We start from the raw sequence: 72,089 nt of genomic DNA, 5'->3' as shown, positions 1-72,089 counted from the left end.
AGAATTCAGAGAAGAATCAAATATTGTTCATAGATAATCTTGATCATAAACCCACAATTCATCAGATCTCGATAAACACACCACAAAAAGAATTACATCGAATAAATCTCCAAGAAGATCGAGGAGAACTTTGTACTGAGATCCAAAGAGAGAGAAGAAGTCATCTAGCTAATAACTATGGACCCGAAGGTCTGTGGTAAACTACTCACACATCATCGGAGAGGCTATGGTGTTGATGTAGAAGCCCTCCGTGATCGATTCCCCCTCCGGCGGAGCGCCGGAAAAGGCCCCAAGATGGGATCTCATGGGTACAGAAGGTTGCGGTGGTGGAAATAGGATTTCGTGGTGCTCCTGGATGTTTTCGGGGTATATGAGTATATAAAGGCGAAAGAAGTAGGTCGGTGGAGCCACGAGGGGCCCACGATGGTGGGGGCGCGCCTACCCCCTGAGCGCGCCCTCCTACCTCGTGGTTGCCTCGTTTCTTCCTTGACGTCCACTCCAAGTCTCCTGAATTGCGTTTGTTCCAAAAACGATCCTAGCGAAGGTTTCATTCCGTCTGGATTCCGTTTGATATTCCTTTTCTGCAAAACTCTGAAATAGGCAAAAAAACAGCAATTTGCACTGGGCCTTTGGTTAATAGGTTAGTCCCAAAAATAATATAAAAGTGCACAATAAAGCCCATTAAACATTCAAAACAGATAATATAATAGCATGGAACAATAAAAAATTATAGATATGTTGGAGACGTATCAGTGCTATACCAGTATTTGAAATATTTGCTAGTATTGAGAATACTATGCAAGTTGTGGTCACAAAATGAACTATGATGAATTCAAATTAAAGTGGAGGCTAAAATGAAACCAAAGACAAAATTGCTTCTTAATAGGGAATATATCTTTTTCAAACTATCACAACGACGACAACTCTCAAGTTTGTCAAATGTGTGATTATACAAATATTATACCTATGATTACCAAACCCTTAAATACATAGTCAAACCACACCACAAATTTGGGATAAATTTGAAAATTTGCAAACTTACGACCAGAATATTCTGGTAAATAATTGTTCTCAAATCTTCATCGAAAGGAGAGAGAGGAAATAATGAATGAACATTGTTTCTCATTGATTGAAGACCGGGTATTTATACCCTCATTACAAGGCAGTTAGAGTTACAATGTCGGTAACTACAACCGACTTAAGCATTGATTAGTATGATTAAATTAATCCTTAACACTCCCCCTAATCTATGCTAGTCGAATTACTTATCCTCTTGAATTATAGAAAAGTGAGGAAATAATTTGCAAATATTATGAAAATCCAACAGATTATTCACAATGTCATGATCATGTCAATCGAATTGGTATGAGACATCCACCAGATTTGCAAAGTTGAGGGGGAGTAATCTCCCAAACTATAACCTTTTACCAATCATCAGATTGCGTATATTGTACTCTTTTTCCCTTCATGAGTTTTCCCTAATGGTTTCTCATAACAGGTTTTCAACGAGACAACATAAACACAAGTGTCTATATATGCCATATCATTTTTCTCCTTATATTTTTTCCATTGGGTTTTACAAGAGTTTTCAATGGCATGTCAGGTTGCACTCTTTTCTCCTATGAGTTTTCTCTCAAAGTTTCTCATAATAGTTTTTAATAAGGCAATATCTTTTTAAGACCATATGCGATACTTCCAAGTCTTTTCCATTAGGTTTTTAAAGGATAGTATGCAAAGCATATTTATTGTTCTCTAATCTCACAAACGATTTTTCTCCTTCTTCAAAGGTTCTTCTCATATGAGTTATCAAGAGACATTAATCATTATATGTTGCATCATTTTCTTCTTATTGTTTTTCCCATTGGGTTTAAAAAAGTTTGAGCAACATATCTGCACTATTCTCCTCATATTTTTTTCCACGGGTTTTTTTGGAAAAGTCTTTCTCAAAACGAAGACAATGAACATTCTCAAGGCAAACACATACTAGAAGGAGTCTTTATCAAGATGATGCGTATTAGACTAGCATAGATTAAGGGTGTGTTAAGGATTAATTTAATACTAATAATCAATGCTTAAGTCGATTGTAGTTACCGACATTATAACTCTAACTGCCTTGTAATGTGGTTATAAATACCCGGACTTCAATCAATGAGAAACACTGTTCATTCATCAGTCTCTCTCGCTCTCGTTTTACTTTCACAGGCTTAACTAGACGAATGTTTGGGCATGCATGATTGGCACACGAGGCGAGACGTCTCTTGTTTTTCTGCCTTTGTGAGAAGACGGCTTTATGTCCAAGGGCACGTACGTGGCCGAACGTACATGGATCATAAATTATGTGCGTCGACGTGTTGTACTAACCACACCACTGTACTCCCTAGCTAGCTTGGTGAAGGAAGCTAGCATGGCACGTCATTTAGGAGTATATCGCTGCAGATCGATATCGGTATATCGATATTTGATTCGTCGTGCCACTTACAACCGACTCGGAACTTGCATGTCAGACGAACCCATGTCGAGCCCGACGGGCCCGTAAAATCATTCACTAGTGCATGGCATCGATCCAAGTCCTGTATCTCATGTACTCCAGTGTAAAGGGTTACTGGGTATGTATGCGTACGGTACGAGCGTGGCGCGCGGCGTTGGTTGAAATTGACCGGGCCCGGCCAGATTGATTGCGCCCGCAGTTCGTACTTCGTACTTTAGATGTGATGATCGAGCTGTTAACCGTCCTCCTCCGTACGTGGGGCCATGCGCATTCACAAGGATGCATGCGTACGTGTCGCGTAAAGAACCGGCCAAGAGGCATGGTTCCAACTTCCAAGTGGATGCATGGAGAAGTTGGCTCGTGCCTGTGCCTGAGTCGTTCGTCGATGGGCTAGTTCTTTTCGAAGATTCTCCCAGAATCGCCCTCCTCCCCAGCTTCTTTCAAAATCGTCACTTCATATATTTTTTATAATTCTATCTAGTTAAAGTCTAATTAGGTAGGATTGTAAAAAACATATGGAGTGGTGATTCTGGGAGAAGCTGAGGAGGGGGGCGATTCTGGTAGAATCGCCCAAAAGAACTGGCCTGATGAACCGGCGCAGATCCGACCATGCGGGATCGCAGAGCAGAGTTCAGGGTCGTGTATATCCTTTCATCATCAACGAGCATGCATGCATGCACCAGCACCGGCAGCAATAGACTCTTAGTCCTTGTACAATGGAAGATGTTTAGAGGAGTGCTTAGAAAAATAAATCGAGATTTTCTAAAGCACCGGTGTCTATTTCTACAAGAGAGACGCTTAGTTAAGCGTCTACCCTGTACAAATAAGCACCGATGCTTAAAAAAACCTGATTTATTTCTCTAAGCACCTTCCTTAAGCACCTTTCATTATACAAGGCCTTAGGATCGGATCAGCTCAACCCCTAAAAAAAAGAGAGCACATGTACAGTAGCTGCGTGTCGGAGTGCTGTTCGCGCGCGTCTCGCCGCGTGCTAATGCCGTCGTCGCATGGCGGGCAACTGCAACTGCCCGACGTATGGGCACTTAGTTGCAAAGATAAAAACACACATGCTTATCCGGGAGTTTGTTTCCCAGAAGCTTACAAGAAAGCAAAATAAGGTAGCAGATCGTTTGACATTATATAGTCGTGATGAGCGAGCCATAGCTGTGTGGCTTGGTCAAGGACCTCCTTGTATAGAGCAATTACTGCCTCTGAATTGTAACCCTATCAATATGAAATGAAACTCCTTTTTACCTCGCAAAAAAAAAACTGCCCGGCGTGATTTGGGCTTGCTGCGTGGGCAGGGAAGGGATGGGGTGCCCACGTCCACGTGTTTCCTGCTTCGGAACGGGGAGAAAGGATCGATCCATCGGTACGGTGGTTCCTAGTTGGCCGGTACGTCCGTCCAGGATTTGCACACGCCCGCCACGCCCGCCTTGCATGATCGACGCTCTGCTTTTGCTTCTCCAACGTGTCGGGGGCAGATGAGACGCTGATGTGATGATGCGCAAACGCGTGCGAGCGACTAAATTTGTAGTACACTCAAAGAACGTCTTATATAATTTTTTTTAAAAAAACAGTCTTACATTATGGGATGAAGAAAGTATTATTTTTCCTTCTTATTAATCATAGGTCCCTAGTATAGTTTTGCTGCGGAAGTACTACTGTCTGTAGCACATCAACTACTGCGTCAAGTGAAACTCACACTTCCCAACTATATATACATGCCCTAAATGCGCTCACCGTGAATTTTCTCCGTCCCAAAATATTACTATAAATTAGATTTTATTTTTTTATTTTAAAGTTACACTTTGTAAATTTTGACTAAGTATGAAGTGGCGGCGGTCAAGTCCACACCGAGACATGGACAATGGCCGTGTTGGTAGTCTAAGGTGGGAAGTCGTCTCACCAATCTACCAGCATCTTTTTGGCCTGGCGTGGAGGATTAAGAGATACAACTTTCGAATAACCATCATCAAGATGATGTGTGAAACACCACTTCATGTTTAGGGTAAAAACTCTTGTCATGTCTCTTATTGGCTAGGCTCAATAGCTACGAACTTGCGTCGTTACCTTCTTAAAGGCGTTGTCTACTTGATGTTGTGATGGTCTTCACTGGCTGGTCTCAGCAAATAGGATGTAAATCCCTGTCTTAGCCATATTCAGTTGGACGTGGTGACGCCAGCATAAGGAAGTGTATCATTTTAAAGGTGTTGGCGTGGAAGAAGTCAATTTAGCCAATGCTATTTGTTTCGTATCTTGTAACGGTTTGAATGTGATTGTATTGTTATGTGCTCTACTAATAATTGGTAAGAATGCTTATATGACAATAATGCAGAGGCCGGAGCTTTGAATCTCATCTTTTAAAAGGAAAAAAAATGTTCATGTGATATACTCCCTCCGTAAAAGAAATTTTAGTGATCTAAACGTTTTTATATTTCTTTACAGAGAGAGTACATATGATATGATATGTACTTTTTCTTTATAACTTGATCAAGGTTAGTTAAGTTTGCCTTTTGCGAAAATTGATGAACACTTATGTATGGTATAGATGGTGCGCATTAGCTTGTCTGATATGCATATCATTATTACTGAAAAAAATGTGTGTTCATCTCCCGTTAATTCTATGATTGAAGCTTAGTGGTTAGGCTGGACGACCGCAGTCCTAATCACTGAGCTAAGTCTCTCTCTGTATCATTATCACTAATTAAGAGGTTGACATGGATCACAAATTAAGAGGCCGACACCAGCGCAACTATCGCCTATATAGGGCCTCCGTTTCTTTTGGCAGAGCATATGTGATTTAGCAAACAAGTCAATAATCAATAATTGTTATTTAATATATTGCTTATAAGATACAAAACTACAGTCAAAATTAATTTTGAATAGAAATTTAATAATATCATACTTATGTTGTACAAATTAAATATTAGTAACATAATTATTGTCAAAATCTTGTTTGAACATAATATGTTTTTAAGACCTCTGATCGTGGAGAGTATCATAAGATAGTATTATGCAGATGAAGCTAGTTTATGATACCAACTCATCTTTCTTTGTGTGGTTATGATATCAACTCGTTAATCATAATATCGTAGACTAGTATCATATATTGCCACTTTATTTATTCGTTTATAGAAGCTCAATACTATTTTGTAAGGGAAACCGGAAATTGCTGGCTTTTTCATTATGATAGGTAGAAAGCGATATTTACAGTTGGCCAGTTGAGTGGCAAGAAGAACGAAATATCAGAGAAAATAGGGAAAAAAACAAGGTCTATCAAGGGAAGATCTCTCAAGGGGGTCCCCGAAGGGGGCCAACAGATACGTGGCTCCTGCTAATCTCTAAAGCTCCATTGCCCGCCTGATGGCTTGAATGGTGGCGGCCGGGGCAACAAACATTTTGTTGAACACCCTGTTGTTTCTCTCTAGCCAAATTTCCATGAGACAAGGATCATCATGGACTTTACTCCCTTTTTGTGTTCATCTGGAGTTGCGGAGACTATAGCTAACAAATAATCCTTCGAGGTATCTGCTCGAGTCTATGTTGTAGGGTACAACGCCGCATAGCCAGTCCAAGCAGCAATCGTCTGCCAAATCTTCCAAGCCTTAGGGCATTCCCAGAGGAGGTGTAATGATGTCTCAAGGTTGCAGACGCATAACGGGCAAAAGTAATCGCTTGGCCATCCCCGGCGCTGCAGCCGATCGGCACACCACAGCCTATCTAACATGAGCAACCACATGAAGAATTTGCGCCCGGGGGAGGGGGCAGGCCCGCCAGAACATATTGGGGAAAGGAGAGTCAATCCTACCAGCAAATTGAAGCTTGTATGCAGCTCAATACTATTGTGCCTGAGAGATTATTTCTAATAAGTTTTCTCTTTTGATGCCATTGTTGGAAATATGCCCTAGAGGCAATAATAAAAGCATTATTATTATATTTCCTTGTTCATGATAATTGTCTTTATTCATGCTATAATTGTGTTATCCGGAAATCGTAATACATGTGTGAATAATAGACACCAACATGTCCCTAGTAAGCCTCTAGTTGACTAGCTCGTTGATCAACAGATAGTCATGGTTTCCTGACTATGGACATTGGATGTCATTGATAACGAGATCACATCATTAGGAGAATGATGTGATGGACAAGACCCAATCCTAAACATAGCACAAGATCGTATAGTTCGTTTGCTAGAGTTTTCCAATGTCAAGTATCTTTTCCTTAGACCATGAGATCGTGTAACTCCCGGATACCGTAGGAGTGCTTTGGGTGTACCAAACGTCACAACGTAACTGGGTGACTATAAAGGTATACTACGGGTATCTCCGAAAGTGTCTGTTGGGTTGACACGGATCAAGACTAGGATTTGTCACTCCGTATGACGGAGAGGTATCACTGGGCCCACTCGGTAATGCATCATCATAATGAGCTCAAAGTGACCAAGTGTCTGGTCACGGGATCATGCATTACGGTACGAGTAAAGTGACTTGCCGGTAACGAGATTGAACGAGGTATTGGGATACCGACGATCGAATCTCGGGCAAGTAACATACCGATTGACAAAGAGAATTGTATACGGGATTGATTGAATCCTCGACATCGTGGTTCATCCGATGAGATCATCGAGGAGCATGTGGGAGCCAACATGGGTATCCAGATCCCGCTGTTGGTTATTGACCGGAGAGCGATCTCGGTCATGTCTACATGTCTCCCGAACCCGTAGGGTCTACACACTTAAGGTTCGGTGACGCTAGGGTTGTAGGGATATGTATATGCAGTAACCCGAATGTTGTTCGGAGTCCCGGATGAGATCCCGGACGTCACGAGGAGTTCCGGAATGGTCCGGAGGTAAAGAATTATATATAGGAAGTGCTATTTCGGGCATCGGGACAAGTTTCGGGGTCACCGGTATTGTACCGGGACCACCGGAAGGGTCCCGGGGGTCCACCGGGTGGGGCCACCTGCCCCGGGGGGCCACATGGGCTGTAGGGGTGTGCGCCTTGGCCTACATGGGCCAAGGGCACCAGCCCCAAGAGGCCCATGCGCCTAGGGTTCAAGAAGGGAAGAGTCCCAAAGGGGGAAGGCACCTCCTAGGTGCCTTGGGGAGGAGGGATTCCTCTCTTGGCCGCCCCCCCCCCCTAGGAGATTGGATCTCCTAGGGCCGGCGCCCCCCCTTGGCCCTCCTATATATAGTGGGGAGATGGAGGACTTCTTACCCCACGCCTTTGGTGCCTCCCTTTCCCTCTCCAACACATCCTCCTCCTCCATAGTGCTTGGCGAAGCCCTGCCGGAGTACTGCAGCTCCACCACCACCACGCCGTCGTGCTGCTGCTGGAGCCATCTTCCTCAACCTCTCCTTCCTCCTTGCTGGATCAAGAAGAAGGAGACGTTACGCTGACCGTACGTGTGTTGAACGCGGAGGTGCCGTCCGTTCGGCGCTAGGATCTCCGGTGATTTGGATCACGTCGAGTACGCCTTCCTCATCCCCGTTCTTTGAACGCTTCCGCGCGTGATCTATAAAGGTATGTAGATGCAATCCGATCACTCGTTGCTAGATGAACTCATAGATGGATCTTGGTGAAACCGTAGGAAAATTTTTGTTTTCTGCAACGTTCCCCAACAGTGGCATCATGAGCTAGGTCTATGCGTAGTTCTCTTGCACGAGTAGAACACAATTTGTTGTGGGCGTAGATGTTGTCAACTTTCTTGCCGCTACTAGTCTTATCTTGCTTCAGCGGTATTGTGGGATGAAGCGGCCCGGACCAACCTTACACGTACGCTTACGTGAGACCGGTTCCACCGACTAACATGCACAAGTTGCGTAAGGTGGCTGGCGGGTGTCTGTCTCTCCCACTTTAGTTGGAGCGGATTCGATGAAAAGGGTCCTTATGAAGGGTAAATAGAAGTTGACAAATCACGTTGTGGCTTTCACGTAGGTAAGAAAACGTTCTTGCTAGAACCCTATTTCAGCCATGTAAAACTTGCAACAACAATTAGAAGACGTCTAACTTGTTTTTGCAGCAAGTGCTTTGTGATATGATATGGCCAAAGTTGTGATGAATGATGAATGATATATATGTGATGTATGAGATGTTCATGCTATTGTAATAGGAATCACGACTTGCATGTCGATGAGTATGACAACCGGCAGGAGCCATAGGAGTTGTCTTTATTTTTTGTATGACCTGCGTGTCATTGAGAAACTCCATGTAAATTACTTTACTTTATTGCTAAACGCGTTAGCCATAGTAGTAGAAGTAATAGTTGGCGAGCAACTTCATGGAGACACGATGATGGAGATCATGGTGTCATGCCGGTGACAAGATGATCATGGAGCACCAAGATGGAGATCAAAGGAGCTATGTGATATTGGCCATATCATGTCACTATTATTATTTGATTGCATGTGATGTTTATCATGTTTTGCATCTTGTTTACTTAGAACGACGGTAGTAAATAAGATGATCCCTCATAATAATTTCAAGAAAGTGTTTCCCCTAACTGTGCACCATTGCGATAGTACGTTGTTTCGAAGCACCACGTGATGATCGGGTGTTAGATTCTAACGTTCACATACAACGGGTGTAAGACAGATTTACACATGCAAACACTTAGGTTGACTTGACGAGCCTAGCATGTACAAACATGGCCTCGGAACACAGAAGACCGAAAGGTCGAGTATGAGTCGTATAGAAGATACAATCAACATGAAGATGTTCACCGATGTTGACTAGTCCGTCTCACGTGATGATCGGACACGGCCTAGTTAACTCGGATCATGTTATACTTAGATTACTAGAGGGATGTCTATCTAAGTGGGAGTTCATTGTATAATTTGATTAGATGAACTTAATTATCATGAACTTAGTATTAAATCTTTACAATATGTCTTGTAGATCAAATGGCCAACGTAGTCCTCAACTTCAACGCGTTCCTAGAGAAAACCAAGCTGAAAGACGATGGCAGCAACTATACGACTGGGTCCGGAACCTGAGGATCATCCTCATAGCTGCCAAGAAAGATTATGTCCTACAAGCACCGCTAGGTGACGCACCCGTCCCACAGAACCAAGACGTTATGAACGCTTGGCAGACACGTGTTGATGACTACTCCCTCGTTCAGTGCGGCATGCTTTACAGCTTAGAGCCGGGGCTCCAAAAGCGTTTTGAGAGACATGGAGCATATGAGATGTTTGAAGAGCTGAAAATGGTTTTTCAAGCTCATGCCCGGGTCGAGAGATATGAAGTCTCCGACAAATTCTTCAGCTATAAGATGGAGGAAAACAGTTCTGTCAGTGAGCACATACTCACTATGTCTGGGTTACATAACCGCTTGACTCAGCTGGGAGTTAATCTCCCGGATGACGCAGTCATTGACAGAATCCTCCAGTCGCTTCCACCGAGCTACAAGAGCTTTGTGATGAACTTCAATATGCAGGGGATGGAAAAGACCATTCCCGAATTATTTGCAATGCTGAAATCAGCAGAGGTAGAAGTCAAAAAGAAACATCAAGTGTTGATGGTGAATAAAACCACTAAGTTCAAGAAAGGCAAGGGTAAGAAGAACTTTAAGAAGGACGGCAAGGGAGTTGCCGCGCCCGGTAAGCAAGCTGCCGGGAAGAAGCCAAAGAATGGACCCAAGCCCGAGACTGAGTGCTTTTATTGCAAGGGAAGTGGTCACTGGAAGCGGAACTGCCCCAAGTACTTAGCGGACAAGAAGGCCGGCAAAACGAAAGGTATATGTGATATACATGTAATTGATGTGTACCTTACCAGTATTCGTAGTAGCTCCTGGGTATTTGATACCGGTGTGGTTGCTCACATTTGTAACTCAAAACAGGAGCTGCGGAATAAGCGGAGACTGGCGAAGGACGAGGTGACGATGCGAGTCGGGAATGGTTCCAAGGTCAATGTGATCGCCGTCGGCACGCTACCTCTACATTTACCTTCGGGATTAGTTTTAAACCTTAATAATTGTTATTTAGTGCCAGCTTTGAGCATGAACATTGTATCAGGATCTCGTTTAATTCGAGATGGCTACTCATTTAAATCCGAGAATAATGGTTGTTCTATTTATATGAGAGATATGTTTTATGGTCATGCTCCGATGGTGAATGGTTTATTCTTAATGAATCTCGAGCGTAATACTACACATGTTCATAGTGTGAGTACCAAAAGATGTAAGATTGATAATGATAGTCCCACATACCTGTGGCACTGCCGCCTTGGTCACATAGGTGTCAAACGCATGAAGAAGCTTCATGCTGATGAACTTTTAGAGTCTCTTGATTACGAATCATTTGACACGTGCGAACCATGCCTCATGGGTAAAATGACCAAGACTCCGTTCTCAGGAACAATGGAGCGAGCAACCAACTTATTGGAAATCATACATACTGATGTGTGCGGTCCAATGAGTGTTGAGGCTCGTGGTGGCTATCGTTATGTTCTCACCCTCACTGATGACTTGAGTAGATATGGGTATGTCTACTTAATGAAACACAAGTCTGAAACCTTTGAAAAGTTCAAGGAATTTCAGAGTGAGGTTGAGAATCAACGTGACAGGAAAATCAAGTTCCTGCGATCAGATCGCGGAGGAGAATACTTGAGTCACGAGTTCGGCACGCACTTAAGAAAATGTGGAATAGTTTCACAACTCACGCCTCCTGGAACACCTCAGCGTAATGGTGTGTCCGAACGTCGTAATCGCACTCTATTAGATATGGTGCGATCTATGATGTCTCTTGCCGATTTACCGCTTTCTTTTTGGGGCTATGCTTTAGAGACTGCCACATTCACTTTAAATAGGGCTCCGTCGAAATCCGTTGAGACGACACCGTATGAATTATGGTTTGGGAAGAAACCTAAGCTGTCGTTTCTAAAAGTTTGGGGATGCGATGCTTATGTCAAGAAACTTCAACCTGAAAAGCTCGAACCCAAGTCGGAAAAATGCGTCTTCATAGGATACCCTAAAGAAACTATTGGGTATACCTTCTACCTCAGATCCGAAGGCAAGATCTTTGTTGCCAAGAATGGATCCTTTCTAGAAAAAGAGTTTCTCTCGAAAGAAGTAAGTGGGAGGAAAGTAGACCTTGATGAAGTATTACCTCTTGAACCGGAAAATGGCGCAACTCAAGAAAATGTTCCTGAGGTACCTACACCGACTAGAGAGGAAGTTAATGATAATGATCAAGATACTTCTGATCAAGCTCCTACTGAAATTCGAAGGTCCACAAGGACACGTTCCGCACCAGAGTGGTACGGCAACCCTATCTTGGAAATCATGTTGTTGGACAACAGTGAACCTTCGAACTATGAAGAAGCGATGGCGGGCCCGGATTCCGACAAATGGCTGGAAGCCATGAAATCCGAGATAGGATCCATGTATGAAAAGGAAGTATGGACTTTGACTGACTTGCCTGTTGAGCGGCGAGCCATAGAAAATAAATGAATCTTTAAGAAGAAGACAGACGCGGATGGTAATGTGACCATCTATAAAGCTCGGCTTGTCGCTAAGGGTTATCGACAAGTTCAAGGGGTTGACTACGATGAGACTTTCTCACCGGTAGCGAAGCTAAAGTCCGTCCGAATCATGTTAGCTATTGCCGCATTCTACGATTATGAGATATGGCAAATGGACGTCAAAACGGCATTCCTTAATGGTTTCCTTAAGGAAGAATTGTATATGATGCAGCCGGAAGGTTTTGTCGATCCTAAGAATGCTGACAAGGTGTGCAAGCTCCAACGCTCGATTTATGGGCTGGTGCAAGCATCTCGGAGTTGGAACATTCGCTTTGATGAGATGATCAAAGCGTTTGGGTTTACGCAGACTTATGGAGAAGCCTGTGTTTACAAGAAAGTGAGTGGGAGCTCTGTAGCATTTCTCATATTATATGTAGATGACATACTTTTGATAGGAAATGATATAGAACTCTTGGACAGCATTAAGACCTACTTGAATAAGAGTTTTTCAATGAAGGACCTTGGAGAAGCTGCATATATATTAGGCATCAAGATCTATAGAGATAGATCAAGACGCCTCATAGGTCTTTCACAAAGCACCTACCTTGATAAGATATTGAAGAAGTTCAATATGGATCAGTCTAAGAAGGGGTTCTTGCCTGTGTTGCAAGGTGTGAAATTGAGCTCGGCTCAATGTCCGACCACGGTAGAAGATATAGAAGAGATGAGTGTCATCCCCTATGCCTCAGCCATAGGTTCTATTATGTATGCCATGCTGTGTACCGGACCTGATGTAAACCTTGCCATATGTTTGGTAGGAAGGTACCAAAGTAATCCCGGCAAGGAACACTGGACAACGGTCAAGAATATCCTGAAGTACCTGAAAAGGACTAAGGAAATGTTTCTCGTTTATGGAGGTGACGAAGAGCTCATCGTAAAAGGTTACGTCGACGCTAGCTTCGACACAGATCTGGATGACTCTAAGTCACAAACCGGATACGTGTATATATTGAATGGTGGGGCAGTAAGCTGGTGCAGTTGCAAGCAGAGCGTCGTGGCGGGATCTACATGTGAAGCGGAGTACATGGCAGCCTCGGAGGCAGCGCATGAAGCAATTTGGGTGAAGGAGTTCATCACCGACCTAGGAGTCATACCCAATGCGTCGGGGCCGATCAAGCTTTTCTGTGACAACACTGGAGCTATTGCTCTTGCCAAGCAGCCCAGGTTTCACAAGAAGACAAGGCACATCAAGCATCGCTTCAACTCCATTCGTGAAAATGTTCAACATGGAGACATAGAAATTTGTAAAGTCCATACAGATCTGAATGTAGCAGATCCGTTGACTAAACCTCTCCCTAGAGCAAAACATGATCAACACCAGAATTCCATGGGTGTTCGATTCATCACAATGTAACTAGATTATTGACTCTAGTGCAAGTGGGAGACTGTTGGAAATATGCCCTAGAGGCAATAATAAAAGCATTATTATTATATTTCCTTGTTCATGATAATTGTCTTTATTCATGCTATAATTGTGTTATCCGGAAATCGTAATACATGTGTGAATAATAGACACCAACATGTCCCTAGTAAGCCTCTAGTTGACTAGCTCGTTGATCAACAGATAGTCATGGTTTCCTGACTATGGATATTGGATGTCATTGATAACGAGATCACATCATTAGGAGATCGTATAGTTCGTTTGCTAGAGTTTTCCAATGTCAAGTATCTTTTCCTTAGACCATGAGATCGTGTAACTCCCGGATACCGTAGGAGTGCTTTGGGTGTACCAAACGTCACAACGTAACTGGGTGACTATAAAGGTATACTACGGGTATCTCCGAAAGTGTCTGTTGGGTTGACACGGATCAAGACTGGGATTTGTCACTCCGTATGACGGAGAGGTATCACTGGGCCCACTCGGTAATGCATCATCATAATGAGCTCAAAGTGACCGAGTGTCTGGTCACGGGATCATGCATTACAGTACGAGTAAAGTGACTTGCCGGTAACGAGATTGAACGAGGTATTGGGATACCGACGATCGAATCTCGGGCAAGTAACATACCGATTGACAAAGGGAATTGTATACGGGATTGATTGAATCCTCGACATCGTGGTTCATCCGATGAGATCATCGAGGAGCATGTGGGAGCCAACATGGGTATCCAGATCCCGTTGTTGGTTATTGACCGGAGAGCGATCTCGATCATGTCTACATGTCTCCCGAACCCGTAGGGTCTACACACTTAAGGTTCGGTGACGCTAGGGTTGTAGGGATATGTATATGCAGTAACCCGAATGTTGTTCGGAGTCCCGGATGAGATCCCGGACGTCACGAGGAGTTCCGGAATGGTCAGGAGGTAAAGAATTATATATAGGAAGTGCTATTTCGGGCATCGGGACAAGTTTCGGGGTCATCGGTATTGTATCGGGACCACCGGAAGGGTCCCGGGGGTCCACCGGGTGGGGCCACCTGCCCCGGGGGGCCACATGGGCTGTAGGGGTGTGCGCCTTGGCCTACATGGGCCAAGGGCACCAGCCCCAAGAGGCCCATGCGCCTAGGGCTCAAGAAGGGAAGAGTCCCAAAGGGGGAAGGCACCTCCTAGGTGCCTTGGGGAGGAGGGATTCCTCCCTTGGCCGCCGCCCCCCTAGGAGATTGGATCTCCTAGGGCCGGCGCCCCCCCTTGGCCCTCCTATATATAGTGGGGAGATGGAGGACTTCTTACCCCACGCCTTTGGTGCCTCCCTCTCCCTCTCCAACACATCCTCCTCCTCCATAGTGCTTGGCGAAGCCCTGCCGGAGTACTGCAGCTCCACCACCACCACGCCGTCGTGCTGCTGCTGGAGCCATCTTCCTCAACCTCTCCTTCCTCCTTGCTGGATCAAGAAGAAGGAGACGTCACGCTGACCGTACGTGTGTTGAACGCGGAGGTGCCATCCATTCGGCGCTAGGATCTCCAGTGATTTGGATCACGTGGAGTACGCCTTCCTCATCCCCGTTCTTTGAACGCTTCCGCGCGTGATCTACAAAGGTATGTAGATGCAATCCGATCACTCGTTGCTAGATGAACTCATAGATGAATCTTGGTGAAACCGTAGGAAAATTTTTGTTTTCTGTAACGTTCCCCAACAGCCATGATGTATCATAATATGATACTAAAACCCTCTCTCGTGTCACTAGTTACAATACCACACCATATTTCTACTTACTCCTAGCTGACTTACACTAAACAAACAACAACAATCTAACTGTCTTTAGTAGCATCTATTAATGGCCAACCGATCCATGATCGGGAGTGAGCTCACGGTAGGCTGGTTGTAATGGGGAGTATCATATATCATGATATTAGTATATAATACTACCTTCATAATGCATAGTATCATAAGTTAGTATCTTAGGTTGGCTTATTAATTGTTATGCATGACACAAAGTAGTACAACACTTAATATGATATGGTATCATGATATGATACCACACACTCTCTTTCCTCATTTAATTGTATTCCACTTCATCCAAAAAGTCTAGTTCGCATGCATGATACCGCTTACGATACTTCCATTACGACCAGACTTAGTGTTCACACATTTAGAGACGATGTGGACGGTCAACGAATGCCATGTACTAGTATTCTTTTATATTCGTAAACACTGTACTTAATTAAATCGGAACATCATTGGTGCTAACCCAATTAATATTGCTTTGCTTTTAAGATCTAAGTTTCTGATTTGTTCTACACACACCTAACTCGGATGTTTCCAACAATGATCTTGCCATGATTGACCACTATTTTTTTTACACTTTGCAAATAGAGAGAAAGATTTGTCTCATTTCATTGATTAAGAATAACTTTTAGTATGTGCAATAGAAGCGCTCTTAGTGGTAATCCATAGTTGATCATGAACACATATGCTCTCGCGTGAATAGTAAAACCAAAAGAAATACTCTCATGGCGATTTGACATCGAAGCTTGGTCCCAAAATAATTTTTTACATATCAAAGATGAATAAGTTCTCTAAGGGCGTGCAAAATCTTATGGCAATTTAACAGAGCAGCTCTGGATAGAAAAAAAAAGGAATCATTGTTGCAAAATAAAAAAAACTTTTTCTCCACTACTCCTTCAATGCCCGACCGCCACGGAATTTTTCACACCCTTAGAGAACTTGTTTATCTTTGATGCCAAAAAATGTTCAGATTCTTTTAATTTGTTATCTTGTCGTCTCTTTTGATTTTACTGTTATCATAGGGAGCAGATGCTCCCGCGTGAAGCTAGATAAAAAGAAATACTCTCGCGGTATGATTGTGCTCAAATGCTTTGCAATGCTTCAACCGGTAGCCTCTTCCTTTATCTTCGTTAAGATTGTTGTTATAGATTAAATATTTTGTCACTTTGTCTAGTGTACGATAGCCTTCGCTATAGGGCCATCGTACACACCCCCGCCTACTCTTCACTAACCACATTGCTATGGGTACCAGTGGCGGATCCAGGACCCAGGCCGGGGGGGCCTGGGCCTGGGGCGTGAAGAATAATCACAGGCTTGACTGTAGCATCTCAGGTACTGTAGCGACATTGTTGCGCATTGTAGCAGGCCTGGGGCCCGGGGCTTGGCCCAATTCTAGCTCCGCCCCTGATGAGTACCCCCTATCAAAAATTGATTCTTGAACAACAACGTTGGTGACGACCATGGGGAATCCTTGTTGTGCGAGAAGTCATTAACCCATGAGGCTAGATGGCCCCGCCTAAAGCAAGTTCCGATCAAAGCCGAAGGTAAGGCACGCCAACATCGAAAGGTGAAGGATCCTCGACTACACTCACAGACACAATGTAGCCAAAAACATTGGCTACGTGAAGTGCATGAGTGCAGTCAAACGGTTTGGCACGACTACAAGTCGACTTTCTAAAGTGGTTTGGAGTCGCTACAAACTGTTTGGATCTACTCACACACTTATAGTGCATAAGTATAGTCCAACGGTGTGCGAAAATTCAATTCAGTGCTCGGGCTCATCTACACCGAGTGAACGGTGAAAAAAAAGAAAATTCAAAAAAATCCTAATTCTTTAGGGTGCAAGATGCTCAAATGCGTGGTGTTTGTGCAACATTTCACCTTGTTTGGACATTCAAGGAGCTCGTGAAAAAAAAAGATAAAATCAAGTATGAATAATGTTGTTTTCAAAAGTTTCTGAGACATCCAAATTTGTCTTTTTTGTCGCAACCTTCTCAAACTTTGAAACAAGCTGAAATTTTACATGAACATCACGCATTTAAGCATCTTACATCAAAAGATTCAAATTTTTTCCAGCTATTTGTTTTGACTACACATGCGGGTGTAGATCGGCCCGGGTGCAGAATAGTCGGCTATATACTATGGGCCAGATTTAAAAATAGGTTTATCGGGTGTCAATGAAGAGATTAATTTTCAGAAAAGGTCATTTAGTAAAAAGCAGAGATGATATGGTTGGCTCCTGACACCTCACGGACCAGTACAAGGCATATGCATGGCTTTGGTGTAAGAGCATTGACGGTGTCCTGGACTAGGGGGTACTCACCATGTCATCTCCTGATCTGTTAGATCGGGCTGAGGACCCCCATGGCCATATACTCATGGGCCAGTTCGGACAGCTGTCGCATACAAGGAAGATTCCACAAGACTTGGCGATCAAGACAAGGACTTCTCCCCACCGGCGTATTCGGCTAGGACTCTTGTTATCCTAGGCCTCTGGTGCATTATATAAACCGAGGCCAGGCTAGTCGATAGATGATATACAACAACAATCATACCATAGGCTAGCTTCTAGGGTTTAGCCTCTACGATCTCGTGGTAGATCAACTCTTGTATTACCCATATCATCAATATTAATCAAGCAGAACGTAGGGTTTTACCTCCATCAAGAGGGCCCGAATCTGGGTAAAACATTGTGTCCCCTGCCTCCTGTTACCATCCGCCTAGACGCACAGTTCGGGACCCCCTACCCGAGATCCGCCGATTTTGACACCAACATTGGTGCTTTCATTGAGAGTTCTGATGTGTGTTCGACAAAAGGTTGATGGCTCGCCTGCAGATCAACTGCGACTTCGGCATCTTCGTCACCAGCTCGACTGGTCACCTTGGTTTGACCAAGGACTGCGCCCTACCTCCGATCGTCATGTTCAGATGAGGGCCTTTATAAACATCAACTCCGATCTCTATCAAGATCATGGAGGAATCATCCAGGGAGCTCGGGGGCTCAACGTCAACATTCCCCTCGGGCGACTGTGCTGTTTTTCTAGACAGCAAACTTGTGTCCGCCGCCACCGCCTCCTCAAGTGTCTTTTTAACGATCGCTTTGGTGGAATTGTGTGGAATTGAGTGTACAACAACCCTGGAAAATTTCATTGAGTTTCGATGGACGAATCTCTGGCAATCTACGATATACCGGAGGCCTGTCAAATCTGGACGGGAATCTGGATGAGTTTAGGGCGTGGTGTCCAGCTTCTAGCTCGGACGTCCTTTGGAAGATCCAACCGTTGATCGGCCGCGGAATTCCTATATCTACCACCTCTCAAAATTTCAGCTCGATCCGACCGTCCAAACTCCGGGAACCTTCCGATTAGTGCATCACTTTTCGGATCTGTTTTCTGCGCGAAAACGAATTCGACCCGAGTTCGTCTTTTTTATGAATGGGATTTCGGACATCCTTTTGAAGGAAATTTTGTATGGGGTGTTGTGTTTTGTTCCCGAACACATCCCGCTAACTTTAAGATCTTTTAAACATGATCTTCAACATCATGCTGGTGTCAAACCAGTCCGGCAATATTGCTCCACGGCTGCCGAACTGCGCTAGACACGTCGTCACTTTGTTGAGCCGAGCTCAACTTCTTCGGATCATCATCTCGGCAAGCCGAACAAGAGTCCGGCATCGCGAAGGATAAATCATCACCAACATCGTCGCCCCACGGATTACACGGAGCGGGCATACCAGCATCGTCGCACGGTCGCTTCATCAAGCCGGCATCGGCCACGTCACGACCTGCATCGGCAGGGCCACACTATTGCTTCTTCAATCTGGTGTCCATCACGCTGACCTATTTCGACTCATCGGCTGACATCGAGGCTTCGACATCTCGGCTGGACCGGGGGCTTCGTCATCTCTTCATCAACCTATTCCGGACACTTCGGCGTCACTAGCCGACCAGCTCCGTCACGTTAGCTGGACCGAGGGTTTTGCCTCGGTGAGCCAACCTTTACCAGCATTGCCATGCCGTCGTTTTATCGCCCATCAGGCAATGGGTGTGCGGATCGAGTCCCAATTTTAGGAATCACCTCTCTTCGGATTGCTACAACAAAATAACCAGGTGCTATTAATTCCAGTATTTTTTGCTTGTTTGGGTTCATTTTTCCCAAGGAATTATTACTCTGATTTGTCCATCATATGTATACAGGTCTATCAAATGGTGTCCGCATTAACGACAGTCGCATGGTGGTTCGGTCAGTTTCCGTACATAGTCCGACGAACGCCGCATCCGGAGCTCGGACCGACCTGTGAATTCAGGCTTTGCCACGCCTTTACCGCATCACGCCGACGCCCTGCATCGACATTGACTTCGGCGCCAGGCCATATTTATTTTATTACTCACTTTGCATAAATTATTTATTATGCAATGATTTTTTTAATTATCATTATTACTATTATCTCCGGTTTGCACTATTTTTTGTGCACGGGAAAATGATCCGGGGACTTCGGCGTCACTCTGCTGGTCTGCATTGACCGTGCTATGTCACCACTTCGGCGTGTCGAGCTCTCCGCTCCGCCACCTCGGGACCGGCTTGGGGGATGGAACCTTGCCCCGCATCAAGCTCGGACCGCATCATCAATACCGAACACATTAGCCAGCTAAGTCGCTTTCATGCTCAAAGCTTTAATTTCTAACTTGTGTTCGGTTTGACCAAGCATTATACTTTTTTGGAGAAAAGTTGTTTGTAAAATTTTTCTTGTCCAAACTTTGTTTGTGACGCATAAATTCGAATACCCAATTCATTTGGGGGCTTCCTTCATGAAGCTTTTCCTCTTGCATATGATTATACTTGTACGGCTTCATTCCTTGTTCGTGTATTACGCCACAATATGCACCATATTGACTTAAGCGATTTGCAAGCTGGGTTGCCTCGCTCCTGTGTTTACCCCTACGTTCCCGATTGTTCGGCTATGGAGTAAAGGGAGCACCTCTGCGATTGTCACAATCGGGTCATCCGAGCCGGACCTCAGACTGGGTGAAGCCGAAAGCTAGCGCTCTTATAGTTTTCAATGATGGTCGGCACACAACCGAACTCATGAGTACAAAAAATCTATTGCACAAGTCTCATAATAATAATGAGCACCGAAGAAAGGTATCGGTGGGGATACTATTTTCTTCGAAGATGCTTCTTACACTTCGCAGTAATATAGCATAAGTTCCCTGAGCGCGCTTTGTCTGTTACAGCCTTATGGCCTGATTGCCTGGTTATTGGAAACACCATCGATATTCTCGACAGATGGAGTACATAACACTTTTCCGTCCTTGACCGAAGAGGGAGAAACCGACGGTCGGTTAAGACGCGTTTAAAGTTCGGTTGAACATAGATATGATATAAGTACCTAGGTACATGCAATCATTCTTTTACCCAAGTCACTTGGGGCTCTTAAATGAGCCGTTATTCTTCTTAGTCATTGCAAAGTTTTATTTTTATTATTATTATTATTATTATTATTATTATCTATCACTCCTTTTTTCGATACAAGTGTGTGATCACTAGCCGGGGAGCCTAATTTCTCTCTCAAAGCCGCTAGAGTTTAGTTTGCTAAACTGGCCTAATGAGAAGTACTCCGCCCTCGGGATAGGAGGTTGATGCCGTAGGCTGACCCGCTTGAAGTCTTGAGATAGGATGTATCATGTTAAAGCACGACAGAAGCACTTCTTTTGCTAAGGCCAATTTTCGGATTGGCACCGAACACTTGATCTTGTTCGGACGTCAAGTTTTTACTGACGTTTTTTGGTTTTCCAAGCTTATGGCACTTTTAAACTATTTGTGTGTTTTCAGCACAAGTCTCGCAGTGCAACGCCAGACACCTTTAGAGATTCGGCAAAAACATTCTCGGATATTGCTATATATGCATCGGTTTCGAATTGTGTCTTCGGTCAATAGTTGGGTTGCCCGGCTCCTGCGCTTGCCTCCTACGTTCCGCTTTGTTCGGCTAGGTGTGCAAAGGGAGAACCACTGCGATTGTGCTTCCAGCTCACATGGTTAAGCACCTAAGTGGAGAAAGCCGAAAACTGACTGTCACAATAAGCGTAAACTGGTCAGCGATCCGATGACGGTGTTAAATGACGGGCCATTCATAACAATGGCCGAAGTGTTTACGGCTTGACCTCGACTGTCGCCGAACACTACCGGGGGCTATTAACTGGCCTCCCAAACTAAATCCTTGATATTTTGCTCTTACATTGGAGCTGAGGTTTCATGATCATGCTTAGCATGACAACCCAAAGAAAGGAACCGATAGCGGGACTATTTTCTTTGGAAGACATTTCTTCTGTTAAACAGTAATATAACATATCTCTCTGCGTACCTTTGTTTATAAAACCGTATGGCCATATTGCCTTGTTTGTTGTAAATCTTTGCCCTCATAAAGGCTTTATAAAGTAGGACAAACACTCCTCGGCTATTGGCCGAGGAGGTGGAAGCCGATGGTCGGTCAACAAAGTTTTATACAATGCGGATCCGAGCATTAAATGACGTAAAGTACTTGGATACATAGAGTCATTACATATAATTTGTGATTTTACTATGGATATCAATCCTTAATTCGGCCACTCGTGCCCACATTAAGGCTCGGGGGCTACTGGGCTTTGGGCTTATTATTTACAAATATTAAAGGGGCACATCGATCCTCTGATCTGGTGTTGCCACCCGACCAGTGTCTCGGGGGCTACTGCATTGCCTGTCCAATGCAGAAAATTTTAAGTGTAATACAGTTTCCGAGGAGATTTTGATCCTCAGGTTGGTCGGCCGCACCCAACCTGAGTCTCGAGGACTGAGCACGCCGCTTTTAGTGTCCCGAAGTATTCTGCCAAGTTAGGACTTGATCCTCAGGCCGATTTTGCAAATCAACCTGAGTCTCAGCGGCTACTGGGATCAGCGGTCTTACGTCATCCTTCAGGTGCATCTCGGGTTTTAGATTGATACCCACCTTGAGGGCTACCGGCTATATATCTCGGCAGAGAATAAGTTGCACCAATAAAAAATATTGACAAAAATCGGCCCACATTCGGGGTGGTGCACCACCTCGGAAGCAGTCCGGCATAAAGCTCGGGCGCTAGTGGTTGGCTCCATAGAGGGCATTTCCGGCATTAAGCTCGGCTAAACTCCTTCAAACTTCTTTGAACCAAGGTGATTTACAACACCTCGGATACAGTCCGGCGTTGGAGCTCGGATACAGTCCGACGTTGGAGCTTGTATACAGTCCGGCGTTGGAGCTCGGATACATAGTCCGGCGTTGGAGCTCGGATACATTCCGGCGTTAGAGCTCGGAAGCGGTCCGGCGTTGGTGCTTGGCTGCAAAGATACCTTGAATGCAGTCCAACGTTAGAGCTCGGACGCAAGAGGACGCTGCCGCCCGGGAACAATTTCAAACCCGAGGTGTGGCATAAAAATAACAAGGCATTAATAAAGGCCGGAAACTTACAGGGGCTCCTCGGATACCCGACGTGTAAACTCATCGAATGCATTTCGGCGATCCTCAAGATCGAAGGTGAGAAGATTTGTTGAACTACTTTTCAAGACCGACAACCAAAGATGAAGAACAGTTCAGAAGAATCGAAAAACGTCACTAACTTGAAGACCGGTTCAGGGGGCTACTGACGGTGTCCTGGACTAGGGGGTACTCATCACGTCATCTCCCGATCTGTTAGATCGGGCCGAGGACTCCCATGGCCGTATACTCATGGGCCAGTTCGGACAGCTGCCGCATACAAGAAAGATTCCACAAGACTTGGCAATCAAGACAAGGACTTCTCCTCACCGGCGTATTCGGCTAGGACTCTTGTTATCCTAGGCCTCTGGTGCATTATATAAACTGAGGCCAGGCTAGTCGATAGATGATGTACAACAACAATCATACCATAGGCTAGCTTCTAGGGTTTAGCCTCTACGATTTCGTGGTAGATCAACTCTTGTACTACCCATATCATCAACATTAATCAAGCAGGACGTAGGGTTTTACCTCCATCAAGAGGGTCCGAACCTGGGTAAAACATTGTGTCCCCTGCCTCCTGTTACCATCCGCCTAGACGCACAGTTCGGGACCCCCTACCCGAGATCCGCCCGTTTTGACACCGACAAGCATCTACAGTCAGGCGCCTCAAACCCTTCTTAAATATCTAGACGGGCCGTCCGGTTATTGATCGGTCACGTTTTTTCTCGGTCCAGACGGACGCCTCAAACAGGCCTCAAACGCCGGGCTGACCGGCACCCCTTATATCAAATTCAAATATAGGATGGATATGGGGTGCCCGGGCACGCCTGCCACGTCGGACTGACGAAGGCGTTCCAGCCGGAAACGCCCTCAAACCCGGCGGTCCGAAACTCGTCTCCTCTGGCGGACTGGTGGCGCAGGGTAGAGCAGCCCTGGCGGGCCGCGTAGTGCCTAGCCCGGCTATTTAAACAACCGGCGACACTGAAACTCTATCATCCATCCACATTTTCCTCCTCATGTTCGTCGTTGCCGCCACTTTTAACTTTACCCATCCACCTAGTAGCCATGCCCCATGTTGTCGGGTGAGTAGCGAGCCATTTCTGACACCGGAGCACCGACTCGAGCTCCTTGAGCAGATCCGGACTAGGCGCGAAGCCCGGATCACTGTAGGGTTACCTCCGGATGCAGTGCATCCGGAGGTGGAATTTGAGGATGGGGAGGAGGAGGAGGATGTGAGGACGCTGGCAGGAGATGGAGGCGGAGGAGGCGGAGATGCTCGCCTACATGGATAAGGTCGAGCAGGAGGAGGATGAGCCGGAGCCCTTCTACCTGTCCGTCCAGCCGGCGCCCGACACCATCGTCATGGACATCTCTGACGACGAAGAGTAGTTAGGGTAGTACGTAGAATTTCTTTTGCATGCTTTATATGAATTTAAGAAATGAAATATGAAAGAGGCCAATGCAAAATGGCTAATTTGAGACGTGAACGGTCATTGTCCGCGGACGCATCCAGTCGCGTCCATGGGCGTTTGAGGGACCGGATTTGCAAAGTTTGGTTGTAGATGCTTTAACACACCAGAAAGAAGTCGAGTACTACTATCATTCCTTTGAAAAGAAAAAAAGAACAGACAAGCATGGATAAAATTAAGCGCTACTGTTGGAGCAGCTGAACTGTGGAATAAGAAACTATTGCTGGTGCAGGGATAAACAGAGGCCGATGAATAAATCAAAGACGACATCCCTAACTGCGAGCCGACCTATCAGTTATTCAGTCGAGTCGAGCAGGGAAGGAAGGGTCTCTGCCTCGGCGATCGACGTTTCCGCGAACGCGTACGTACGATCGACCACACAACACATGCATGCAGAAGCAGCTGGCGAGCCCGATCGACGCGAGCACGCAACGCAGCGACCACAACAGCCACAGGTGACAGGTGTTGCGTGGCGTGGCTCGCGATCCGGGAAGGACCGGCAACTGTAGATCCACGAGGGGTCACAACGACGACAAGTGAATGTAGCCGTAGCCGTAGCCGGCCGATCATTGCACGGCTGCCGCTGCCGGGACTTAATTTCTCAGCGCTCGCATTGAGTAGCCGGCCGGCGGGTGAGGACGACGTACGTCTGATCGTCTCGGATCTCGAGTAGCTACTTCTTCACTATGGTTGTAAATGCCTGTGTGAAGGTCTGCTGAATATTCTTTCACTGTCGCTGTGCCTAAACTCAATAAGGTGGTTAGTAATGAAACCAGCTGATATCTAATATCTCTCCAACCGATGATCGATGTCTCGTCCTAGAGTTGACTGAAAGAACTTAAGAGTGTGAGTAAAATGTTCATATTGACCATCTCTTTTTCCACAGGCATGGTACATCCCCATCGATGTATGGCATGCACGCACAACATGTTGAACGAAAAGTGTAAATCTCCAAGAAGAGCTAATTGCCCTGCTATTTTTCTTGACTGCATGTATCGACAAGTCGAATAAAGCATGCCATATTGAACGATTATGATTCATCCTTTGCCAGTGGGCGGCAAACAATATGAATTGTTAATGCTTTACCGCAGCGTTTCAAAAATCTTGCTTTCGCACCATTTTTACAAAAAAAATCTCTACAATAAATTTTAAACAATTTATTATGCGGCCAAATGGGTAGGTGACTATATTACTCATAAGTAAAATAGCACTGAAAGAATAGAAAGACAAGTATTTTAAGAAAAAATGAAGAAAATAAAAATATGTATAAATTTTATTTAGACTAGAAAAAGGGTCTGTGCATTGCAACGGGAGAAAAAAAAACATAATCTTCAATGGCCATAACCACATTTTGCTGTATCACCGAGATACACTATCACTCTCAATTTCGTGAAATCATGAACATATTTTAAACTCGTGGACATATTTGAAATCATGAACAATTTTTTTAATTCATTACACTTTTACAAATTTTCGGACATTTTCTAAAATCAATTCATGAACATTTTATATTATTTGCAAACACTTTTTAAAATTGTAAAAAACAAACAATTTTCTTGAATCGGCAAACATTTCTAAAATCGACGAACAGTTTCTGGAAATTGGTGGAACCATTTTTAAAATTTACGAATAATTTTTTGATTTAACGAACATTTTTTGAAATTGGTGGAACCATTTTTGAAATTCACGAATATTTTTGATTTAATGAACATTTTTTTGAATACATGATCGTTTTCTAAATCAATGACCATTTTATGAATGATAAACTATTTTGTAACTCACGAACAGTTTTTGAATTTCTAGGATACTTTTCCATTCATGAACAGTTTTTGAATTAGCAAAATTTTGTTCAATTTCATTAACATTTCCTAATAGTTAATACACGAACTTTTTAAAAATCATGAACATTTTTTTAAAGCACGAATTATTTTTGAATAAGCAAACATTTTTTTTACAAAATCGCTAATAGTTTTGAATCCACAAACATTTGATGATTCATTAAACATTTTATTTCAAAATTCTTATTTTGTTTAATTTTAGAAACTTTTTTAAGTACCAAATTATTTAAAGTAAAGAAAGAAAAAGAAAAAAGAAAATTTAAAAAGCAGGCCGCCCGGACATGGGCGTGCTGCGTCTCCTTGCAGTGCGCAGAGTGTAGTATAGGTCGTGACTGCATGGGCCGGCTAATGCAAGGATTCCATTGTGTGAAATGTTTTTTAATCATTTATAGATGGCATCAGTGAGTAATATTTTGCAACTTTGAGGGCAATTTCGATGACGTGTCGCTGGAAGTAATAGCCCATTTATTATTTGGTTGAGGTAGAGATTTTTTACATCAGTATTTTGTTGAGGTGATTTTTTTGCATCAATTAAAAATATAGATATGTATAAGTTATTTTATGAGTACATATGTATATCTAAAAAGGCTTTCACTCCGCTTTATAGATAAAGCCCAACAGCCAACAAAGTTCGTCCACAACACATACACGCACAGGTCTGACACGGCAAGAAGTCAAAAGGGTTAATGCTGAGGGCACAACTCAACAAGCCCTGAAAAGCAAAAAAAAAAAAGGCATGCACACGGAGGGTGCTGCACAACATCTAGTCTGGCTCCGGTGGGGGGGGGGGGGGGGGGGGGCGGGGGCGCCGAGCTGAAGGCCATCAAGCGAAGGTCGGCGATGAGGTTGTTGATGACGTCCCGATCCTAGGAACGGCTAAGCGGCCGCCAGAGCTACAAGTATTCACATATTTTAAAAATGGCGTCAGTAGCACGTCGAAGAGGGACTTTCTGAATGACAAGCTTATTGCGAACAGTCCAGAGTGTCCAGGCGAGGATCCCAACGCAGAGCCATCTGATATGGCGGTAGCGAGGGGGGAAGCATGGATTTCCGCAAGCAGTTCAGGGAAGTTGGTGTTACACCACTGGCCCCCAACAGTCTCGTGGAAGTAGGACCAGAGGAACTGGGCCGTAGGGCACGAGAAAAAGATGTGGTTAGCATCCTCCACCGTGTCGCACAAGGGGCACATCCCATTCCCAGGTCCATTACGCTTACGGACCTCCACACCCGTTGGGAGGCAGCCGTGAATCCATTGCCATATGAAGATCCGGATCTTTAAGGACAGACGGATATTCCAAATCAAACTAAAGGGTTCAGGAGCCGTCAAGAAGGCGGCCGCGTAAAGGAATTTGGTGCACACAAAGCCAAGCCCACAACTAGCCAGACTGAACTCAACTGGTCCATCTAAGAGCCCGGATCAGGATATTCAACCAGGCCATAAAGACCGGCCTAATTAGTACATAAACACATGGCCGAAGAGACATCTTGTTCCGCGAGTTCCGTGCAAAAACTTTCCTCCTCATCAATCAAATACTACTACCTCCGTTCCATAATATATAAAGTGTTTTTGACACTGCATTAGTGTAAGAAACACTCTTATATTATGAGACAGAGGGAATAGTAAATTACAGTAGGATAATCTAAAAAAATTACAGTAGGAAAAGAAAAACTTTCCCCGTCGTTTCGCCGCCAATTACAGCCACACTCACCCACCACGAGGTGTACAATCAGAGATTCGTCCCGTGCCTCACCCTCCCACCCCAACGATTTCGTCGAGCACCTCGCGGGCAAAGCAGGCGGACGGCGGACGGACAAATCATGGAGGAGAGCGGCGCGAGCGCGGCGGCCGTAGTCCCTCGGCTGTTGGCGGCCAAGGAGGAGTCCGGGAAAAGCTTCTCCGACATCGCGGCCGAGACAGGGCTCACCAACGTCTACGTCGCGCAGCTGCTGCGCCGCCAGGCGCAGCTCAAGCCCGACATGGCGCCCGCGTTCCGGGCGGCCGTCCCGGCGCTCACCGACGAGCTCGTGGAGCTCATGATGCGGCCGCCTTTCCGGTCCTACCACCCGCACATCGTCCACGAGCCCGCCATATACAGGTGCCTACCTCGTGCCGACCGCCCAGTCTTGTCCCACTCCCAAGGCCCTTGTAGTTTTATCCCCGAATTCCATCTCGAACTCGGTGTAGGGGGCGCGCGATTACTGCCAGCTACTTCAAACACTAACTATAGCGCATGATGTTGTAAAGCAAAGTGGTACCTTAAATGTCAGCGAGAAAATGGAAGAATATTGGCTCTTCTGCTGAATCTGAATGAAGACATGACGAGGGAGGGAAAGTTGCTAAAATTCCGCAATGTTTCACAAACAGCAACCTTCTACCATCCAGCTCTTTGGTATTTGTGTCAACTCTAATCTTCCATTCTTTGTATAAACTCAAATGGGATGTTCTGTACCCAAGTTCTTACTCAAGGGTAGAAGAATAAATTTTACCATAGCCTGTTGATAGTTTTGAGTCTTGATACTGATGCCTCTGTCTTTCCTTGGAATCTCTAGCTTCTGTACTTTGCCTGTTGCACTTGATAATCCACTTTGTTCTCAACAGTCTGGCACAGTTGTACCATGCTGTTTTTGTCCAGAGTAGGTGTATCACTGTTTTTTTATTGCTAATCACATCGGTTTAGCTTCTTTTGTTCCAATTTATCCGGATGGCACATTATTTCCTGGTTGCACATGTTTCATTGATGCTTCCCCTGCGCACAAATGTTTCACTTAATTATTGGAGTGAAGGTACATTTCACTGAAATTCATGCTACAATATTGTAGAATTGCGTTGTTACTAACTTTGTTATATTATAATGTACGCAGATTGAATGAAGCTGTTATGCATTTTGGAGAGAGCATCAAGGAGATCATCAATGAGGATTTTGGTGATGGAATGTAAGAAACCGACCTATATAGTATTATGGAGATTGCAAAATTGATCTGTCTGTCTTACTATTACTTTCAATAATCTTTCCATGTCTTATTGCTTTATTTAAATGCTTTCAATTGCAGCATGTCGGCTATAGACTTCTACTGTTCAGTTGACAAGATTCAAGGGGCTGATGGAAAAGATCGTGTGGTGGTCACATTTGATGGGAAGTATCTGCCTTACACCGAGCAGGTCTGTTATTTTTTTTGGAGGTTTCTTTTGTTCTGATAAGCCAATGATGCTTAGTTTATATTCATGGGTATACTGAAGCAAGTGCCTTCTGTACGGAAAATTTTGGAACATAATGATGTGTTTAGCTGCATTCATGTGTTCCTGCCAGTGATCCATTAGTAAATATGACTACCAGTGGATATTAGTAGATAGTTTTTTTTAAATAGGATATTAGTAGATAGTTATTGAGTGTGGAGGCAGTTAAAAACTAATTATGATAATCGTTTTATGTTTTAAATCATGATTTATCACACTACTTGCTCATTTGAATTTAGCAAGCAGTTCTAAGCATACAATTTATTTTTCCACATATGCAGAGATCTGAACATATGATGTCAAGATTGAACCGGAATGCATCTTGAGATGGCTGGTGTTACGAAGAGGATGTATGTTCATGGTGTAACACATTGTGTATTGCCTGATTCTACTTTGGACTTGGAAAAAAAATGAATAATGGCTTTTCTGGCATGAATGACCGACAAATAAACGAACTGTCTACATGTACGCAGAATAATTTGTTAAAAATGCGGTTTGTATCATCATTCTTTGTTCTACTTAGTGAATTATATTTTTCATGAATTTAGCATGCGGTTTGATGTGCTGAAATAAAAATGTTTTCCCTATGAAATTTATTTGGTGGAATATTCATCGTGTGCCCTTTGACCCCCGACATGAAAATATTAGCTGTGCTTGGACCATGCCGTTGAGATGACAAGTGTTAAGTCATGGCTTTTCGGAATTGGTTTGGGGAGGTAGAAGATGATGTTGGATTGTTGGGAACAAATTTCAGATGAAAGATCGCCATCCATGCTGCTGTTAGAAACAGTCCTGACTGGGAGGTGGAGTTTCTACACCCAGGAGCATGTGTGAACAGTAAGATAAAAAAATCAAAAAAGGTTCAAAAAAATCTGAAATTTATTTGTGGCATACTTTCACAAATGCTTGTTGTGCATGCAAAATTTCATCACAAAATCACATTGGTGAAGGCGTGGTAAAAAAAACAAAATCGATGCTCTGAAAATGTTACTTACAAAAGCATTTTGAAGCTTCAATTTTTTTTGGCACGACTTCCACCAATGTGATTTCGCGATGAATTTTTGCGTGCACGACAAACATTTATGAAAGTATGTCACAAAAAAATTCAGAGTTTATTGAATTTTTTCTATTTTTTTATTTTACTGTTCATCCCAGAAGCATTTGCTCCTGGGTGTAGAAAGGCACTTTCGTTCTGATTGAGGCTTTTTTTTCTTTCAAAGAAGGATTGGGACGTACCTACAGGATTGGCTCTCAAGTGCATCTCCTCCCCGTGGGTGAACAGTAGATTCAAAAAAATTCAGAAAAAACTGAATGTTTTTTTGCATGGAAGATGTTCTAGTGCGTGACCTCGTGTCAAATTTCATCATGATTGGACACCTGAGTAGCTCTAAGAAACCCATGAGAAAGTTTATTGTTTTACGCACTGTGCAGACCAATTTTGACTTTTTTGCCACGAGTTCCTCATGTCATAACATGGTGAAATTTCGCCCAAACATCATGCACTTGAACATTTTCAATACAACAAAAACAGATTTTTTTAATGAATTTTCTAGTATTTTTTGTGTTTACTGTTCATCAGGAGCAGATGAATATTCAGCATATTAACAAAGCTGCACTTAAGTACCAAAGCTGGATAGAGGTAAGAGAAAGCGAGGCCACTAATATTTACGTCAGACGTGTAGCTTGTCCCTAATATTTTCATCAAGAAGACACGATTGTATTTTCTAATATTAATGTTATGTGCTGCTGACTTCTAACTACTTGGAAAAAGGATGCTTCATTAATCAGAAAATACCCTTTTGCTCTTGGGTGTAGGAGCACCTTATATAGGAAAAATTAGTAATTCCAAAAAGTCAAAAAGTTCTAAATCTTTTGTGGAAACAAACTTGACCTTCTATTGTACTCGTATAAAAACTTTTACCAAGAAAAAATTCCCATCAACTTCAGGGCAAAAACAAACAATTTTTCAAGGACAAAAAGCGTGAATAGTAACCTGTATATAATGTTGGTTTTTTTTGGCCCAAAATACCACGAAAGTCATTCCTTGGCGAAACTTTTTTTTTTGACATTTTTTGGAATTACTAAAATAATCCATATCAGGTGCACCTAAGCCTGAGAGCCAAAGGTGCTTGTCCAAGCAGAAGGTACTAAAGAATACAGATATTACAAAATCTTAGGACGGGTTTCATTTAGTTGGGGAATTGCCTTCTGCAACGTGTATATGTAGCATCTAGTGGTAAATGTTTTGACTGTGCAACAGTTCTATGGCCGCAGCCACAACCCCTTTCCCTTCCGAAAAGATGTCAAGTGCAGGTTCCTCAATCTTCCTCTGAAGGAGTTTGTCCAATTCACCTCTTAATCTCTGTCAAGTAAAAAGAACATCTCTCGTTAGGGTAAACTGAAAATTTTAGCTGAAAAATAAGCTATTTTATTCACTGAAATGAACTTGATTGCAATATAGCAGTAAAACCAGATATCAGTCATTCCAACTACTATGATAATCACAGCCAAGCTTACTTACTGTTATACGAACTCAGCTTGTATAACAAGGAATCTAGATCAAGCAGCAAGTACAGACACAAAATTACCATTAAAAGAAGCACCGGAACTAAAGTTTCATGTCACCTCTTTGTTGCTGAACGAACACTTGGATTTACTTAGCACTATATTTATAAAAGAGAAAAGGTTCAAGAAGCAAGCTATTGTTGAGAAGTTGGTCATACCTGGATCAACTCTATGATACGCTTTGGTGCAGAGAAATGAAGATACCCCGCAAGCATCTCGATGCCTTCTCCGGTGTTACTTGGACTTAAGGAACCACCAAAAAGTAGAAGAGCATAATCTGATATGTTTGTGGAGTCCCTCACATAAATGCTAGCAGTTTTCACCTTCTCGCTGTAAACCAGATAAGGCAATGGGAATTGCTGCACTCCTGCATTGACTGATGATGGGTGAATGTCCACCTTTCCGACATCTTTGGTGTAGAATGCTGTCCTCTTGCCCCGTCTTTTGCACTGTATGACATTTGGGTAAAGCCCAGCACATAAAACAGCGGAAACCATCTCCAGATCCTTGCCATAATGGTTATATGCCTGAAATTTTAGCACAGAAGTAATCGTAATGGAAACTGAAGCTCTTCAGTTGGAAAGTAGATAAAATGGTGCACTGGAATGAAAAAACATAGATAACTACATAGGTCGTAGAATTACTTATGGAATGCAAGAGAGATCTAGGGTTACAAACCTTCACTCCTCTTGTCTTGCTAACAAATCCAATATCAGAAAGTAGATCAAAAAATTGATTTCGCATGTCATCCATCATCTTCAGGGTCATAGGAGACAGAAAATTTTCCCAACAGAAAGAACGCTCCCTTCCACTGCGTTTTGCTTCCTTCCATGCTTCAAATGCCTTAAGAAGGGCAATGTGATCACTGGCAAAAGAGGTCACAGGAAACTATCAGTGTGCCTTAAACAACTGCAGCGTAAAACGTTTTGCAGGCGATGGTATCATTGGCAAGTGATACTATGCACTCCCTATCCTGGTTCTATCATTCCATATCCTGTGGCTCCTCCTGGGTCAAGCTTTCTAGCATGTAGCAACCAGTAACTAACACTCGCCCTGTTTCACCATATGTCCTAGACTAAGGCCCTTTCCAATACTCACCCCGTTTCACCATATGTCCTGGACTAGGCCCCTTTCCAATATACATGTCCATTGAGGAAATCAAGAGTGTAGTTATTGCATTTTTTGCATTTGTGCCTGTTAGAGTTATATTTATGATGCCCTTTGCCTTTCTGTATTTTGGCCTTTGGCCTCCCACCTGTACTTGTATATATGATGGCTTTGGCCTCCAGATAATACTAAGTTGCATATTCCTAACATAGTATTAGAACTTTAGGGCTTTTTTTAGCACGCGCAACTCGTGCTCTCTTGATCCAATCTCTCACGCCGCCATCCTGCTTCCGGCCGGTTGCTGTCCGACCCCCACGATCTCTTCCGCCGGATCCCGTTGCCCTCATGCGGAAGTCTACTGGAGCGTCGCCGGGCCGCGTGCGTGCTGCTGGAGGAGCGCAGCAGCCAAGGATCCGCCCGTGTGGCTAGCAGCCAAAGATCCGCCCGTGTGCTGCTGGTGCTTTGTTAGGCACGGCGCATGGTCTCCGCCCGCGTGGTCAACACCACTGCATGAACCGGCCGCCTGCTGCTCCCGGTTTTTCCTGTCACCAGATCCGCCCCCGGCTGAATTGGTCCGACAGTTACGCGTCCCCTCCGCCGCACGTCAGCCGACTGGCCGCGGCCTCGCGACTTCCATGCCGGCTGCCGCCTCCTCCCGGAGCGCGGCCCGGACTTCTCCACCGCTGCCGCCTCCTCCCAGCCCGCGGCTCCGCGACTTCTCCGCCGGCCACGCCTCCTCCCGGCCCGTGGCCCTGCGAATTCAACGGGGATTTGGCCACTGGCTTCCCAGGCTGTCGTCGCCGGTCGCCGGCCCCGTCCGCCTGTCGCCGCCGGCCGCCCCTTCGGCCCCGCCCTCTCTGCTTCCTAACAGTACCCCTATTTAATTGCTTTGCAAACTGCTTATTTAAGGTTATCATCTATTAAAATATCCTTAGATTTTGTGATTGCTTGGTTTGTGCACATGGTAGGCTGGGGACAGATATAGTGAAACAGGGGGAATGCTACGTAGGCACCATAAATAAAGCAGCACTTGATGGTACTGAAGAAATAACAGGCAAAACAACATCAAACTAAAACCATAATTTCTGTAATATTGGTTGTCAAAAAACACTTCTACATGCTTCCTCACGAAATATCAATGTGATATAAGCTTATAACAATTACCTGCAGGAGTCACCAGCAAATGATCTTTTGACAGCATCTGCTTCTTCTTTTCTATCTATTGGGAGCACAAATGGATTACGATAAGCAAGAGCAGCAGCGATTGTTAATGCAGGATCCAGGCACTGGAAGACGGATCCAATGAGCAGCATCTTTCCAATGTTTGGATCCAGTGGTAGTGTACATAGATGTCGTCCTGCATAAATCAAAGTTGGGCAAAAGTAAATAAAAACACGTACAGTAAAATTTAAGAAGTGGTACAATTGAAGGGTGGCAGTAAAACTTTGTACCTAAATAAGTGAGCTCCTCCAAGTCATCCAGCGCTCCAATGGTTTTCAGAAGCTCAATTGCATTCTTAACAGAAAGCGGATCTGGGGGTTGCAGTGACTTGGCTAAGAAAGAAGCGACTGCTCCAAGCTGTAAGCTTTTGATAGTAAGGCACAGTTCTTGCAGTGGAGTCCTAAGAATTTCAGGCAGCTGAAACTGAGGCATGGCATCATGAATGACTTTCGGGTACAACCTATAGCAAACACCTGGCTGAACACGGCCTGCACGGCCTCGCCTCTGTGTAAATTAGGAAAGTCATCAACAACAACTGTTATTGGATATTCAGTTTTGCCAGAAAAGTGGGTAACATGGTCCATGGTACGTACCTGATGAGCAGAGGCTTTTGATATCCACGATGGTAGAAGGCATGCTAGCTTATTCAAGGCATCATAACTTGTCTCCTTCGCTTTACCACAATCAATTACATACACAACATCATCTATTGTAATACTGCTTTCTGCAATATTTGTCGCCAGAACAATTTTTCTGCAAATTACATATGTAGTAGATATAAACAGTTAATGGCATTAACCATTAGGATTTAGGACAACTTGCTCAAATGAACTTAGAACTTGTTGCACGAGTACATAACAAAGAACAAATTGCATTAATTGATAAAGAAAATAAAATATCAATTTAACAGCACACAATAATAATAAAAAACCTACATCAAATGTGAGGGTAAGAGAAAAAATAGCTTAAGTGGCAGCAGATAGTTTAAAAGGAAACTGAGAGGGAAAACGTGGAAGTTGCTATGGCATATGTAAAATCATCACCAAAATTTTGTACTTACAGTAGTTCCTTCCCAGACATAATTTTACCTACGAGCTTGCTAACACATACTTTTACCATTAAATACACTGCCACCGATAACAAGAAGGCAAGGAAACCGAGCATGTTTCCATTAACTTATAATAGTGGAGGTGTGACACTGAGAAAGTGAGAAGAATAGAAGATATGCAAGTAGGAAGACAGAAGTATGTCTGCAACACACTATCCATATGTAAAAGCAAAATCATATCCATAGCACATAATCCAGATCAAATGTTTCTATATATACACCGTGACTAATTACCTCATATTAGCTGGTGCTCTGTCAAAAATTTCACGCTGATTAACAGTTGGCATAGAGCCATGCAGTGGGAGAACTAGGAACTTATTGGAATTGCCAAGCAGATTATTCCCTTTAATCTTGTCCAAAAGTTTTGAAATTTCGTCCCAACCAGTAAGGAATACAAGGATTGCACCTTCTCCTTCATGACGACAGATATACTCAATCGTACCTTCCACCTAAAAATGCCAACATAAAGTAATAAATATTAGCAGCATAGATAGGTTACGAAATGGTATTAGGATGTCATGAAATGCAGGTTATTTTTCAGAGAGATATCAAGTGCATCACACAACTAGGCGACATCATAAATCACTTTTGGTTTGTGGTACCAAATTCACATGAAAAAAAATCTGGGAGAAAATTGTCTAGACGTGTTTCCTGATTTACTATAAGTCCATAACTATGTATATAATATTAAGTTCGCATTCAATCTATGTTGATAGTTACAAAAGGAACGAGTAAATGTTACAATGGATAACAAGCTTCTTGTTTTGGTCTCTTCTAATTTATTTTGAGTGAAGTTAAAGTTACAAAAAGGATGAAAGGACGCAAGGCGATGGGCCCTGATTGTATCCCCATTGAGGTGTGGAAAGGCCTCGGTGACATAGCGATAGTATGGCTAACCAAGCTTTTCAACCTCATTTTTCGGGCAAACAAGATGCCAGGAGAATGGAGACGGAGTATATTAGTACCAATCTTCAAGAACGGGGGGGGGGGGGGGGGGGGGGGGGGGGGGTTCAGAGTTGTACTAATTACCGTGGAATTAAGCTGATGAGCCATACGATGAAGCTATGGGAGAGTCATTGAGCACCGCTTAAGAGGAATGACAAGCGTGACCAAAAATCAGTTTGGTTTCATGCATGGGAAGTCAACTATGGAAGCCATTTTCTTGGTACGACAACTTATGGAGAGATACAGGGAGCAAAGAAGGACTTGCATATGGTGTTCATTGACTTGGAGAAGGCCTATAATAAGATACCGCGGAATGTCATGTGGTGGGCCTTGGAGAAACACAAAGTCCCAGCAAAGTACATTACCCTCATCAAGGACATGTACGAAAATGTTGTGACAAGTGTTCGAACAAGTGATGTCGACACTGATGACTTCCCGATTAAGATAGGACTGCATGAGGGGTCTTTGAGCCCTTATCTTTTTGCCTTGGTGATGGATGAGGTCACAAGGGATATACAAGGAGATATCCCATGGTGTATGCTATTTGCGGATGATGAGGTGCTAGTTGACGATAGTCGGACGGGGGTAAATAGGAAGTTAGAGTTATGGAGACAAACCTTGGAATCAAAAGGGTTTAAGCTTAGTAGAACTAAAACCAAGTACATGATGTGCGGTTTCAGTACTACTAGGTGTGAGGAGGAGGAGGTTAGCCTTGATGGGCAGGTGGTGCCTCAAAAGGACACCTTTCGATATTTGGGGTCAATGCTGCAGGAGGATGGGGGTATTGATGAAGATGTGAACCATCGAATCAAAGCGGGATGGATGAAGTGGCGCCAAGCTTCTGGCATTCTCTATGACAAGAGAGTGCCACAAAAGCTAAAAAGCAAGTTCTACAGGATGGCGGTTCGACCCGCAATGTTGTATGGCGCTAAGTGTTGGCCGACTAAAAGGCGATATGTTCAACAGTTAGGTGTGGCGGAGATGCCTATGTTGAGATGGATGTGTGGCCACATGAGGAAGGATCGAGTCCGAAATGATGATATACGAGATAGAGTTTGGGTAGCACCAATTGAAGAGAAGCTTGTCCAACATCGTCTGAGATGGTTTGGGCATATTCAGCGCAGGCCTCCAGAAGCTCCAGTGCATAGCGGATGGCTAAAGCGTGCGGAGAATGTCAAGAGAGGTCGGGGTAGGCCGAATTTGACATGGGAGGAGTCCGTTAAGAGAGACCTGAAGGATTGGAGTATCACCAAAGATCTAGCTATGGACAGGGGTGCGTGGAAGCTTGCTATCCATGTGCCAGAGCCATGAGTTGGACGCGAGCCCTTACGGGTTACACCTCTAGCCTACTCCAACTTGTTTGGGACTAAAGGCTTTGTTGTTGTTGTTGTTATTGTTATTGTTATTGAAGTTAAAGTTACAAAGGGTGAAGAAAATTCTTAAAGCACTTCTCACTAGTTTCCACCATGTTTGCAGACAGAGAAGTTCCAATATTTGCATCATACATATCAGCACATAACTACACGCATTTGCGTCTAACAGTAGATATTATATTATTCCATGTGTTTCCTTACGCCCTTTCCCTTCTTGATCAATTTCAATACCAGGGAAGTTGATCCAATACATCTGTTAATACAAGAATAAGCCCTTCCGGTTCCTATACCAAAGAAGTTGGTCCTAGACCATTAGATCTGCTAATACCTAATGGAACAATTAACAACAGGCAATTAGCTGGTCATTTTTAGAAACATCACTGATATATCTCCAATTAATTGCAATCACTTGTACATATATGGAACTGGATCTCCTCCACTAACTATCCCAATATCTAAGGACTTAAAGGTTCCATCTACTAATGCAATCAAATAAATGCACATGAAAATAACCAGTTCAGATCTGAGAATACATACAAGGCTCAAATCCAGTTCAGTGACAGACCAAGCTTCAAGGGACTGCCTTGTTGTAATGCTATAGTTTCCGTACTCCTTATTAATGTCGACATCCTGGAAAAAAAAGTGAGCAAGCAAAACTGTTGACCCTCCTAGTTTTAAAGGATAGGGAATCAAGCACGTCTGACTTTTTGCAATATGTTCTCCACACTTCAGTTTAGTGTTAACAAATTAGTTATCTGCATTAGCAACAGTAGAGCTAAATCATCCAAATATTTGCCATCTCAGAACTTTTGATCCCCTGACATCAATACTGAATTACAAAACTACAATGGGCAAGATTAGAAAAGTAACTCAAGTTTACCTGGAAAACATCAGCCAATGGATCATTCTTAACTGAAGCAAGTCTCTTTTTTCTTGAATTTCCTTGAAAATTATCACGTTCAGACTTGATTTTGTATTGGGTCTTTTCCAAAATATCTTCCAGAAATAACTCGGCAACAGGAAAAGTGAAACCCTGCTCAAAACACCTTGATGTAAGTATAATGCACAAAAATCACTTCAACGGGCACTGTTTACAAAAGGTTACAGTACCGGAATATGCATAATTGGGGCATCTCCAAAGTATTTGGAAAATAGTTCAGCATTTATTGTTGCACTCATCAATACAAGACGAAGGTCAGGACGCCTTGGCAGAAGGTCGCGTAAAATGATGATGAGAAAATCTTCATTCATGCCACGTTCATGAATTTCGTCAACTAGTAAATGACTTACACCAACTAAGTCTGGCTCCTGAACCTGCGACATATAGTGTTTGCATTGAGTGTAAGTGCAATAACACCAAAATGACTGAACATTTGGAAATAAACAAGCAATTCAATTTGATTTGCCAAATCTCAAGATGCAATATAGTCTATAGCAAATTAAGACCCCTGCAGTAAATATCTTTGCATAATTAAGGTCACACGTGTACATGTTAACAGTAGCTACAGTTGTGATATGATTGGATCATTGGAGTGCTAGAAATCACACAATATTTGACTAGTTTTGGATACATCTTCTGTAAAGGAACAGGATCATGTGCATGGGTGATGAAATAATTTGCACAACAAAACCTCAATTCTTTCACATCTCAAAAAAAAACTACTGTGTTCTGCTTGTGTCAAAATCGAGAAGTGTCCATTGCCAGTGTAATCTACTTTAGTCGAGAAGTATTCAATTTCCAATACTCAGTTTCACAATATCTTTCATCACACCACCACCCACTGTGCACCCAGATCAAGGAAGCACTAAATCCAAGATAAAGTTAATAAAAAATGGCATACACTAGAATCAGAATGTCGTGCTGCAACCACTAAACATCTTCCAAAGCATTAAAGTAGGGATAGATAGTAGAGACCATGAATTACACTCTTGGTTTCCCCAATGGACAGATATTTTGAAACAGAGACACGCCAGAGTAGTTTCAAAAATCGGACCGCTGAAGCTACCGGTTCGCAGATCTAACCGCCGGCACAGACAGTTTGATAAAGGCAAAAGGAAATATTATAGCTCATTGATTTTCAAGTTTATAGAAAATTTGACTCCGTGAGCTACTCTGTTCTTGGTCTCGGGGAAGTCTCCGTTTCTATTGAGGGGATCAAGAGCGTGGTTCTTGCAATATTTGCACTTTTGACCCTATTTAATTGCTTCCAGAATTGCTGATTGGTTGTAGTGTGTTAGTTAAATCTTGTATTAAGTTCTTGTAGATTTAGAGCATCCTTGGGATGTGCACATGGTGGGCTGAGGACAGATATAGCAAAACAGAGGGAGCGGGTAATAGAAGTTATACTGGCTAACTTAGTCAAAGCAATGCAGGCAAGCTGGTGATGGGCCTCCGAAGTCCAAACACGCGTGGGAAGGTGGGGCAAGGGTCTTGCATTTGATTCCTGTGTGTGACAACTCGTTAACCAGTAGTTGTATTACTGTTTTTATGGGTAAAACGGTCTTTTAAGAGGACTGAACCGGTTAAGGTGCCACTCAGTTTTTTTCTGGTCAGATCGCTGGTCCGGTACAGCTTTTAAAACTAGGCTGCCAAGGCTAGTGACGGTTATAGCGAAACAGAGAGAGTGCTGAACATGCAACTGCACAACAAATTCAGATCATAATTGCCATAGGCTTTGTAATGTTGCATATATAATGAAGCTTAAATTCCTTGGGAGTATCTTAATAAACCTGGAGAAAGATTATACAGCTACAACCAAATGCATAAATCAAGCTACGATCAAACCAGAAGTTCTAAGATATGCAGAAAGCGATAATGGACAACAAACAAAGAACAAGGCGATATATACAATTCACAGTAAAAAAATCGACAAAATAAACAATGCAAAAATGACGTGATGCGGTAAGTCACTCGTGCATATGCAAATCTATCTGTCAGTCATACCAGTTTTCTAAGCAAAACTCCTGTCGTGCAGAAGAGCAGTCGTGTTTGTGTGGAACGTTTTGATTCAAGGCGAATCTGGTATCCAACAGTCTCACCAAGCTCTTCACCTCTCTCAGATCCTACACGTGCTGCAACCGATATGGCAGATATACGGCGGGGTTGAGTACATATTATACTGCAATCAGCACCACGAAGGTTATCTATCTCCTCTTCTAGTATGAACTGCGGAAGCTGTGTTGTTTTACCACAACCTGTCTCACCAGATATGACCAAAACCTGAAACAGTAAATTCAGTAAGAAAATAAATTAAATGGACGTACTAATAAGATCAACTATAGAGCCCGACTCTATGGGCAGTATTAAGAATATAGTAATGAATATCACCAGGTAGCAAAGATGAACAAAACAAACGACAGTGCGACCTTAACTCTGCCAGCATTAAGTACAAAATATCTAAACCTGTGACACTGACTTGACCATGAGATTCAAGTTAATTTAACTGCACCAAATCATTCAAAAAACTAGCAACGAATTTTACTCGTTACTAAGGATATAAAGCAGAGTGTCAGGAAAACACAATTTCAGTATATGGATGTAACGTGCTAGAATTGGTACCATCCCTAAAGACTGATTAGTGACAAGGTTCGGGGTATAGCTGAGGAAAGAGAGCTGATTGGCCAAGGTGATGGGGATGAGAGGGAGAGTAGGTTCGGGAGAAGATAAGATCTTTGCTGGTTTATTCACGTTCACTGGATAATCCATATGGTGTACATGGTGTACCTTTTATAGAGAAGACTGGACTTGATGCCTAGGAACAGAATCCTGATTATCCTAATAAACCATAGCTTTTATCTTCCTAACTAAATGGATCTCTTTCCTAGCTAAATCCTTACTAACTGCATAACTAATGGGCTAACGGCTGACTGCACGCCTCTGACATTACACCAGCCCTTTTGAACAGCTCATCCTCGAGCAGTGGTTGCCACAGTTGGAGCCTTGGAGCCCAAGGCAGTCCCCCAAGTTGTTGATAGATTCCACCTTCGTCTCGTGGGGCTAAAGCAAAACAACCAAGCTGCATACATGCATTTATGTGACCCAGTTTGGAGGCCTGCTTGCTGCTGTTCATTGTGTTGACCTGCATAGGAGTTGTGTGGTCTGCCCCTTTGGTCAAAGTACGCTCAAGCCCAACAAGGAAATCCCATGAGCCTTAGGGTTTGGATGAAGGGACGCAAGGAATGGTTCATCACTTGCTGCCAGCATAAAGAGCTGTGATACTGCTGCTACCCTATGGAGGAGTGTCGCTGGAAACAGAAGCATCGTCACTGGCTTGGGCAGAGCAGCCGTTGCTTTGAGGAGAAACATCTCGCTCTCATGGCTGCATTCCAGCTGCTGCTGCTAGGAAGGGTACCACCGCCACTGCTGGCTGTGTGGCCACCGCAAGAGAACTCCGCCACCACTGCTGTTGTGTGCATCACTGCCATCGAGATTGATTGCATGGCTGCCTCTAGAAGGCACTCCATCACTGTTGCTGGAGTTTGCCCTGCCACTGCTGCAAGTTGCACTACTGCTGCTTCTTGTAGTTGCAGGCTTTGCTGCTGCCCATAGACGCGGGAGTGAACTATGTTGTCCTCCAGATGGCCAGAAATTTCAGCGATACATCTGTCTGGAGTGGCTTGTGGAGGCCAACCACAAGCAGATCCACCTAATGCCACTCGGAGAGCCCTCAGCACCTGCATGTGGAAGTGAGAAATTGCTCAATGTACTCATCCACCGCACAGGTCTGCTGCATAATCTTGATGGTGCCAAGCAGTTGGGACAGCGCATTTGCTTCCCCTTGTGCTCCTCCCGCATTCGCCTTGCCTGCCCTTCCTTGAGGTCGAAACAGCTTTGCCCAACGTATTTGTCAGCTTGGATTGGTTTTCACCTCGAGTGTTGGTGGATAGGGTCACGGGAGGTCGGAGAGCTTGCTGTTGACAATGCCCTCCAGGTCTCCACATCTTCCTGGGACAGACGATCCAAATGCCTTGCACGTGATGCTAGAATTGGTACCCTTGCTAAGACTAGTCAATGTGAAACGGTTGAGGGTAAAGCTCTGAGAAGCGAGGGTTGGTCGGCCATGGTGTCGGGGATGAAAAGGGGAGAAGGTTGACTGCTGGTTTATTCTAATTTATTGGATAATCCATATGAGGTATACAGTGTCCCTTTTATAGGGAAGACTAAACTTGATGCAAAATCCTCCTAGCAAACCATATCTTTACCTTCCTAACTAAACCGATCTCTTCCAAGTCTTCCCTAACAAAATGGATATCCTTACAAACTACGTAGCCAATTGTATTTATATCACTAGTGGGCTAAGGGCTGAGAATCTTTGACAATGTATGTGAATATATTCATCTAAATAGATCAAACTTGGAAACATCTTATAGTTCTTACTTCGTACCTGATTAGCTGCTACTGCTTTCAAAAACTCCTCTCTCGCTTTGAATGCTGGTAATTTTTCCCTGAAAGACTGCATTGATCTAGCACTTGGCATCATCTGAAACAAAATGTAGATGATGCAACTTCAGAATTTAGGGTTGCTCAATGTTTGATATTGATGGGGTTTGAGCCAGTCACTAGAAAATCACTGGTGATACCTTTTTTGATCTCTGCATATCTCTAAGCTGAAAACTTAGCTTCTGTTTATCAACATATGTTGTTGATTCAGCTACTGCCGTGGATGTGCTGGGCAAAGATTGCCTCATTGAGACAGTGGATGTGCTAGCAGAAGCATTGTTATTTGACTGTGCCCTGGATAAAAGGTTTTCCACTCGTCTCTCTGTCTCATTGGACATCTTAATCTGTCCATAGTTCAAGCACAATGTCAGTAAAAAAAACACATATATTGATGTTCACTGTCACAAAGACACTGCATAACACCTCGTTTTGTGATGATCCATGCCTCTCATCAAGATCTGCTCGGTAATCAGGCAGTGGCACTTTGCTAAAAACAAGTGTCTTCCCTTTGTTGTATGCATTGCTATCTTCCCCAGGTTAAAACACAAAATAGAGAAACTATAATTCATCAGATTTCAAGTGTGATCTAAAGGTATAGCACAAAAGGCATAAAATGATCAACGTGAGAAAGTCAGATAGTCCTTCATGTACAGGAGACATAACAATTAGAGTTAGTTGTAAATTACTTAATTTTGGTACCATCGATGAGCTGATGACAGGAAGAATGCTGCATCTATCAATGGAAGTTAAGCATGATGGTGATGAGAGAAATAAGGCACAGAATAGGTGTGCCATCCTTACAAGTAAAGGCCGTGTCTCTGAGCAATATGTGCAAGTGTATTCTGTCCATCACGTCCGAAATTCTTCTTGACTACTAACTCCTGCTGAGATCCTTCTCTTAATTGCCCAATCGTATTCCACCACTCATGCTCATCAACCTTTTCCACCTGACCATTAGGCATTCACAAGAGTGCAGATCTTAAAAAATCAACTTAGACAAGTGCGGAAATTCTGTATGTAGTATATAACTTTAAGAAATAGGGCAATTCAGTAAAGTCTCATGGGCCTAGACCTTGTGTGACCATACCATTGGGATGGAAATTAAGTAATTAACATAGTTGAAACAGTTACTAACAACACATTTGTACAGAACAAACATCAGAGGAGATGTGATGTATGTAGTCTAACTCGTGATTGTTCAAACTTCCTGAAAAGTAACACATAGGACAGGTAACTACATGTGGTACCATTGCAGTATGTAGACTTTCACTCGATTGCCATGGCAGCAAATTAGCGATGACCCTGTGGACCAATCTACGGACCTAGATGGACGTTAGCTACATGATTCCAAGCTTTCGAAAAAACAAGAACACATTCCGAATCATAAGATACGGGTGACAGCATCGAGCCACCACACGAAATACAAACGAAACAAACAGAACATCATCCAGCCACGACGATACGCACGGGAGTAGAGCCCTCACCTCTGAGGCCATCTGCCGCAGCCGCTCGGCGCGCCACTGCGGATCCCACCATCTCTGCTCACCACGGCCCCCGCCGCCGCCGCCACGGCCTCCTCTGCCTCCGCCGCCGCGCCCGCGCCCGCGACCACGCTGGGAGTTGGTGCCGCCGCCGCGCCCGCCGCGATACATGTTGGGAGTAGCTGCTGCGGTTGTGAGCGCCCTTAGGTTTCTGCGGGTGGTGGTGGCCGGGAAGGGGAAGCCGCTGCGGAACAGGAGACTGCCGCGGCAACCGGAAGAGTGGAGGAGCATCTGGGCCGGGGAGTGCACCTGCGCCTTCACCTAATCCTATTTGGCGCCTTAAGCGCCAAATAGAGGCCATTTGGTACGGGGGCCACACACCCCTCTCCCAAGTGGGCTGCCGGCCCTTTATCTCTCCCACCAGTTTTCTGTTCTGGGTTTTCAACTTTTCATCCGGGTTTTTTGTTTTGTCGTTTTTCATTTTTTTTCTGTTTTTACTTTTCAATTTCAATTTCAAGTTCACAAAGTTTTTTCAAATTTGTGAACTTTCTTGAAAATCATGACATTGTTTTAAATCACAAACTTTTGTCAAAGTTGTGAACTTTTTTCAAATCCGTGAACACTTTTCAAATTCATAAAAAAATCGTGAACATTATTTTTTCAAAATACTTGAAGTTTTTAAAATTCATAAAAATATCAGATGCGTGAACTTTTTTCAAATCCATGAACTTTTTTCCATACCCGTGGCCTTTTTTTAAGTCAATGGGTCAATGGACAGTTGTCGCCGGGTCAGCATCTTTTTTTGTAGGGGCGGGGGGGGGGGGGGGGGGGGGGCTAAAACAGTTCAACAAATGACCGAAAGGGGCTACTGGAAGGATCTTGCTCGAACTAATGAGTCGGACCAACTGAGGGGCATGTGGATGCCAGTTGAGCTAGTGAGCGCACTAAGCGATGACTAGGAACTCTCGGCGTCATCGGAGTTTGAAATAGGAGTGTTTAGTTCGGCCGATGGGCCTGGGCCCTGGGCTCATATTCCTAGGTCACTATAATCCAGAGGAATTTGAGGGTTTGCCATTCTGCTCTGGACAATTCGAAAAAAATTGAGGATGGGCAATTCGGAATTTTGTTTTCCACAAATCAGTTATTTTCATTGTCTTGTTTGGAATGTAGGGCATGGTGGAACGTATACTGCATGCTTAAAAATTATGCAGGGGTATATAATTTACTATATGAAGAACGTTATGTTTTTAGTATTTGCACCAAACGTCTTTAGTCACTTAGCCTAATTGTATGTATGGAGGTAGGCGTGCAAGGTGTTCGACGTTTTCTCCACAAGGTACAAATGGATAGTGGCAATTAGTACTTTTTCAACAACTTCATTTGCGACTCAGAGATTGTGGTTGCTACTTTGGTCGTCCATGACCACATTAGTAGGCAGCGACCGATGTTTAGGGGCTCGATCCCGGGGCATACTTCGGTGTTGAATCGCAATAGAGAGAGCGGCCATTGCCTACCCTGGTAGGACTACTTCCAGTCCGCTGACCCACCCTTCTAACACAACCTATTCCGGCGCCGCTTCCGGATAGCTAGACATGTGTTCAATCATATCCGGGAGGGGGTGGTGGCATACGACAAGTATTTTGAATGCAAGGAGGATGCCCTGGGAAAGGTTGGCTTCTCTTATCAGAAATGCACTGCAGCTATTCGGATGCTTGCATACGGAATACCCGGTGATTTATTTATGAGCATGTCCGCATGAGCGACTCCACGTGCCTAGAATCCATGCATAGGTTCTGCAAGGCTGTGGTGGCAATATTTTGGCCCGAAGTACGTGAGAGAACCAACTGTTGCGGATACAACCCGTTTGTTGGCGATCAACGCCAATAGGGGCTTTCTGAGGATGCTTACTAGTATAGATTGTATGCACTGGGACTGGAAGAATTGTCCTTCTGCTTGGCAGGGGCAGTATAGGGGACATGTGAAAGCTTGCACTGTCATACTTGAGGTCGTGGCTTCATAAGATCTCTGGATTTGTCACTCTTTCTTTGTCATGGCCGGCTCTCACAATGACATCAACGTGTTTTAGCACTCTTAGGTGTTCGCAAGGCTTGCGGAAGGCAACTGCCCGAAGGTCAATGTTGAGATCAATGACCACCACTACAACAAAGGATACTACCTAGCTGATGGTATCTATCCTCAGTGGACTACTCTTGTCAAGACAATCTCCAATCAGATATGAGAGAAGAGGCGAAGATTCTCCCAAGCACAAAAGAGTGCTAGAAAGGATGTGGAGCGTGTTTTCGGTGTTCTTCAATCTCGATGGGGCATCGTTTGGTATCCTGTTAGAATTTGGAGCATCAGGAAGTTGTGAGAGGTGATGACTGCTTGTGTGATCATGCACAACATGAACACAGTGGATGAGCGTGAGGATGAAATCTTCGATCAGGGGTTTCAATTTCAGGAAGAAAATGTTGTGCCTGAGCAGCTACAAGATGATTTGTTTGAGCATATGTGACTTACCTTGGCAACCAACAGATGTATCGGCTATTTATTCTTTCAAATGTATTTGTGACAATTAATATTTTTTAGGTTGTAAACTACGAGATTTTATTTGGTTGTGAAAATATAATATTTGTATTTGGTTGAATTATGTGAACTTTGGGCAATGTTTTTGATATGTACGCAAAAAGAACAAGTATTTGTGACAATTTAAATTTTATTTGGTTTTGTAAACTATGAGATTTTATTTGGTCGTGAAACTATGATATTTGTATTTGGTTGGATTTATGTGAACTTTGGGCAATGTGTTTATATGTACGCAAAAAAGAGCAAAAATATAGCCGCACACTAGCCGCGGATAAAGTTGCATCGGCGCGTTGAACGCAATGTGAACCCAAACGCGGACGGGGGCAGATAAAAAAAAGGCAAAATCCGTGTCCGTTTGCGACGGCAAGTTGCCCTTAGATCTACGCATAAATAACTCGGAATGCATGTTCTAAGTTAGTTGTCTGGTGGAGGTCACTAAACAGAAAATAAAAGGAAGAAGACCGAAATTCTGTCATTTGAACTGACGAGAGACTGGACTAAGATTTAGTAACCTACCGAATAAATAAGCCTTCGGATTTTACGGTTAAATGAATTGACGCGAAGCAGGTTAAGGGTTTTCAAATCAGTGTTCCTATTAAGTGATCAACATTTCATTACGCATTTCAAATCACGAAGGATAATCTTCTAAAAGGTCAGTGCAAAAACCTTTGATCTGAAAGACATAATGATCACATAACATGGGGGAAATCTGGAAATGTGAACTTAGTATAAAGTCACAAGGGAATCTTTCCGTTCATCATTGCTGAACTGCCTGAACAGACTGGATGCCAGCAAATGTCCACCAGTCTTGAGCAAAACCACCGACCAGAACACCATCTCAATTAGTGCATGACAAGAGACTGCTACCTAAGCCTCTGCATGAAGCCATGAACAACAGTGAAGTGTCTCTTCCATGGGGGGAGGCATCCAAGAAAAGTCTACAAGAATACTGTTTGAGGCTATCTTAATGCTTGACAACCATGTTCAATCCATCCAACTACAACCACTTTGGTTGCTTGCCACCAGTATCCATCACAATCCTGCCACACAACATTAAGACATGCTGGTGCTATACAGCAAATTTCAGAACCTTGGTAATGCAACAGCAACTTAGACTCTTGGAAATTTTATGTGCTGCCTGGAATATTATACTGTACTTGACAACAAAAACAGCACTATAATACGAAGGCCTCCAGGAACATCTTGCATCTTGTATGATTTTAAACATATGAAGAGAAAAATCCATTACCTAAAACTTGAGACAGTTTGCTTCTCAAGATATATTGACATTATAATGTTACTGACTAACATATTAGGTCACAAAAGCTCATAGTAAATTGGGAAGAACGGCATTGTTCTTCCTGTATAGAAAACAAATTTCAACTATATATTGAACTGTTAAAGAAAAAGGAAACATTGCCCGATGCTATTATCTCTCAATCATGTAGGTCATTTCTGGAACTTTGTAATCTACTTCATTGGTGTAAGTGAAACAAATTTGAAAGAATATACTAGCTTACAATTTCTATAGCCCCTGTACATATATGTCATCTGAAAGGTTCTACAGGTGCTGTTTCCTCAAGAAGTGCAGCAGCTTGGAAACATTCAGCAGCCTCAGCTGCTGACCTGCCACCTTCCTCTTTGTAGAGTAGGCCAAGATTAAACCATGCCATATGATTTGTTCTATCAAGCTGCAGTGCATCAGTCAGGAAGCACCGTACAGAAGGCAATGGCCTGTCCCCAAGTTGTCGTAGAATAGTAGCAGTCGATATCAAACTTGGAACATGTTTACTATCAAAGTCTAATGCTCGAAAATAAGCCCCCAAAGCTTCTTTTGGAAGATCTTTCGCTTCGCATAGTTTTCCTGGAAATAAAATTGCAGTAAGTAATATGAAGGAACTATCTTTCTTATAGTGCAAAAACCTGAATAATTTTTTGCAAATACTTGCTAAAGAAACTGAAAGAAATGCATTCTAAATTACAATGACCCCATCTATACATGGTTAGATTGATAAATGAAAACTGTGCCTAGAGAATGACATGTACGTATATTTTCAAAGGTGAAACAAACAAACTCGAAATTTATCGACATTTTGTAATAATAAATGAGTAAACCCCAACTGGAGCTTTGATGATCAATTAAGTAGACATGTTAATGTTTTCTTACTTCCAACTCCTAAAATATCTTTACAGAAGATAATATTTCGACAGTATAGTTGCATAAAAAAGGACAAGATTAACCTGTAGCATGCCAAGCGAAGGCAGAATAACAATTAGTTGCTCTTATCTTTGATACACAAACTTCTGCATCCCTCCACTGTGACATGCCTAGGTACAAGAGAGCTAGATCATACCAGGTCTCTGTTTCCAGGCTTTTATCATCTTCACCACCCTGTAGAAATCATGTTAAAATGTCATACATAGTGACCTTCTAAATGCTACTCTGTTATGGACATAAGCCGCATAACCACAAATATAAAAGGATGAAGAGGTCACTATGGTGGACCTTACTAAACTCTTGACCCAACAACTAGTCCTATGCATGTATGCAGCAGTCAACATAAAAAGAACACTTGGAATTGAAGGCATAATTACTGGCAGCAATCACCCTATGGCTCTAGTTGGTTAGCCTGTCGCTCATGTTGGTTCAAACTTTTCCTGTTCTCACAAAGGAGAACGAAACAACTATCACATCAGCAGAACTATGCCCTGAGCCGAATCTTGAAATCATAATTAATGTATATGAAATGTTCATGTCTTATTGTCTTCAGATCATTACACAATGCACCCTACTACTTGGCAGACAAGGCTACCAGAACTTTTTGTGTAATTGTTCTAATAGCAACATGGAAACTTTAATTTTGTGTAATAATCTAAATGCTATGAACAAGAACTTGTGATTCCACAATTAGATTTGGAAACAGGAGAGCACCTTTGCCAGTGAGATCCCAGCTCCAAAACTTTTTGTTCTAAGTTGAATTAAAGCAAGAAGTTGGGTATATGTCCCAACCGCATCCCTCAATTGCCCCTGTGCAGCCTGAATTCTGGCTTTGGTTCGCAACAAATATCCTTGATTCCATTTCCCAGTCTGATCAAGAGCAGCATCAACAACGGTTTCAGCATCAGTAAACAGTTTTTGTGCACTCAGTATTCGAGCTAAAAGAAGCCAACTCCTCAACTCTGATCCAGCCTCTAACTTCACCAGTTTTTTTGCATAAAATACTGCTGCGTCTAACTTCCTTTGCTCAGCATTTTCAAGGCTCAGATTGTACATTATCCTACAATCTTGCCCATGCATGTTTTTTTCGGCACTGCCAAGTACTTCGAGTGCTTCACACTGCCAAGAAGCTCGCTCGGTATCAGATATAGCATATCTAGCTTGATTAGAAAGGGACACACCAAGCAAAAGATCTGCAACACCCGCCAATTGTTTGCATCCTCCTTGTATATTAGTTATAGCCCTCCGTGCATAGGCAGCGCCTTCAGCATGAGCACCCTTCTCAACGCAAACTTTTGAAGCTAGGAGAAGTTCTTTGAGGTTGTCAGAATCCTGTCCAATCTTCAGTATCCTTTTGAGTAGATTCAGGGCAGTAGAATCATCTTTTTCTGCCAGGTAACACAATGCAACATTGTATGACCATTCTCTTTTGTCTAGCAGACCAGGTAACAGTTCTTCAAATTGTACAGCCAGTGGTTTTAGTTGCCCTGACATGGACAGCGCAAAAGTAAGGTGATGCATCACAGTGGGATCCCGCTCAACCCTCCTCAGATTAAACTTCCTCAATAGAATCATTAAAAGGAGTGTAGCCTCTTCCATATTGTTGCGTGGTACAAATGAACCATCCAACTGAGAATGGAGATTTGGAGGGCGGGCTTCACAGCCACTGTACAGAAGAAAAACAGCAAATTCCTTTTGTATTTTAGCTATGGTCTCTCCATCAAGATTCCAATTATTGAGAAGAGACCTCCTATATTCAGAAATGGCTTCAAGCGAAAACCCTGCTAATTTCCATAACTCAGGGAGAAACTCTACGGCCTTGCATATTATTTCGTTCAATTTACAACCTTTTCCAAAGCCTGCTGGTAAGCCTTCAGGTACTGCTGCTTCCACAATATCCAATATCATTCTGCACTCTTGTGCAGCATCTGCAATATCAAATTGAATTGAAGTTATGCTTACAGTAAACACATGCATGACAGCGGAAATGCTAGATAAGGATCTTTTTTAACACCAAATAACTAAAATGCCAAGCAATTGTGCACGCATGTGTGAGTGTGCATGCCTAATCATGTGTGTGACAGAGAGATAGGGTACCTTTGAACTTTCCGAGATCATGAAGTGCTCTTGCTTTGAGATATATGGCCTCCATAAGTAGGCTCACAGCATGCAAGGGCATTGGTGGAGCATCCCATTGTGAACGAGTCTTCCGGCGATGTGCTTTTCTAGCAATTGAGATTTTCATCTTAGGAACTAACGAAGATATGTCTATCCCATCAAACACACGAAGTGCTGCTTCTACATGTCCTCGTTGGTACTCTAGCCTTCCTAGCAATGCCCTTGCTTCCTGTAAAATGCAAATGCCAAAATAAAATATACATTTATGATCATGTATTGAATGTGGGTTAGTCAAGAATGTAATCAGTAAATCCACCGACGGTAGAGTTAAGATACTGTAAAAAAAAGGTACTCAAGCATATGATTAAATCAAAGAAACAAAGTTCATGGTAAAAAAATGATCAATATTTTTCTGAAAGGACAAAAATAATGTACTCCTACAAAGCTTCTCAACTAAATTGCTTGGGTAGTATATATTGCAAATAGAATAGTAAAAATTCAAACTAGAAATCAGTTTTTGTTTGGCAAATTGCATGCAAGAAAAGGATAAAGCAGATGGTTTCCTAAAACAGCAAGGAGCTAGTGAGCCAATTTTGGTAGGAGATAAAATATGAATATTTCCATTCGTTTAACTTCACGGAAACAGGTAGCTCGGCACATGTTAAAATTTTACAACTAAATTCATAAGGAAGCATAAATGGAAAATAGGAACCACGATTAACTTAACTACGAAGCAAACTAGCTGTTAATAAAATTACTTCACAGGGAATTTATGTACAACTAAATTCGTAAGGATGCATAAAAGGAAAATAGCAGCCGCAGTTAACTAAACTATCAAGCAAACTAAATGTTAATAAAATTACATCACAGGGAACCACAAGACAGATGGGAAGCATGTTCAAAGACTTTACATTCCGCAAGCAATGCAATTACTCAAAGCATACTCTTATCAAAACAACAGCATTAGTTCCACAAAAGGAAACACCGACCTCATAGTTAAGACACACGCCCTCCCGCAGTGACAACTCAGCTTCCTCGATGTTGCCATTATCAAGGTATTGCTCAACCTCTCCATTCCTGGAAGAGTACCCACTTGCTGAGAAATCTTTGGTAAACATAGAGTCCGATGACCGGATGGTGTCATCTGCCCCTTTCAGCTGCTCTCCAGAGCAAAGGCACTCCATTGCCATGCGCCGGACAAAATTCCTTAATCTCCCCCTTTCTTTCCTACCCTCCATCCTGCTGTATCATATATCGCCCCATCTCTCCACACAATTACCTAACATTCAATAGCATGTCCAAAATTACTAAACATTGCGCGAAAAGATAAAACCAAAATAATCACATTGTAATACAGCCTTGTCATGCTACCATAACAACCAATTTAGCAACGGAAGCACATCTCAGCGATACTCCACTACAGCATGTACTCGGTGGTTTACACGAAACAGAACTGTGAGATAAGGAGTTTCTGAAAAGAGAAAAAAAATCAACTTACCCATGAAGAACGAGACAAGATTCGGCCGCCGCCGACAGCAGATCGAGATATCTGTGCAAACTCCAGCCCCGTGTTCCGAAGAACTAGCCCTAAATACGGATCCCACGGGCCGAAAATCCCTCCTTTATTCCAAGAACTCGACGAGAGTTCCCCCCAGGAAAGAATACGGCCACCGACGGAGCCCTATCTACCGCCTACCAAGACCTAGCGAATTCCCCAACTGAATGCAAGATTCGGAGCTCGCAACCTCCTCCCGTCAGGTCTAGAAAACCCGGGCGGTGAGAAAGCGAAAGAGTGAATCAAGATACATTGCAAAGAATAAAGCAAAAAGGTGTAAAAAGACCAATCGACCGGGGCCAAGCACCGAATAGTTGAGTTTTAATTTAAAAAAGAGAACCGGCTCACCTTTCCTCCTGCCCAAACCCAAAGGGAACCTAGCTCGCCGCCGACTCCGTCAAAGAACTCGACCAGCCGCCTAAACGACCAGTGTCGCGCTTGGCGACTTGGGCGAGCCGGGGGTTCGAACGGATCACCGGAGCGCCGAGGAAACCACGGTTTTGCGCCGCCGGATCGATGAACGAGCCGAGCTCCGACTTAGAAAATGGACGAAGGCTCCCGAATCCAGGAATCGGGAATCTACCCTTGTTTGAACACTGAGACGTGGGTGGGGTAGTTGGGAAGAATGCTCATAGTCGTACTGACTCTGTGACTCGTGTTTTTTTCCCCTAATGGGCCGGAACGGCCCGTCTGCCACCCCCCCCCCCCCCCCCCCCTCCCCCCTCATTTAGGTACGTTAAAACTGAACGCCTTTCCAACAACCCTCTAGTCAAATCTCTAAAACCGGATCAATCCCTCCTTAAGCAGACTTTTTTTAAGGGAAGGTCATCATGACTAGCTTTATTAAAATTAAAACACGGTTACATCGTCTACGAGCTTACCGTCAACAATGTCAGGGGGCTCGTTTAGCCAACTAAAAGAAGACTTATTACAATAGCTATGACTTGTTAGCACGTGAGCCACTTGATTACAAGAGTAAAGACAATGCTTGAAAGTGACCTTCCCGATCATAGTACCTATATCCACACACTCTGCAAATAAAGCTGCTGCTTCATCCCACCATCTCGTGTGGCCAGTACAGAAGTTAATGATTTTGAGTGAATCTGATTCCGCCTCGATCTGGTTAAAACCGAGAGAATTTGTAAATTCCAAACCATCTCTCATAGCCATTGCTTCAGTGGTAATAGCATCGGTCGCATATGGGATGAACTTACATTGCGCAGCAACAAAGTTCCCCCTATCATCTCGAAGCACAGTCGATGTCGCATCTAACCCCTCATCTGCAAAGAATGCTGCATCAACATTTAGTTTAGTATATCTTGGGTCAGGTTTACTCCATCTTGTTTCAGGCAATACTACAGTACGTGAGGAAGCCATATGAAAGTTCCTTGCTATATATAGGACTGAGATCGGCCATCTTCAGGTTGGTGGTACTGACTCATTATGCGTGATTTGCCGCCGGATCCACCATATATACCAACTTCCTACAGCTAGTGCTTGTTTAAAATTGACGTTTGGATGTACCTGTAGGTGGTTATCCGGTAGTGACAACATATACTCAAATATGGTCGAGCCTGATCTATCTACATGTAATGAATGCTTAATGAATTCCAGCATACCCAATCGCTCCCATAGCTCACTTGCATGCGTGCATCTAAACAGAAGATGTCGGATGTCTTCTGCCCCTTGGTGACAAATAGGACAAGAACCAATGGATCCAACATGTCTATTTGCCAGTATAGCTTTAAGAGGCACCATTCCTCGCAGAATCCTCCAACAAAAAATCTGAATTTTACGTGGCACTGGAAGTTTCCATAGAGTAGTCCATACTGCTAGGTGGGCGGACCTTCCTGGTCTCTCTATCTCAGTTGCATGCGCCCTAAAAGTGTGTAACCACTGCAAGTGATACACTGTTCTAACCGAAAAAACTCCAGTTCTGTTTGGCTGCCATGCAACAAAGTCATCATAAGCTTGATAATGAATAGGAATCTGCAATATCCTTCGAACATCTACAGGGTAAAATATAGCTTCAAGCAGCGTCTCATCCCATGTGCCAGTTGAAGGGTCAATTAATTCACCCGCCTTGGACAGAATTGTTTCCCCTTTCGGCGTGATCACCTTCATATCTGGGCTAGCAGGTATCCACGGGTCGTTTCAAATATTGACTTCCTCTTCGGTTCATATTCTCCAAATATATCCTTTTTTAAAAGTTTCTAGCCTCTTCAAGTAAGCTCCCGTTGGGAAAATATTTAGTTTTTAGTACTCTTGCTACCAAAGAATCCGGGTCAGTTATGAGTCTCCAACTCTGTTTCACTAATAGAGCTAAGTTGAAAGAGTAGAGATCACGGAAACCCATACCTCCTTCACTTTTCGAAATACAAAGCTTCCACCATGCCATCCAGTGCATCTTCCTATGTTCTTCATCATCCCCCCACCAAAACTGAGCAATAACATCCGTGATTTCTTTGCAGACCCCCTTGGGTATACTAAAGACAGACATTGCAAAAACCGGAATAGCCTAGGCCACTGCTTTTAATAAAATTTCTTTTCCCCCAATAGATAATTGCTTTTCCATCCACCCTAATATTCTCACTTTAATTCTTTCAACAAAATGCCTGAAACAATCACTTCTATCTGCCCCAACCATAGCTGGAAGACCAAGATACTTATCTGACAGTGCTTCTGTGTCAATATGAAGAATTTGGCATATCTCTACTCTGGACACAACACTGGTATTAGGACTGAAAAATATGCTGGATTTAGCCAGACTCACCATCTGCCCTGAACTTTGACAATAGGTATCCAATACTTGCTGTGAGGAAGTTGCATTTAAAACATCTGCGCTCATGAGAATTAGAGAATCATCAGCAAAAAAAAGGTGTGATACTGACGGTGCATTCCTGCACACTCTAATCCCATCCATGCCACAAACTTCTTCTTCATACTGCAACATACTGGACAATCCTTCTGCACAAAGGAGAAACAAGTATCGGGAGAGAGGATCTCCTTGTCGAATACCCCTCGTAGGGGTGAACATCTCTGTTTCTTGGGAATTGAATCTCACCTTGTATCTAACAGAGGAAACACATGCCATAATCATATTTATCCATTGGCCATGGAATCCCAATTTATCTATCATTCTTCTCAAAAATATCCACTCCACCCAGTCATATGCTTTATGCATGTCTAGTTTCACTGCACACAGGCCCGTTTGCCCTGCTCTCTTATTTTTTTTCTTATGGACACATTCATAGGCAATAAGAATATTATCACTAATCAACCTCCCAGGTACAAATGCACTTTGAGTGGGGGGAATAATATCCGGAAGAATTACTTTCAGCCTAGCGGCCAACATTTTTGAGATTATCTTATATAGCACGTTACATAAGCTAATGGGTCTGTACTGTGTAATTACCTCAGGTGAGTCAACCTTGGGGATCAGAACTATTGATGTATCATTCCATTCCTCCGGTATTTGCCTAGAGTTTATAGCAAAAAGGACCTCCTGTGAAATATCATCTCCTAGAATATGCCAGAATTTTTTAAAAAAGATCGCATGGAGGCCATCGAGCCAGGGTGCCTTCAGGTCCCCTATACTGAACACTGATTTACGTACATCATCATGTGTATACAGAGCCATTAACATGGTATTCATTTGATCTGTCACCTTTGGCTGGACTTTGTGGATGATTGAGGGATCAACATGTTGAACTTCCGAGGAAAATAGATTAGCGAAGTAGCTCTGGATATGTGAACTGAGGGTTGTTGTACCTTCCAATACGTTACCAACTCCATCATTAAGCTTCTTAATGAGATTTCTTTTCCGGCGTGCAGATGCATAGGCCTGGAAAAACCCGGTGTTACGGTCATTGCTACCTCTTGAGCACTGCATTGGTTTTCCTCGAAGAGGAAGGGATGATGCCGCAAAGTAGCGTAAGTATTTCCCTCGGTTTTTGAGAACCAAGGTATCAATCCAGTAGGAGGCTACGCGCGAGTCCCTCGTACCTGCACAAAACAAATAAATCCTCGCAACCAACGCAAATAGGGGTTGTCAATCCCTATGAGGCCACTTACAAGAGTGAGATCTGATAGATATGATAAAGATAATATTTTTGGTTTTTTATGATAAATATGCAAAGTAAAATAAAGGCAAAGTAAATAGCAAAGTAGTAGGAGAACAATATGATAAAGATAGACCCGGGGGCCATAGGTTTCACTAGTGGCTTCTCTCGAGAGCATAAGTATTCTACGGTGGGTGAACAAATTACTGTTGAGCAATTAGCAGAATTGAGCATAGTTATGAGAATATCTAGGCATGATCATGTATATAGGCATCATGTCTGAAACAAGTAGACCGACTCCTGCCTGCATCTACTACTATTACTCCACTCATCGACCGCTATCCAGCATGCATCTAGAGTATTAAGTTAAAAACAGAGTAACGCCTTAAGCAAGATGACATGATGTAGAGGGATAGACTCATGCAATATGAAGAAAACCCCATCTTGTTATCCTCGATGGCAACAATACAATACGTGCCTTGCTGCCCTTACTGTCACCGGGAAAGGACACCGCAAGATTGAACCCAAAGCTAAGCACTTCTCCCGTGGCAAGAAAGATCAATCTAGTAGGCCAAACCAAACTGATAATTCGAAGAGACTTGCAAAGATAACCAATCATACATAAAAGAATTCAGAGAAGATTCAAATATTGTTCATAGATAGACTTGATCATAAACCCACAATTCATCGGTCTCAACAAACACACCGCAAAAAGAAGATTACATCGAATAGATCTCCACAAGAGAGGGGGAGAACATTGTATTGAGATCCAAAAAGAGATAAGAAGACATCTAGCTACTAACTATGGACCCGTAGGTCTGAGATAAACTACTCACACTTCATCGGAGGGGCTATGGTGTTGATGTAGAAGCCCTCCGTGATCGATGCCCCCTCCAGCGGAGCTCCGGAACAGGCCCCAAGATGGGATCTCGTGGATACAGAAAGTTACAGCGGTGGAATTAGGGTTTTGGCTCCTGTTCTGATCGTTTGGGGTATGTGGACATATATAGGAGGAATAAGTACGTCGGTGGAGCAACAGGGGGCCCACGAGGGTGGGGGCGCGCCTGGTAGGGTAGGGCGCGCCCCCTACCTCATGGCCTCCTTGTGCCTTGGCGTAGGGTCCAAGTCTCCTGGGTCTTATCTGTTGAGAAAATCACGTTCCTGAAGGTTTCATTCTGTTTGGACTCCGTTTGATATTCCTTTTCTTCGAAACCCTAAAACAGGCAAAAAACAACAATTTGGGCTGGTCCTCCGGTTAATAGGTTAGTCCCAAAAATAATATGAAAGTGGGTAATAAAGCACAATAATGTCTAAAACAGTAGATAATATAGCATGGAGCAATAAAAAATTATAGATACGTTGGAGACGTATCAAGCATCCCCAAGCTTAATTCATGCTCGTCCTCGAGTAGGTAAATGATAAAAACAGAATTTTTGATGCGGAGTGCTACTTGGCATAATTTTAATGTAATTCTTCTTAATTGTGGTATGAATATTCAGATCCGAAAGATTCAAGACAAAAGTTCATATTGACATAAAAATAATAATACTTCAAGCATACTAACTAAGCAATTATGTCTTCTCAAAATAACATGGCTAAAGAAAGTTCATCCCTACAAAATCATATGGTTTAGTCATGTTTCATTTTCGTCACACAAGAATGCTCTCATCATGCACAACCACGATGACAAGCCAAGCAATTGTTTCATACTTTAGTAATCTCAAACCTATAAACTTTCACGCAATATATGAGCGCGAGACATGGACATAGCACTATAGGTGGAATAGAATATAATGAGGGGGTTATGTGGAGAAGGCAAAAGAGAAGAAAGTCTCACATCAATGAGGCTAATCAATGGGCTCTGGAGATGCCCACCGATTGATGTTAATGCAAGGAGTAGGGATTGCCATGCAACAGATGCACTAGAGCTATAAATGTATGAAAGCTCAACAAAAGAAACTAGTGGGTGTGCATCCAACTTGCTTGCTCATGAAGACCTAGGGCACTTGAGGAGGCCCATTGTTGGAATATACAAGCCAAGTTCTATAATGAAAATTCTCACTAGTAATTGAAAGTGAAAAAACAATAGACTCTCTATCATGAAGATTATGGTGGTACTTTGAAGCACAAGTGTGGCAAAGGATAGTAACATTGTCCCTTCTCTCTTTTTCTCTCATTTTTTATATATATGGCCTTTTCCCCTCTCTTTTTTATGGCATTTCTCTTTTTTTTCCTCACTCGGGACAATGCTCTAGAAAATGATGATCATCACACTTCTATTTATTTACAACTCAATGATTACAACTCGATACTAGAACAAAAGATGACTCTATATGAATGCCTCCGGCGGTGTACCGGGATATGCAATGGACCAAGAGTGACATGTATGAAAGAATTATGAACGGTGGCTTTGCCACAAATACTATGTCAACTACATGATCATGCTAAGCAATATGACAATGATGAATGTGTCATGATGAACGGAATGATGGAAAGTTGCATGGCAATATATCTCGGAATGGCTATGGAAACGCCATAATAGGTAGGTATGGTGGCTGTTTTGAGGAAGATATAAGAAGGTTTATGTGTGAAAGAGCATATCATATCACAGGGTTTGGATGCACCGGCGAAGTTTGCGCCAACTCTCAATGTGAGAAAGGGAAATGCACGGTACCGAAGAGGCTAGCAAGCATGGAAGGGTGAGAGTGCGTATAATCCATGGACTCAACATTAGTCATAAAGAACTCACATACTTATTGCAAAAAATCTACAATTCATCAAAAACCTCGATACTACGCGCATGCTCCTAGGGGGGTAGATTGGTAGGAAAAGACCATCGCTCGTCCCCGACCGCCACTCATAAGGAAGACAATCAAATAACACCTCATGTTTCAAATTTGTTGCATAACGTTTACCATACGTGCATGCTACGGGACTTGCAAACCTCAACACAAGTATTTCTCAATTTCACAACTACTCAACTAGCACGACTTTGATATTATTAACTCCATATCTCAAAGACAATTATCAAGCATCAAACTTCTCTTAGTATTCAAAACACTCTTAAGAAAATTTTACTAACTTTGAATACCTATCATATTAGGATTTTAAGCAAATTACCATGCTATTAAGACTCTCAAAATAATCTAAGTGAAGCATGAGAGATCAATAGTTTCTATAAAACAAATCCACCACCGTTCTCTAAAAGATATAAGTGAATTACTAGAGCAAAACTATATAACTCAAAAGATATAAGCGAAGCACATAGAGTATTCTAACAAATTCCAAATTATGTATGACTCTCTCAAAAGGTGTGTACAGCAAGGATGATTGTGGTAAACTAACAAGCAAAGACTCAAATCATACAAGACGCTCCAAGCAAAACACATATCATGTGGCGAATAAAAATATAGCTCCAAGTAAAGTTACCGATAGAAGTAGACGAAAGAGGGGTTGCCTTCCGGGGCGTCCCCAAGCTTTGGCTTTTAGGTGTCCTTAGATTATCTTGGGGGTGCCATGGGAATCCACAAGCTTAGGCTCTTGCCACTCCTTGTTCCATAATCCATCAAATCTTTACCCAAAACTTGAAAACTTCACAACACAAAACTTAAAGTAGAAAATCTCGTGAGCTCCGTTAGCGAAAGAAAACAAAAGACCACTTCAAGATACTGTAATGAACTCATTCTTTATTTATATTGGTGTTATACCTATGTATTACAACTTCTCTATGGTTTATAAACTATTTTACTAGCCATAGATTCATCAAAATAAGCAAACAACACATGAAAAACAGAATCTGTCAAAAACAGAACAATCTGTAGTAATCTGTAGCTAGCGCAAGATCTGGAACCCCAAAAATTCTAAAATAAATTGCTGGACGTGAGGAATTTATCTATTAATCATCTGCAAAAATAATTAACTAAATATCACTCTCCAAATAAAAATGACAGCAGTTCTCGTGAGCGCTAAAGTTTCTGTTTTTTACAGCAAGTTCAACAAGACTTTCCCCAAGTCTTCCCAACGGTTCTACTTGGCACAAACACTAATTAAACACAAAAAACACAACCAAAACAGAGGCTATATAATTTATTTATTACTAAACAGGAGCAAAAAGAAAGGAATAAAAATAAAATTGGGTTGCCTCCCAACAAGCGCTATCGTTTAACGCCCCTAGCTAGGCATAACAAGCAAGAATGGATCTAGGTATTGCCATAATAGTAAGATACATTATTAAAACTTATCTCATATTCTCTACGTTCGGCAGCAAGCTTTCTTTCAGGCAAGCAAAAGTAATCAAAATGGCTAAATTTAATGGGACAAAAGTCCCCAAGATCAACCTTGGGAGGTATAGGTTCCTCCTTTGGTCCTTCATATTGCACCACCAATTCATCATTATAAGCATTCTTTTGACAGAACTTTGTGAGCCTATATTCAAGAGAATATCCTAGTTCATTATTTCGAATAGCCAAATCATCATTAAGTTCAGAGATTCTGTCAACTAAAACATCGGTAGGAACCCTTTTTCTAAGATTTTCATTGAAAGCAACATAATCTAGATATTGAAAACGCATTATTTCTTCTTGATCAAAGAGGATAGCCTCTATGGGAGGACGGCAAGCGTCCACCCTATAATGTGCAAAGATTTCTTTGGCCTCTTTTATTATGAATCTAAACTCATGAGCCAAAAAGATAGTAGCGGCACGCTTAACAGAAGAATGCTCAGTATTGGAAAATTTCAGAAAAATCCTTTGTATGGAAGGATGCAAGTGCATGAATTGTCTTTCAAGTTCAACTATAAGCATGGCAATAGCGTCCGCAAGGCTGCTAGTTCTGTGAAGGATAGAACTACCCATAGAAGGTAAAGCACCGGCACAAGTAAAGAAATCTTGAATAACTCCTTTTCCAATAATATTACCACTACCAACACGGAATCTTTTTATATGTGAGATAGTGGGTTCTTTAGTAGGAGCATCAGAATTATTATTGGCGATAGTTTCCCCAATTTCAGACATAGAGGCAGAAGGTAAAGGACTAGCCATAACAACAAGCAAACAAAAGGCAAGCGGGCAAAAAGAGGCAAATAGAGAGGGAGGATAGAGAGAGAGAGCGAATAAAATGGCAAGGGTGAAGTGGGGGAGAGGAAAACGAGAGGCAAATGGCAAATAATGTAATGCGGGAGATAAGGGTATGTGATGGGTACTTGGTATGTTGACTTTTGCGAAGACCTCCCCGGCAACGGCGCCAGAAATCCTTCTTGCTACCTCTTGAGCACTGCGTTGGTTTTCCCCGAAGAGGAAGGGATGATGCAGCAAGTAGTGTAAGTATTTCCCTCAGTTTTTGAGAACCAAGGTATCAATCCAGTAGGAGGCTACGCGTGAGTCCCTCGTACCTGCACAAAACAAATAAATCCTCGCAACCAACCCAAATAGGGGTTGTCAATCCCTATGAGGCCACTTACGAGAGTGAGATCTGATAGATATGATAAAGATAATATTTTTGGTATTTTTATGATAAAGATGCAAAGTAAAATAAAGGCAAAGTAAATAGCAAAGTAGTAGGAGAACAATATGATAAAGATAGACCCGGGGGCCATAGGTTTCACTAGTGGCTTCTCTCGAGAGCATAAGTATTCTACGGTGGGTGAACAAATTACTGTTGAGCAATTAGCAGAATTGAGCATAGTTATGAGAATATCTAGGCATGATCATGTATATAGGCATCATGTCTGAAACAAGTAGACCGACTCCTGCCTGCATCTACTACTATTACTCCACTCATCGACCGCTATCCAGCATGCATCTAGAGTATTAAGTTAAAAACAGAGTAACGCCTTAAGCAAGATGACATGATGTAGAGGGATAGACTCATGCAATATGAAGAAAACCCCATCTTGTTATCCTCGATGGCAACAATACAATACGTGCCTTGCTGCCCTTACTGTCACCGGGAAAGGACACCGCAAGATTGAACCCAAAGCTAAGCACTTCTCCCATGGCAAGAAAGATCAATCTAGTAGGCCAAACCAAACTGATAATTTGAAGAGACTTGCAAAGATAACCAATCATACATAAAAGAATTCAGAGAAGATTCAAATATTATTCATAGATAGACTTGATCATAAACCCACAATTCATCGGTCTCAACAAACACACCGTAAAAAGAAGATTACATCAAATAGATCTCCACAAGAGAGGGGGAGAACATTGTATTGAGATCCAAAAAGAGAGAAGAAGCCATCTAGCTACTAACTATGGACCCGTAGGTCTGAGATAAACTACTCACACTTCATCGGAGGGGCTATGGTGTTGATGTAGAAGCCCTCCGTGATCGATGCCCCCTCCGGCGGAGCTCCGGAACAGGCCCCAAGATGGGATCTCGTGGATACAGAAAGTTACGGCGGTGGAATTAGGGTTTTGGCTCCTGTTCTGATCGTTTGGGGGTACGTAGATATATATAGGAGGAAGAAGTACGTCGGTGGAGCAACAGGGGGCCCACGAGGGTGGGGGCGCACTTGGTAGGGTAGGGCGCGCCCCCTACCTCGTGGCCTCCTCTTACGTGCCTTGGCTTAGGGTCCAAGTCTCCTGGGTCTTATCTGTTGAGAAAATCACGTTCCCGAAGGTTTCATTCCGTTTGGACTCCGTTTGATATTCCTTTTCTTCGAAACCCTAAAACAGGCAAAAAAACAACAATTTGGGTTGGGCCTCCAGTTAATAGGTTAGTCCCAAAAATAATATAAAAGTGGATAATAAAGCCCAATTTGTCTAAAACAGTAGATAATATAGCATGGAGCAATCATAAATTATAGATACGTTGGAGACGTATCAGTCACCATTCTTCAGCCATCCCGCTCTCGACCGCTGCATGTAGTGAATTTGCTCAAGCTCCAATAAATGCTCAATGAGTTCTGATAATTCTTTTCTCTTCTCTTCATTTTCCTCATTAATAGGATCAGACATAATTCTCTCAAGGTCGTTTTGTGCCTTTCTTAGTCTCTTCTTAGGTTTCTTCAGGACCCTTTGGTCCTAATCATGAAAAGCATCATGCATGCGGCTCAGCTTTTCGTGGATTGTGATCGGTTCTGTGTTTGCTCCCACGGCGTTCCATGTCTCCTGTACAACATCCGGGAATGAGCTCTCTCTTAGCCAGCATGCCTCAAAGCGCTTAGTATGCCCACCCCCTGTTCCCTATTGGGAATAATAATCTGTATCAACGCAAAGCGGCCTATGGTCAGAATGATTGTAATTCAAGTTTTGTAATGCGGCATGCGGGTATAACGTGGCCCAGGCATCATTGATGAGTCCCCTATCCAGTATCTCCCTTATCCGACCTCTCTGCCACGTAAACTTATTGCCAACGAACCCCATGTCTCTCAGATCACAATCGCTTATGACAGACTGAAAAACTACCATATATTGTTGCGGCCTTGGGTTACCACCTTCCTTCTCATTCAGATATTGTATCTCATTCAAATCCCCAATTAGAAGCCATGGTGAATTATTTGTCTGATGCAACCGACGCATCCTTTCCCAAGTTTTATACTTATGTTCCTACGTGAACTCGTCGTACATCCCCGCCAGTCTCCACTTAACATTGCTCTCATCTTCTACCATTACATCAACGAACATGCATGGGATCAAGCTCCAGCCTTTGTATTTTCACTCCCTTTTTCCAAAACAGTATCAAACCACCTTTTCGACCATCTCCCGCACACACCAATTTGCGATCAATCTTTAATCTCCTTCGTAAACACTCAGCCAGATAGCTTTCGAAGTGAGTCTCCGACAAAAACATCACGTCTGGGTTGCATGCTCGCTGGACATCCAACAATGCCCGAATTGCTGAGGCGTTTCTGAGCCCGTTACAATTCCAACTTAGAACTTTCATGATGACCGGACAGCCTCCGACGAGAAGACTGTGAATCCGGTGATCGACGACAAAAAAACTCTCGGTCGGCATAGCCGCCGGAGGACAACAGATCACTACTTTGTAGCAATGATTTACAAAGAGAACTCACGGCCAGCCGAGCCACTGGAGGACATCAAACCCTGACTTTCTAAGCTAGGGGACAGGAACCTGAAGGGAGGCACCTCATTAGGGCATCAAGCCAGCCTCACGAGGAAGTCATGGGGCCAGCAGTAGCCGCCGGCGCCGGCGATGCAGCAACCCTAGATCACAAGAAATATGGCCTCCATTGAGATTGTATTTTTGGATCTCATCTATTTTTGGATCTCAAGGTGGTTTCAGACTTGATTTTGAGTGGTTTGAACCTAGACCGTTCACTTCTCGCTGACTAGGCTGACCGTGCTCCGGGGTGACGGCATGGAGGACGCCTACTGGTGGTCTCACTACAAAAAAATACACTTTCATGATGATACGTGTTTGTCACAGTAGGTCGCATTTTTTGTCATGCATGTACATCCATGACAAATTTATGACAGAATCAAGATAGTCATACCTGTGCTGTCGTAGAAGTGTTCCATGACATTACCAAAATTATCATCACGGAAGTGTCCACTTCCATGACGATAAATCGCGCATCATAGAAGTGCTTTCGTCAAGGGTGACCGACACGTGGCATCCACCGTAACGGAACGCCGTTAAGCTATCAGGTCGGATTTTGGATCCGATAACCCATTAACAGCCCCGACCAATGGGAATTTTCCACATGTAAAATCATCATTGGCTGGAGGAGACACGTGGCAGGTCCGCGTTGGCACAGGTGTCACTCATCCAATGGGCGAGACGCGCCTATGATATGTTGACACGTGGACCGGCCCATCAAGTTTAAATGGGCCAGCCCAACTGAAGGCCCACAAGATTTTGCGGACCCTAATGGGCCGGCCCAGCTAAAGGCCCACAAGATTTTGCGGACCATAATGGGCTGGCCCAGCTAAAGGCCCACAAGATTTTGCGGGCCATAATGGGCCGGCCCAGGTAAAGGCCCACAAGATTTTTGTGTGCCATAATGGGCCGACCCAGGTAAAGGCCCACAAGATTCTTGCGGATCATAATGGGCCGGCCCAGCTAAAGGCCCACGAGATTTCGCCGACATTAATGGGCTAGCCCAGCTGTAGGCCCACAAGATTTTGAGGACCCTAGTAGGCCGCCCATTAACTGGCTGCCATGTTTTGGGCCAAATGCCGGCCCATATTTAATCCGGTCCATTAATGGCCTGCCATGCTCCGGGCCCTAATAGTGGCCCATATGAGATCCGGCCCGTTAAAAGCCTACCATGTTCTGGGCCAAATTACGGCCCAGATCAGGTCCGACCCTTTAAGAGGCTTTGGGCTCAATTATGGCCCATATCAGATTCAGCCCGTCAACTGGACACTATGCTTTTGGGCCCACTTGCTAAAGTCCCACTTAGTAATTCGGCCTGATATTAGTTTTGGCCTGTTAAGGGCCCGTTTAACATTTCGGTCCTATATTAATTTCGGCCTGTTAAAAACCCGTCATATAGTTGGGCCTTACGACCCGGTTTGCATCCGGCCTGCTCGCAGCCGATATCTGATTGGGACAAACAAGGACCGAGACAATTTTGGCCTGTTAAAAGCCTGTGATTTGATTCGCACAATCATGGGCCGGGGTTCATTTCAGGCTGTTGCCGGCCCGTGAGCTGTTCGACACGTTTCAGGCCCAACCTACATCGTGATTGCATGACGGCCCGATTATGTACCGTAAGTTTACGGTTTGGCCGGTTTACTGTGAAGACAGGATATATATACAGTAAAATAACTGCAACATCGTGAATAAGAAAAAACCTAGACTATACAATAAAGAAATTACGACATATTACATCCAATGGGCATCAAAGTTCGCCACTATGATAATAAAGCATAAGCAGACACCAGATTACATACACTGGACATCAAAGATCGCCACCAGTGAAAATAAACACGCCGACAAAATAATATACAAAACCGACAACACTTCAATAGAGTTCAAGAAAGGTTAGCCCTGCTGGGGAGCTGCAGCGCAAGCAGCTGAGCAGGATGATGAGACTGCGCTTGTTCAACACTTATATCTTCCTCACTCTGAAAGATAAACAACCAGACAAATGACAGGTTTTGCACATAAAAGTATCAGTGCTGACAATTCATCACATTTCTTACCGACGAATAAAGTGACACAGTTTAAAATTGCATTAACACAATATGGTATTGTTCAGGTCAAGACATGGCAGGAAATGACATTGTGAAGGAGTTGGCAGCTTCACGACACCACTGGATTACAGATCAAGAACTCATAAGTATCGATGGTTAGTGTGCTGTCAATTTATACCATTTCAGATTGGCAAATAAAGAGACGGTTTAAATAATAGTAGAATGATATGACATTGTTCATAGTTAAGACATTGCAGAATATGACATTGTGCTGTAGTGGGTAGGTTCACCACACCACTAGATTACGGATGAAGAACAGAAGCATACATGCAGTGCAAAAGAAGATCACTTGCTCTGTATAGTTTAATTTACATGGTATGAAGAAGGAACTTGGTTGTACAATTGAAAACTTAAATTGAGAAAGGACAAACTTTTGTTTATGAACTACATAATAAACTTTAAACAAGCAATTTGATGCAAACACCAAAAATACACAGCTGTTGCAGTCATGCCTAACCAAATATATACAACAAAGTTTGAAGGCTTGAGATGGACAAACTTACATTATTGGTGAAGACAGGCTCTATAAAGGCCTTGTCCATGCTGATTGGGGGGGGGGCAATTCAAGAAGTTTACCATAGAATCTTCTTCAAAAGCATTGCCTTTATTCTACATTTTGTTAAGAGTAAATATAGATGTGATAATATTCGAAAAAATGGAGAATATTTAAGATAAGATGAAGAGTGATGCTACATAACCAAGTAGCTATAAATGTAAGTACAGCGATACAGGCAAAAGGTACAGCCAAGAGCAATGCACAACTAAACTTCTTCAGTACCAACCTTATGGTAAGAGTAAATATAGATCTGATGTGTAGAAAATGGAGGGCAAAGGAAAATAAGTTGTAAAGTGATGGTACATGAACAACTACCTGTCATTATAAGTACACTGATAAAGGACAACATGTACTTACAAGAACAATGCAGAGCTAAAAAAACATTGGCATTGGATATATTCTACACTAATGTAACCATTCATACAGATCAGATAATTTGGAGCAAACAATTGATAAGCAAGCTATCATGCATACTGCTGTCACATAATGAACCAGGTATGTATGCAAGTACAATGATACAGGGCAACATGTACTAACAAGAGCAAAGCAGCGGACATCATATTTGCGATATCCTGTCGTTCTTGTCAAACCGGAATTCTTCTTCGAGCAGATTTCCTGCAAAAAAGATCCGTAAGGCACATGCGGAAAAGTAGAAGTTCAATTGTCATGTGATTTCATAGACAGTACCTCATCCTGGGAATGAGACCAGTGCATAACAAGGTTTTTCCATTCAACGTCTTCTAAATTTAGCACAGGAGACTTCACCGAAAATTCGTTTATAGACTTGCCATCAAAGTGTGATTTCCTCAGGTAACACCGATACTGCTGCAATGCTTCCTTGAAAAGCACAAGCAAGCTTTGCTCGTCATGACTATCCAGATTGACCCTCGCCTAGTTACAACAATGTAATGTAAATCATTGATGTGTTCAATCAACAGAAAACAGGAAAATAATAACCATGAATAATAGCACTTACACGTAAGTTGGACAGGAAGATGTGAAAATGGTGTTTGTCTTCACAATAATCTTCCTATGATGGAAATATATGCACGTAGTCCCTAACAACATTGAAAGCATTGTCTTTTAAATTGAGAATAAATGGAATGGGGTTCCAATCTACAGGAATTGGTCGTCTCTGCAGTTGGGATAGGTCTTCGGCCGGTGGACTTGCTGTACTTTTTGCTGAAGTGGGATTTTTCTGTGGTACAGCTGGTGCTATGGCAAATGAAATCGGTATACCTTTTGCTGGAGTGCAGGTCCTGTGTGCTGGGGCTAGTGGTGTGGCCAGTGAAGTATGGGTACAGTCTGCTGGAGTCGGTCCTACGTTTTGTGTCACTGGTTGTACAACCAATATAAGTGGGGTGCTGTCTGATTTCTCCGGCACCATCATGTTTTTCAAGGACTTTGCTGGTGCTCCTTCAGGTTCGGCAATCACCCTCTTCCTTTTTGATGTCTGATGCACAAGAACAACATTTGAGTGGAAAACATGGTATGATGACAGATGGAATATGTATTGATAATGGATGGGCATGGCATCTCGACATATATGATGAGTAAACTAAGCAGATGGCGGTGCAACAAAGTAGAAGAAATGCAAGACAACATATGCAAGATACCCGCAATCAATAAAACATTGCCAAATTAGAACAGGCACCTTGATGGGTGAACATGATAGGCCATCTGCCTTTGACTCCTCGAGGTTAGAATAGTCATTAGGATCATATTCTGAACAAGAATCAACAGGTGGGGAGCGTATGAGTTTCATTGCATCCAGAATGACACTCAATGCCTTGGTGCCACTTTTGTAAGTCATTGCAGTGTTTAGCTTCAAGAGTGGACTGCTGCTAGTGCGACACAAAGCAGCTACACAGATCGTAGTGTAGATATAACGGGAAAACCTTAAGCATCAGAGTAAAATCAGCAAAATGGAACTTGCTGGAATATATGTGCTAGTATTGCCGGTACGGCTAGAAAGGCTTCGGATACCAGCTCTCTTCAAGTGAAGGTGCGGTACTGTTAATATCAGTGTAATTCTCAAAGGCGACACAGCTCCCCGCATTTCCTTGCTATTCTTATAGGATTCAAGTGGGCAGGCCACTACAAATCCTATTCCTATGTTTACAAGATCCTATGAATCAAAGAGGCTCAAAGTGTCCATCACAACCGACCATATAGACCTCTACACTGCAAATGTCCTTGCTCATCTTCAGTACAAGGAACATACTGTACTACTATCATACTCCCTCCGTTCCAAAATATAAGTCTTGGTAGAGATTTCCACTATGGATCACATACAGATGTATCCAGATACATTTTAGAATGTAGATTCACTCATTTTGCTCCATATGTAGTCCATGGTGGAATCTATACAAAGACTTGTATTTAGGAATGGAGAGAGTACATATTAAAGAAGAACGGAAGAGGAACATGGTAAAGAAGAGCAAGCAGATTTTGGATAATAAAATGTTGGTTGCGCAGTGTCCACACATGATGAACCAGAGCGCATTAAGAATGCAACTCCCAGCTGTCTCTCGACCATTTCAGGCGGTTGGATGAAGATCCTACGTCTCCTAACCCTTCTTCTTCCTCGTCTCTGATTCTTCCCATATAGAACACCGCACGGGCCGCCGGCCGGACCACCGGCCCCCACCGCCTGTGTTCCTCTGCCACCCCCACTCCACCCCCGCCCCAACCCCCACCCGCGTCGAGTTTTCTTCGTTCGGCAAGGCCCCACAATCACCCGAGCCCCTTCGATCACACCGGCGAACTCCAGTGAGCTCTGAAAAATCGACTGACCCAATTTTGAAATTTGGTCTACTGTGATTTAACTAGTGTGGAATATAAAAGGGGAAAACCATAAGCATTGGGAGTATAGTGTTGAGCGTGCCATGGAGGATCTGAAGGTGCAAACCGGACAAAGGCAACTTCGCAACCAAGACAAGAAATCAGAGTAAAGCAGTGGCGATCTATTTTCTTGCTGTGATAAATAAGTTGAGCAGATACGAAATAGTACCGCCTTTGGTGCGGCGCCGTGTACGCATCTGCTGAGAATTTGACAGTGCTGCAGTAGCGATGGCTGTCGGCGGCGTGGAAGCAGATCTAGGAGGGTAGACGGTGGCGGCGGGGCGTGGTGGACGAGACGGTCGTAGGAGCGGCACCGGCAAGGTGGATGACGACGGGGATGAAGCGAGAGGACGGGATGCAAGGATCCCGGTCCGAAGCCGTGGATGAGAGAGGTCGATCTCTTGTAATGGACGGCGGCATCAGGGTATCAACTCCGGCATGGTGGAGGAGGACGGCGGTGGATGGGGTGGCGGACGGCGGCGGACGGAGGAGGGTGGGGTGGAGAGGGTGTTTTGGCGCCCACAGAGTACGAATGGGGAAAAGGGAGGTAGAGAGGAAGGGGGGAACCATGTATTCAGGGCGTGCTTGTCTCAAATGCGAGGAAATTTACAAACTTAGCCCCCGTTTCAAATTTCTACTACATCACAACAACATTAGTCGGTTGGGTATAGGACGATAATCTCGCATACACCGAATATTTGCCGACGAGAGTTTGTTTTTGGCGCCCACCATGTATGAATATGAATCGGGGAGGGAGTCGATTTCGGCCGAGGACACACTGTGTTTTGGCGTCCACCGTGTATGAATCCGGGTGAGAGGCGGTTACGTCACGTTTGGGTGAAATTACAAACCTACCCCTATCGAAACCTATAGAAATCCAGCATACAGGCTTTGCGTGGCAGGGATAGGCAGTAGTGATTTCCATCTCGCAGATTTTGGTTTCGGGCGGTTACTGTGACTTTCTCTTCTTTGTTCAAATTTTGCAGAGTGCACGTTTACCGTGCCAACTTAATTCGAATCCTGTTTGTATTCTATTTTTTTCGGACGGGATCCATTTTCAATTGGAATTACATTTTATATACATCATTTTTTTATATATACTTTCAAAAGCACAACACCATTTATACATAAATATGGTTTACAAATGGCATGATCTCAGATTCATAAGGTTGTATCCATCAATTTGGATTTTCAAATATTTGAAACCACTTTATATTGAAATTCAATGTATGCATTCCTCGCTAACTGTCTCCAATTAATGTGTGTTTCATGCATTTTTTTACTTCTCAAACATGTATAATGTGTTTCACACATGCAACATATAGTGTAATCCTGTTTAGACATTAATTGCATATAAACCATGCATTGTTTGTAATTGAAGAATCTATGGATCACCAATATTGATAAACTATATAACATTACACGTGTGCCCAAATTCAAATGAATATGCATGTTTGATACACCAATTTGCGTTATGATATTATCGATGTCATGATTTCCAGTTTAAATATTTGAATCCCCTTTAATCCAGATATTCGTCTCA

The 72,089-nt window shown here is 43.2% G+C and overlaps 3 protein-coding genes across 5 annotated transcripts; 1 reads left to right on the top strand and 2 right to left on the bottom strand.

The window, feature by feature from the left end:
* The first annotated feature begins 27,680 nt into the window (after nucleotides 1-27,680).
* On the top strand, nucleotides 27,681-29,711 carry LOC125506229 (cyanate hydratase). Its single transcript, XM_048671092.2, has 4 exons — nucleotides 27,681-28,066; nucleotides 28,833-28,904; nucleotides 29,022-29,130; nucleotides 29,487-29,711. Exons 1-4 carry the CDS (start codon nucleotides 27,789-27,791, stop codon nucleotides 29,529-29,531), a joined length of 504 nt encoding a protein of 167 aa, XP_048527049.1. The 5' UTR covers nucleotides 27,681-27,788; the 3' UTR covers nucleotides 29,532-29,711.
* A 1,471-nt stretch (nucleotides 29,712-31,182) lies between these two features.
* Nucleotides 31,183-44,764, bottom strand: LOC125506240 (RNA helicase family protein). 2 transcript variants are annotated; one of them, XM_048671100.2, is made up of 16 exons: nucleotides 44,449-44,764; nucleotides 43,766-43,911; nucleotides 43,388-43,487; nucleotides 43,105-43,308; nucleotides 42,909-43,004; nucleotides 40,469-40,744; nucleotides 38,635-38,838; nucleotides 38,405-38,557; nucleotides 38,062-38,154; nucleotides 35,441-35,655; nucleotides 34,692-34,851; nucleotides 34,329-34,602; nucleotides 34,042-34,234; nucleotides 32,449-32,635; nucleotides 31,929-32,297; nucleotides 31,183-31,567 (listed from the first exon to the last, which is right to left on the bottom strand). In XM_048671100.2, exons 1-16 carry the CDS (start codon nucleotides 44,734-44,736, stop codon nucleotides 31,436-31,438), a joined length of 3,090 nt encoding a protein of 1,029 aa, XP_048527057.1. In that variant the 5' UTR covers nucleotides 44,737-44,764; the 3' UTR covers nucleotides 31,183-31,435. The 2 variants fall into 2 exon arrangements, with proteins under 2 accessions (XP_048527057.1, XP_048527063.1); XM_048671106.2 differs by having other exon boundaries at nucleotides 43,388-43,491; nucleotides 44,449-44,730.
* Nucleotides 44,765-48,399: 3,635 nt separating this feature from the next.
* NPGR2 (no pollen germination related 2) lies at nucleotides 48,400-53,611 on the bottom strand. Of its 2 annotated transcripts, none has more exons than XM_048671115.2 (6): nucleotides 53,271-53,611; nucleotides 52,357-52,646; nucleotides 51,347-51,596; nucleotides 49,964-51,177; nucleotides 49,273-49,423; nucleotides 48,400-48,895 (listed from the first exon to the last, which is right to left on the bottom strand). In XM_048671115.2, exons 2-6 carry the CDS (start codon nucleotides 52,603-52,605, stop codon nucleotides 48,579-48,581), a joined length of 2,181 nt encoding a protein of 726 aa, XP_048527072.1. In that variant the 5' UTR covers nucleotides 52,606-52,646; nucleotides 53,271-53,611; the 3' UTR covers nucleotides 48,400-48,578. The 2 variants fall into 2 exon arrangements, with proteins under 2 accessions (XP_048527072.1, XP_048527078.1); XM_048671121.2 differs by lacking the exon at nucleotides 53,271-53,611 and adding an exon at nucleotides 52,866-53,249.
* Between the last annotated feature and the right edge of the window lie 18,478 nt (nucleotides 53,612-72,089).

This window comes from Triticum urartu, chromosome 1A, assembly GCF_056163025.1.
Source record: "Triticum urartu cultivar PI428250 chromosome 1A, HENAU_Tu73, whole genome shotgun sequence".
In the NCBI taxonomy this organism is placed as follows: domain Eukaryota; kingdom Viridiplantae; phylum Streptophyta; class Magnoliopsida; order Poales; family Poaceae; genus Triticum; species Triticum urartu.
The sequence above is the reverse complement of the archived record's forward strand: the minus strand, read 5'-3'. Positions and strand labels throughout refer to the sequence as shown.

Coding starts and splice junctions, on each gene's coding strand:
- LOC125506229 (XM_048671092.2), top strand. CDS start 27,789: ATGGAGGAGAGCGGCGCGAGCGCGGCGGCCGTAGTCCCTCGGCTGTTG. Junction 28,067..28,832: donor CACGAGCCCGCCATATACAG/GTGCCTACCTCG, acceptor TAATGTACGCAG/ATTGAATGAAGCTGTTATGC. Junction 28,905..29,021: donor GAGGATTTTGGTGATGGAAT/GTAAGAAACCGA, acceptor TTTCAATTGCAG/CATGTCGGCTATAGACTTCT.
- LOC125506240 (XM_048671100.2), bottom strand. CDS start 44,736: ATGCTCCTCCACTCTTCCGGTTGCCGCGGCAGTCTCCTGTTCCGCAGC. Junction 34,235..34,328: donor GGAGGAGCTCACTTATTTAG/GTACAAAGTTTT, acceptor TGATTTATGCAG/GACGACATCTATGTACACTA. Junction 31,568..31,928: donor GTATCATAGAGTTGATCCAG/GTATGACCAACT, acceptor TTTACTTGACAG/AGATTAAGAGGTGAATTGGA.
- NPGR2 (XM_048671115.2), bottom strand. CDS start 52,605: ATGGAGGGTAGGAAAGAAAGGGGGAGATTAAGGAATTTTGTCCGGCGC. Junction 51,178..51,346: donor TGATCTCGGAAAGTTCAAAG/GTACCCTATCTC, acceptor TTGATATTGCAG/ATGCTGCACAAGAGTGCAGA. Junction 48,896..49,272: donor CTTCGCTTGGCATGCTACAG/GTTAATCTTGTC, acceptor TTTTATTTCCAG/GAAAACTATGCGAAGCGAAA.